Source organism: Cibotium barometz, chromosome 27 (genome assembly GCF_041138505.1).
Source record: "Cibotium barometz isolate CiBa-2024 chromosome 27, ASM4113850v1, whole genome shotgun sequence".
Taxonomy (NCBI): domain Eukaryota; kingdom Viridiplantae; phylum Streptophyta; class Polypodiopsida; order Cyatheales; family Cibotiaceae; genus Cibotium; species Cibotium barometz.
The window spans coordinates 32,253,976-32,326,064 of record NC_141072.1 but is presented as its reverse complement, the minus strand read 5'-3'; the positions used below and the strand labels follow the sequence as shown (position 1 = coordinate 32,326,064).

The 72,089-nt window shown below is 42.1% G+C and overlaps 2 protein-coding genes across 2 annotated transcripts; one reads left to right on the top strand and one right to left on the bottom strand.

Annotated features, from left to right (window-relative positions):
- Positions 1-23,193: 23,193 nt before the first annotated feature.
- Positions 23,194-55,601, bottom strand: LOC147623292 (aminoaldehyde dehydrogenase ALDH10A9, peroxisomal-like). Its single transcript, XM_086821402.1, has 15 exons — positions 55,256-55,601; positions 39,850-39,992; positions 39,411-39,491; positions 33,305-33,453; positions 33,129-33,221; positions 32,894-33,017; positions 32,670-32,735; positions 24,873-24,939; positions 24,691-24,767; positions 24,472-24,585; positions 24,260-24,337; positions 23,995-24,146; positions 23,764-23,824; positions 23,575-23,681; positions 23,194-23,486 (listed from the first exon to the last, which is right to left on the bottom strand). The coding sequence occupies exons 1-15, from the start codon at positions 55,359-55,361 to the stop codon at positions 23,396-23,398; spliced, it is 1,509 nt and encodes a 502-aa protein (XP_086677528.1). The 5' UTR covers positions 55,362-55,601; the 3' UTR covers positions 23,194-23,395.
- LOC147623293 (uncharacterized) lies at positions 30,850-31,560 on the top strand. Its single transcript, XM_086821404.1, has 2 exons — positions 30,850-31,298; positions 31,353-31,560. The coding sequence occupies exons 1-2, from the start codon at positions 30,998-31,000 to the stop codon at positions 31,418-31,420; spliced, it is 369 nt and encodes a 122-aa protein (XP_086677530.1). The 5' UTR covers positions 30,850-30,997; the 3' UTR covers positions 31,421-31,560.
- Positions 55,602-72,089: the final 16,488 nt, after the last annotated feature.

Here is a 72,089-nt window from a genome sequence, read left to right as displayed (position 1 = left end):
CCGTCCGAAGTCAAAATCGATCGTTTTGGTCTCCGACCAACAGCCTAAAAAATCGAGGTAAAAAACAACTCGAACATTACAAAAAATAGCACGAAAACAATATCAAACCATATTCGGGCTACTTTTTGAGGGTCTAAATGACAAAATCACAGACGACTCAGGGAAACAAAGTTGTAGTACTCCAAAAATACTATAACGTTCTCATACAGAGTTTTTCAAAATTCCTTTTGAAACACCCTCAAAAACGTGCTGCGAAACAAGGAAACAATCTCAAAAAAAATCATCTTGAGAAAGTGATGTAAAATAGGTTTTAAGGCCTACCCTTCCATCTGGAAGTTTCTAGCATGCACATTTTTCATAAAATATCTCTAAGAGGTCATTCACATGTCCGTATAGCACCTAAGCTAATTAGGGACGAACGGACACTCGTTTGACCCAACAAAGAGTATGCCATGCTTCTTGAGGCTGTAAACGGGCTCTGAGAAAATATAAAAAGAAAAAAAAACATGTGCTTGCTAAAGAGCATTCAGGCAATCAAACATGGCAACGATAAAGGGATTGCCAGGGATTACACAAGGACTGAACCCAATGGCTGACATCTTCGAGCCATTGAGATCTATGCTGCAAATGCACCTCCCAATACCATTGTCCATGCCTATAACAAGTGTGTCATCAAGTTTTACCCCCCCTGTCACTTTAATCCCATCAAGCTTTGGTCTTTTACCTAATCTTCCCACCAATCTTATAGGTACCAACCCTTTCCTAGATGCCCACACCTTGGACATACTGACTCGTTTAGGAAGGGGTAGCCCAAGGACTCAGTGAGTCTCTCCCAACAAGAGCACTCACATACGGCCTCAGTGACTCATATAGAAATACGGCCATACAGATTTCCAGAATTATGGGTAAATATGACGAAACAACAGACCTTGTTCAATTCATTTAAATGTTTGAACAGAGATGTGAAGCCTTTGGAAATCCCAAATGTTGCACCAAGGTACATGTGTTGAACCTATGCTTAGAGGAAAAGGCTAGTCTCGTTGTTTCATCACATTGATGCTGGCAATCAAGACCAACTTCAAAACCTTGAAACAACCTTTATCCATGGCTTTTCCAGACAAGGTGATCGGTGGAGTGCAACAAAAGAACTTTATTCAATTGAGTGCAACCCAAACGAAACCATTAGAGACTTTATCCTTCGGATAAAACTCTTGGACTCACGATGTCAGTCATGGGAAAAATTAAACGATTTTCAATTGAAAAGATGTTTCATGATGGGCAGCATGCTGGAAGATGATCATGCTATGAGGTGTTCCTCATCTAAACCAAGTGATGCAATGGCAAAAGAAAGATCGATCTCGGAATTGTCATTCCCTGAATTCTATGTAGCCTTGCTTAAAAGCTTTCAATCGACATCTCTAAGAGATGATGAGCTCCTTCAAACCATCCTTAATGACTCTGCAAGTGAGGAACGAAATGCCTTTTGTTCAGTGTAATCACTATATGACCATGCCAATCCCCATTGTACATATAAGGCACCTCTTTTTCTGTACTGCATATATTGTAAAACCTTTGATCATGATACTAAAAAGAGTCCCACTTCATCCACAATTGACTTAAAACCTCCATCTCCCATGCACCAAACAGAAACAGTCCAAAGGGTAGAAATTGCTCAGGAAGCAGTTAATCAAACACTTCACTGTTTCTATTGTCGTGGACCTCACAAAGTGACAGATTGCATAGTTTGGAATACTTCCATGCCCATAGTCATGAACACTTTGCGATCCATGTGTAAACGATGTGGCATTGATCACATGTTCCAAGATTGCCCAAGACATCAATGCAACTTGTCTCACAAAATACAACTCTTAACATCTTAAGTATACAAAACAAGCAATTGTCATGGTACCCTTGAATGTTCTTACACTGTTACAAGCAAAGGCACGAGAAACGGTCAAAAAGAACACAAAAGACAATACCCCAACATGGGTAGTAGAAGAACATGCTTTAAAGCAGAACCCAAAATAGAAAACAAAACCTTCTAAACCCAAGAAAAACAAGGGACAACAAACTATCAAAACCAAGGTTGAATTAAAGGACAGGGAAAAGGAGCCTGTGGAGGATGTAAACCCAAAAGGGAATCTAAACCCAAAAGAGCCAGAAGCATCCACCTCAAAAGCCACTACACAAACCACAAAACCCATATGTGTGACATAGGATACAAAAGCCCAAATGAAAATTCGACCTCGTCACATGGGAAAGCATAAAGAAAACCTAACGATCCAAAGAAAGTCAGAAGATGAAACAATTTCTAGTATGTCAGTAATTAAGTGAGGATAAAACAAGTTTTGACGCTTCTCTCAGTGCACCTCATAGACCAATCAAGAAACTAGCACCTCCTCATGGTGGGCGAAAGCCTGGTCAATGGTACAACCCATCGTCTGGAATTTTTCTTCAAATTCCAAACCTCTCCAAACGACTCTACCATTTTCACAAATCAATGATATTCAATCCTTAGTGAGGATATTTATATTATCCTCTCGCAAGTCGATGTAATTCCTCACCAACAAGTGGCTAGTTCAACACAAAGCAGTTTAATAAGAGTCTATTTGACTCAATTCTTATACTTCATGTATATCTGCTTCAAAAGAGCACTTAAGTATACATAAAAACATAAAAAGAACATGGAAAGAAGCATGTAGGAATAGGTCCTACTCAACAACATTTGATAAGAATTTTGCCACTCAAAGGGACATCATCGAAGGCCAATTTCTTCAAATGATGAATGTCGCTTCAATGAATCAAATGAGGAACTGAGAATCACCATCTCGTTCCTAATGATTATATATGCATTCCTCCGGATCCTTCCCTCTCTTCTCTCCTATTATTAACTTCTCTTAGTATCTCCACTAACACAAATAACATGTAACCTTGCTTATGAGATTGTCAAAAACAAAGTGAGCAAAAAAAAACATGCTCACACAAATATAAAAAATGCAATCACTCGTAAAAAAATCCCAGTCAATCAATATTAAAGCCATCGATAAAACTTATCCATTCTCCCCACACAAAGGTCTTCAATGTGATCTCATCTCACGAGGACGCGATCGCCCCATCAGGAAGGGGAGGATGTTGACCCATCCTTAGGGTTAACAAGATCTACCGCCATTATCTTACATCAACAAGGAGTCATGATAGATACACCAACGGGTCATACATTCAAGATATGAAGCAATAGTGTCCAAAGCTACAACTTGGACAGGCACTTGTAATGGTGTGATAGAATAATTATGGTGATTCCCGCCTTCAAGAGCGTGCGGTAGCAAGTTAGGATGAATTCCTAAGTGATGTACTTCATGGATATATTATGAGAGTAGTCATTGTAATAGCATTAGGCCTCTTATGAGCCTAAAGTGCCCGATCGGCCCACAGTTTCGTGAGTGTGAACACTTACACTTACGGCCATGTATATAAGTCAATATCTCTCATAATACAACAGACTCTCCCATTGTGAAATTTAGTCTTACTCCTGATAATCCTCTTGCTAATCTCTCTCCCTAATGCATGCTAGTGAGTGTGTGTGAGTGAAGTGAGGTGAGAGGAGGAACGAGTACCCGTAGTGTTGCAACGCAGCGGTGTGACAACGCTCGGGAGTTGCGTTGGAATTGCTTCTCAAGGAGTTGTAGAGCTTGGAGACCTCAAGGGTTACGAGCTCGGCCATTAGAAAGTTCGTCTCGATAGTTTTATGGTTCACCATGTAATTGGGTGGATGTGCTTCAAGGGGGGTTAGGGTGAGCCATAACAAAACAACTTAAAAAATGGCATCTTCTAGAAACCCAAAAAGGGCATCTCATTCACAGATTTCATGTAACACTTTGTCCCTTTGTCCCCTTCCCTTCCTCCCTCCCCTCTCTCTCTCTCTCTCTCTCTCTCTCTCTCTCTCTCTCTCTCTCTCTCTCTCTCTCTCTCTCTCTCTCTCTCGTTCCTGTGTATTCGTGGGAGCGTGTCTATTTGTATGTGTGTGTGTTTTCATGTGTGTGTGTTTTCATTTGGGTGTTTTTGTTAATGGAAAATGCAATGGAGGTCCTCATGCCGCTTCATCCAGCTTTTGCCCAAAATTACTCACTCTAATGTTTTCCATGTTCTCCCTATACTCTTTTTGTGCTTCTCTCTCTCTCTCTCTCTCTCTCTCTCTCTCTCTCTCTCTCTCTCGTGTGTGCTTTTTTTTTACAAAAAACACAACCTACAATGTAGAGATTAGCTTTTGCAATGTACAATCAACATGAAATTAACAAAACTTGCTTTGTTTTCATGTGCAGCGCATTGGAGGGCCCTTGAGGTGAATTATCTGCACCAAGAAGTGTTTTGCATAATAGTTAAGAAATTAAATGCATAAAGGGTGCTTGCTATTGAAGGCATAGACCCAAAGGTGCTTAAGGACTCTGATGTGGTAGAGTAGGAGTGGCTATCTTTGTTTAACTATCCCACAAACCCCTTAGAGTACCGCATTAAGTGTAGCGATATCTGCTCAGAGATGTATTCAAGTCTTGCACTTGTCCATTGGAAGGTATACCAAAAGAATAACATCACATTCACCAGGGCTGCGTGCTCGAGTTTAGTCGTTCGGAGGTCGTTTAGGAAGGGAAATCAATGAAGTTTGCATGGGGCTAAATTTGTAGAAGAGTATATTGATGAAATGTAGAAGGGGGGCTATTTTAATAGCCACTACACGATATGGTGGCTTATGAATCAACCATATTGCCTAGTGAGAGTCCCTAAAAAAAGGAGGAAAAAAGGTGGTGTAAAAAGAGGCCTCCCACTCAGAATCTTTGCAAAGTAGTAAATCTATAACAACCCCAATGTCGAGCAAAGATGCATCTGGGTAGGTTTGGGAGTTTATGCTTGTTGGTAATCCCTCTTTTAGCTCGCTAGGCTATATGGCAAAGGTAAACAAATTGGTTGTTGATGTGGAGAAGACCCTAGCAGAGTAGCTTGAATTCACCGAAACAAAAGTTTGAGGAGGCAAGGATTTGCACATAAGAGCAACAACAAAGTGTACTCAACAATTAAAAAGCATTGAAAGAGATAATACGTATTGCAGAAGATGCATTAGCCGCTTTGCCTCCTGACACAGCCCCTGACTCGCCAACTAAACTTTCTTTGTGTGTGCAAATAGCCAACCACAAAGTTTCTCGCTCTGAGGATCAATGACGATGAGCTTGCAAATCTCTTGGGGCTGGAGGTGATGGGTTTAACTCTTTACCTTTCTATTATGATGTGGCCACATGCTATAATTTGTCGTTTCCGTAAGTGGCTTATGTGCATGTGTTTACTCTTGTAGGTTGACATGCAGATCCAAACTGAGTTTGTTAAGGAGCTGGAAGGTGAATATGCACTCGTGTCAGAGATGCGTCAGCAAGCACACATTGGGTACAATGGTTTCACCTCCCCTCGCCCATCATCTACACCTCTCCCTATTATCATCTACACCTCTGACTATTATCAAGAAGGCAAAAATGAAGGGAAAATGTGTTGCATGTGGTTTACTTGTTTTCTTAACCAGGAGGTACATCTCCCTATGGTTCTACCTCTTGCAAACATTCCTACCACTCCCTCTGTTTTGCAACTGCATGCCAACTTGGCAACAAATGCAGAGCTACAAATTGTAGTATGAAGATACCATCAAGTGCCATGTTCTGTGTGGGATTACAGGGGTTTGATGGAGGTAAGTTCATTTTATAGCTAGTTTTCATGTAAATAGGTGCTAAATAAGCCTTTGTATAATGTCTGTAGGTGCTAGTTAGCACTCTGTAGGTGCTAATTAGCAACCTGCATTATATCTATAGGTGCTAATTATCACTCTGTAGGATGTCTATAGGTGATAATTAACACTCTGTCGGATGTGTACAGGTGCTAATAGCACTATTTAGTATATCAATAGTTTCTAATTATAGCACTATGTAGTATGTCTACAATTGCTAATAATTAGCACTATGTAGTATGTCTACAGTTGTGCATCTATAGAGTGCTAATTAGCACCTCTAGGCATACTATCGACGAGTGCTAATTAGCACCTATTCACATACCACAGAGTGATAATTAGCACAATCTATAAAAAGGAAATGCTGCTAAGAACTATCATAGGATGTCAGATGATGTTAATTAGCACTATGTCGGATGTGAGTAAGTCCTACGTAGCATGTTTGGCACTGTTAATTAGTAGTTACATGCCTTAGTTCAAGACAGTAACTACTTGTCTAAGGTCACCAGCTCATATATTTTAGCATTCTAGCTCATGTAGCAAGTGCTAAGTACCACTTTACCTAATGCTAGCAGATTCTACTCAGCACTTTGCTTAATGTAGCTGTGCTATTTAGAAGGCAAGCTACAAAAATAATTTATTATTTTATTTAAAAAAATTCAAGAAATATAATTAGCAAATTTTAAGTTAATTAAATATAGTAAAGCTTAATCTTTTGAGAAATAATGTTAAGAAAATTGTAACGTTGTGCAATGTTGCAATCATTAGGATTTCTCATTAATGATATATCAAAATCTATAATTGAATTAAAAAATTAGATCGTATCATCATTTGAAGATAATAAATAGTGCTCTAACACTTTTTGACATAACAATTTCAAATCACAGAAATTAGAACTAATTAAATTAAAAAAAGAATGTAATGCTAAAAAGATTAATAAAAAACATATTAAGTAAGTCTAATTGAGATACAAAGTGTCTAGTTCGCTAAGCCGAAACCTAGCATGACTAAAAGCTATCAAAATTATAATATAACATCCTACTATTGGTGCATATGCACCTTGTTCAATTACAAAGGATCAATTCTCAAATATAAAGCTCTACCAATACTGCTATTGTGTAGAAGCACTTTATTTTAGTACCAAAAAACTTAACTATAACATCCTACTATTGGTGCATATGCACCTTGTTCAATTACAAAGGATCAATTCTCAAATATAAAGTTCTACCAATACTGCTACTATGTAGAAGCACTTTATTTTAGTACCAAAAACTTAACTAGGGATCAAGTATTTGTTTCAGGGTTGGGAATATTTCTCGCCTATCATTATTATTTTGATGTCCCTCCACTATTTCTTCTTCTGTGCTTAAAAGAATTAAGACATCACCTTTACTCTTCATCTCAGCTAAGGAAAGAGGATGCATGACATCACCTTACAAATGCTCGATGGCTTTTTGACATGATATTAGAGTGGGATGTAGGCGGTGTAGGGAACGACATCTTTATTTTTGGAAAAATCACGTGGTATTTTTGGAAGATGGGAAGATGTGTTTTTTTTGGAAAAAGGTGAACTTTTGTAGCAATTTGGATGTTCAACATCCAAATTGCAACAAAAATCAACCTTGAATCAAAGGTCTTGAGTTCAAATCTTGTCGGATAGATCAATTTGGTCTCTTGGGATAGTTTCCTACGACATTAAAAAGTTCTCTTCTCCTCTCTCTCTCTCTCTCTCTCTCTCTCTCTCTCTCTCTCTATATATATATATATATATATATATATATATATATATATATCTTAAAACCCCTTATTCCTTTGCATATATCGCCCCTTCACAAATGAGGAGACCCCCCATTAGAATAGGTGGTTGCTATCAAAGAAATCAAACAAGAGCCCTCTTCAATTTGCGTAACGCCCACCAAGGCACGAAGGAGGCAGAGCTAATTAAGAAGACAAGGAGGAGCAGGTTAAGAAGAGGAGGAGGAGGAGGCCTTGGAAATCCCCCCTGCCCCCATCGAAGTGCATGATGAAGCAACCAAGGCAAGAAGTAATCAAAACCTTGTCAGCAAAGAGAAATCGAGTGCAAGGGATGATAATGGGCTGATGCAAAAGATAGTTCTTTCTGGAGATGCTATTTCTCTGATGCCCACATGTATGGTGGATTTCTGCAATCGCTTTAATGGCCAAGCTATGATCAATACATGCAGCCCAATCATAGCTCAAAGACAGAGTGCCATCATTCCGCTGGGTCTCTACTTTATGCAAGTTGCTTAATGGATGATTGGTATGGTTCTCCCTCATACTTATTTGCTGGTTCATATTGCCATGGATCTTCCCTTTTTCTTGAAGGGGGGAAGTATGGACAATCAAGCTCAAGTAAAGATGGAGCCAGATATTATGCAGACTTATAAGATGGAAATGAACTCAGCCTCAATGATGTCAGTGAAGACAATTAACGATAACCCACTCACTTACTAATCTTCTATACATTTAACACATTTGTATTAATCTTGGATGAGATGTAATTGTCTATAAGCTACTATTATAAAGCTATAGACTATATCTATGCACGGTCCACAAAAAAAAAAAAAGAGGGCACTCACTTGTCATGTAGGCACATTAAAATAATTACATTTCCTTAATGACGGTTTTCATCTTAGGGGGGATGTTGGTGTGAATACACCGTGTTAAGTCTCAACCATGTATAAAAATATACTTTCTTTAAGAATAGAATACAACTGTTTCATGTAAGTCTCTCTATCTTTGATCTCTTTTCTTCTCTCTCAACACTCCACATCACTCAGACACCATGGTTTCTCTCAGGCTTTGGCCTCCCTGATACCTGTTGTGGATCTGTCCATAGTGCAGAGATGCACACTTTCTTCCCATCTTGCAGATCGCTCTATAGTTGGTGCCAGAGTTCTACTGCTCCAAGTCATTCAACAAGATGTCGTTGTTCATCGAGATGTTGTAGCATGTGTTGTTAATGGACCCTTACAGCAGCAGCTGGTCAAAAGAGTCTGCTCTAATACCAAAAGCTTTGCTAGTTTTATAAGACTGCTACCTATGTAGGGGATAGGCGATGTTGTTCATGGACAAGCGAAGGGACGAAGAGATGAATCAGATTTAATGTTGTTCATGTGCCTTATTACGTTGAAGATTTTTCATGCCAAGTTTGGAGAGAGGTGAACTTTTGTAGCAATTTGGATGTTCAACATCCAAATTGCCACAAAACTCAACCTAGAGTGATATACATGAGGTTTTATTTAATATAGGGCAACAATATCAATTCTCAAGCAAACAATTCCTACTTTGAATGTTGGGGAGCATGCAAACACTTCATCACCAAATGTGTCGTCCACGCCAACGAAGTAGTGTTCTTCCTCCAGGCGTTTACTTAGAGGAGGGAAATGTACTCGTTTGATAGTGAGGAGGAGTACGCATCATCAACTTCCTCAGGGGATGAGACTACCACTAGTGATAGTGGAGGACTCAGTAGTAGTGAAGAATAAGTAGTGTGGGAGCTGCACTTGAGCAAAGTATGGTTTTTTATTGACATTCCAATTGTTAATGTAAGACTCCAAATTATGGCATGAATTTGTACTTTTATTTAAGAAGCTGTCTACTTTTCAAGTAAAGTTTTGTCAAAAAATCTCAAATTTTTGAGTTTATTTGTCATTTTGTATCATGTCGAATTCGTAAAACAGTGCCCAAAATTTTGTCATTTTTTGGACATGCTTTACTCATGAGTACAATGTTTTCAAAAAAACCCTTAAAAATGTTTTTTTAAGAAGGAATATTTGAAAGATGCTAAATGTTTCTTTTTTGAGGAAATATTACCTATTTTACTCACAAACATGTTTATTCCTCTTCTGGTGATAATTAGCATCTTCCTACTGTATATGCTACTTAACAAGGTTCCCTTGTGTTTCCCAAGAAGCAATGATAGAATGTGTTTTATGTTGACATGTGTTAGTATGCAGGTCATCATCCTTGATCATCTACAAAAAAACATACAACAACAAAGAAGATTGTTCAAAGAACAGGGCAGCAAGAGACTATATATGTACATGGGCAAGACAAGGCAGCCTTAAAGCTAGTCAAGGATGATGCGGGTGGTGGAATGGTCAAGGATGATGTGGGGATTCACTCCTTCAATGAGCATCCAGCTAAGGGGACCACTATTGAGACTAAAGACCTTCCAGTTCCACCACCAATCAACATTGAAGCTAATAGTAGTGATGGCCATGATAGCTAGGAGAATACCAATATAGTTAAGATGACAGCTCTAATAATAATGATGATAACAACTGGGAGCCATCAGTGGGAGGAAAGGAACCGAAGGAGAGCATATGCATAGACGAGAGGGTGGAGGAGGCTGGTTGAAGTACACGTAGTGAGAGCGGTGGGAGTAGAGGCCATGGTGTAGAGAAGGGTAAGTAGCAGAATGTAGCCAAGCCAGAGGGTAATGCAGAGGAAGACAATGCTAATGAGTCTGTGGCAACTGTTGTATCTGAAGTGCAGACAAGCATGGAAGAAGCATCATAAAGAGGTAAGCTAAAAAAGGACCTCACAGTAGAATTGATTAAAGACATATTAGAAAGAAAAGGAAATGTTGCGTTGAACAAGGGGCATGCAATAGGAGCTAGGAAAGTTGAGTTGGAGATAGAGGTGGCAAAAGGAGAGGAGAAAAACCTGTGGATGAATTGCATAGCACTAAAGGAGGGGGCAGAGAGAAGGGTGAGTTGACCAAGCACCGAGACACTTCATTGCCCAAACCACTTAAAAAAGAGAAAGGTGAGCATAGCACTAAAGGAGGAGGCTAAGAGAAGGGTGAGGAGATCAAGGTGGGAGATGCTTCACTACCCAAACCTGTCATGAATGATGAGAAAGACGTTATGGTCAAAGGCCAAGAGAAGGATGAGTTGAACCAGTATGTGGGAGCCGCGTCACAGAGGCCAAACCTATTGCACAAGTGCGTGGGAGCACCAGAGGAGGTCAAGACAAGGCATATCTGAACAAGGAAGTGGGAGATGATCCGCCGCCGTTAGAGCACTTGCTACACAAGAAAAGTAAGAAGAAAGAAAAGAAAGTGCACACACCATGGGTTTTACACCTGCAAAAAAAGCCAAATCCCACTCTACAAAAAGTGCTTAAGGTGAAATGAAGTCTGGAAAACCACATGCTTGCAAAAAATTATGACATTGTTTCCATAGCTAGGATTTCTTGTGTTTGTGTTGAAGCCTATTTTTCACTTGCCATTGTTAGCAAAATATTACCACACTCTTTTGCAACTTACACTTTTGTAATCAAACCTTGTATCCAGAATGTTTTACCCTACTTCACCATTTATTGATCTATTAAAAGATGTTCTTTTTCCATGTTTTTTTGAAATAGTATAATATTTATGTTTGCATTAGAGTACTATCCCATAGAGGCCCCGACCCCCCAAGCCCCTATAAGAAAGAAAAGTTTTGTGGCTTTTTTTCCAAATGAAGACATTCCACTGAGGATTGACAGTGACTAGCTGAAAAAGCTGTCTTGTCATCATATAGCATGGGATGTCCAAGAAGATCCAAATTGTGTCATCAACTGGAGAAGCGTCATCGTGACCATCTCTGCAAGAAATTGAAGCCAAGTTGTGCTTTGTGTATCCCTCAAATGTGGTTATCCTCGTAGGATGGTATCCTTTGCCATACCCAATATGGGTACCCAAGCACACAAAGAAGATCAAAGAAGGGCTATTGTTCTAGACCTCAAGGGTTTGTTGTGTCATATTGTTGAAACCCGATATGGCGCGAAGCAGCCTTCTTTTATGGCAGTGACTTGGTCCACTATAAAGTTAACCACCAATGTTATAAACAAAGGAAAATGCTTGTCGGTTTGCGCACACAAGAGATTGTGTGAAGGTTAGCTAGGCAGTGCAAAGTAGACCAGTGTTTATTAAAAAGCTTGAGAAATTTTGGCATATCCACCCTCAGTTTAATAAGCAAAACACTTTGATACTCAATGATAGCACTTACAAGCAGGTGTGTCACAATGAGGTGGGAACCTGGTTAGTACTCCCATAGATGTATCATCAAACTCCCAAGGAAAGAGAATGCTTCTTAAAGGATGACCCGCAGACTTGGCTGTTTTTATGGCTACAAAGTGATAATTGTCAAGAGTATACTGAAACATACGCCTTTGAAGCAAGAGAAGATAAATTCTCAGATGTTGTGTGATGAACAACTTATATGAACAATTTGTAATAAGGGAAGGAGAGGATAAGAGCAAACAAGAAAATTGGAGGAGACAAATGGAGGCAGATGCTCAGGTAGAAAGGTTGGCTTGGGAAGAAAGGGAAAGGAAGATACATGAGGAGATGCACATACATTTTGAAGAGGAATCTTCAAAGCAACCTTGACTTGATGTCCAAAAGTGAAGTAGCCCGTTGGTATGATGAAGATCTATGGAGAGCTTATGACCTTTTGTAATCAATACACCTTCCCCAAACTATTTTGTGCTTATTCATATGTCTACATCTTCCAGGTCATCATATGTATGCTACACTCCAATCTAGGGGTTCTTGCAACTACATAACCCGAGCTGATCCTCCAAACATTGGAGATTTTGTAAAGTGAATACTTTAAGTTAATCAAATAATACTGTGTTTTGGAAGCCTCATCCATTTACCTTTTCACTTTTAGTAATTACTGTGTTCTTTAAGCATTGTTTACATGTTAATTAATTGTGTGTGCAGGTGCTAATTAGTAGCACCATCAAAAGCGTTATCTTGCAGGTGTTAATTAGCAGTGTGTGAAGGTGCTAATTAGCAACACCATCAGTCTGTGTAGGTGTTAATTAACAGTCTAAGTTATTGGTTCTATTAAGCATGTATGTATTGGGAGATTGTTGTTTTGCATGTTTGTATTTAGTAGCACAAGTAACCTAGACGGATTACACCATCTAGACTGTAATTGCTAATCAATCTCCAAGCCTTTGCAATTATTGTTTACATGACATATCTTCTCAAAGGGTGATTGTAAACAATCCAAAGTTAGACACACATTTCCTAATGCAGACTAGTGTAACACCATCAAAGAGTAATATATATTGTATTTGATAAAAATTCAAACCATCTTTTCATAAATTTTGTGTTTTTGAACACCTAAGTGTCAATAAATAGAACAGGGTGAAAACATGGTAAGTTCGCCCATTGTTAGCACTAAAGAACAAAAAACAAGGCACTTAAAAGATATGACACTATTAAAGCTTATATATTTTTGTGAAATATCTATGTGAAGATAACATGGTGATACAGTAAAAAAATATTTTAATTTGTAACAAAAAGTGATGGAGAAAGAAGAAACAGAGCCTTACTTTACGTGTCCATCACCACACTACAAGATCTTCAATTTCTAACATCCAGTTTCGACGGCACCCGAGCATCGAAATGGCCATCAAAGCAAGCATCTGTTTGTGTCTGAATAAGTGTCAAAATGTTTATCAAAAAAAGCATCGAGACAGACATCAAAAAAAATATTTTTTTTATTTGGTGTAACTTTTGAAAAAAATTCAAGTGTTTTCAGTTCTCATAGTCCTTATCAACCCATTTTTTAGTTACTTTTCAAATAAATACAAAGATTTGTAACAATATTTATAAGAAATTAATATGCCAATATTTGTCTTCCAAAGCTTGCACTAATGATCCCAAATACAAGGATATATGTAGCAATATTTATAAGAAATTATGAAAATTGTCTGCTACTAAAGCCCCCATTAACAGTCCCAAACAAGAAAACTGTGACAAAAACCAAGTATTTCTTGCCAAATAAAAAAGAAATAAGATGTTATATTGACTCTCTCATCCTTAGCTAGATCCATGGCTCCAAATATATATGTTTCTAGAAAGATATCTCCATTTGCATCGTCGTCAATGGGTGTAGTCTTGTTTGTTGTAGGAGTAGAAGGTAGTTCATCCGTATTGTCCTCTCCTATTTCAGGCATTGGAGGTGGTTGTGTAGAAAGTTGTTCTTCTATTTCTTCTTTGAATTCCGGATTAGCTGTTGTGTTTGCTTCTGGTTCAAGTTCTAGTTGTTGAATTACTATACCTTCATTTGATCCTACTTCTAGTTGTTTAATTGGATTAATATCTCTTTTTTGTGCTTCTTGAGTGGGTTCCTCAACCTCTACTTCATCTAATATTTCCATATCATCAAATATTTGTTTACTGCGTGGATCAATTTGGTACAAATAACCACCTATGATCTCTCGGGTCCACCTTAAAGACGACCTGCTCACAATGCTCTGGTAGCACAAATGTGTCCCTTTGGTTTGTCCATATCTTTGTGGAGTCTACTTGAACAAATCCACTCTTATCTTTGTGCATGGTTTCTTGTGGTCCTTGAGTCACCACCTTGAAACACTTCACATAAAAATTGAACATAGAAAATGTTCTCAACCCAACCTTGATAATGTCTTGTATCGTTCCACAGTGATCAAGCTTGCCAACTTCACTACTTAGGTCACTTAAACTTGAATGACTTTCTTGCATGAAATTTGCCTTGACATCGCAATAAAATGTTGTTCTCATCTTATCTATTCGATCCACTCAAAAGTGAAGATTGTGTGACCAAAGTGCACCAAATTTGCGATACTACAATCAAAAGAAGATCATGAAATTGTATCAAGAGAAAAAACTCATACAAGACTATGTCTTATGGTTTCTTGTGTACATATAAAAACTCACTTACAGGGCTCCTCCTCCTCATCGCACTTATAACCTTGCCACTGTGTTTTTCTTGTTGTATCGTTTGTTAAATCCATCTACTAGAAGGAAATTCTAAAGGTTGAGCGAATGAATCTAGGTATGGCAATACTCTAGTTTTTTTACTCTTTCTTATGTCTCGATCCATTTCTCTACAGCACATGAGTTGATGCAAAATTTATTAATCTTCTCTTACAATGCCATATCCATTGTTCTCTGAAGGCCTTGTCCTTGATACTCTTCCCCAAGAAGCTTATCATCCTCTTCTTGTGTCCACAATCATGGAATATCTAGGTCTGATATACTAAGAAATTCTGTTATGCATACAAGATATTCTTGAATAAGACATCCCATTGCCATACTGCCCTTAGGGTGAGCTTTTTGATGAACAAAACCTTTCAATGTCTTCATAAATCTCTCAAGGAAAAACATCAATTGGCTATGAACAACACTTGCTATAGCAACCTTGTCAATCACATGAACCAGTAGGTGCAGTTGAATGGTTAGGAAACTTGTTGAAAAGAATTTGTCCGCCATATCCCCATTGTAACTGCTTCAGTGGAGTTTAGATGAGCTTCTTCCAATGTATTTCTTCTAATCTCCTTCTTTGATATCCACCGTACCACTGCACTAATCTTGTATATTGTCGCTCTTATGTCCTCCCTTAATGTCATGAAACTTTAAGCCACTAAGCTCTTCATCCTTTGTGAATGCTCCCTTCAAGTAATGCATACAACCAGCGGGAGTATGAAACTCACTGATGTAATTCTTTACATGCCACTACTCTTCTTTGGCTAAGACCCAAGGTGCTCTAGGGAGAACCACCTTCCCACCATTAGGTCTACTCCATGCCTATAAGTGTTGCATTTAATCCATCTCTTCTTGTAGATCATCCCTTTGTGCCTTGCTCTCTTTAGCACTTGTGATGGTTTTCCAAAGCATATCTGCTATGTTCTTGAAAATGTGCATAGGGTCAAGAAGATGATTGACTAGAATATCTAGAATATGACTCAGTATGGGAGTAGATAGAAGATGGATAGCCACTTCATTCCGGGGGGTGAAAAACTTAGATCCACTTCCCATGCCCTCCTCCAATCACTTGGTTTTAGCACACAAGGAGGCCTCCCTAGAAATCTCAGTCGCAACTCATGGTTGTCGGCGGGGAGATACTTTTTGTGGCCCCCTCATAAACAACCTTCCTCAAAGATGTTGAGTATAGAGCCTCTAATCCAGGCCCACATATAGCACATGCATTATAACTAGATATTGAAAAGGCTTGCCAAATATTCTAATCATTATAATGAGATATGCAAATAATACAAAAATATAAAAATTGTGAAATTATATTTGATCAAGAAATCATAGAACAATTAACTTACCAAAGCACTCTCCATAGCTTGGCTAATTATGCATGGTCCACATAGTAAGTATTCGTCACACTATTGTAGCCCTTTCTCCAAACTGCTTAGATGCATCATGAAATGGATACCATCCCATAACGTGCGTAGCTCGTCAACTAATGGAGCCAAGTAGACTTCCATGTTCTTAACCTTGTGCTTTCCCTGGAATGATCAAGGAAAGTAAAAGGTGCCCCTTCTTTATCGCTAACCATGGTGGCAGGTTACAGTTGACTAGGCAAACAGGCCATGTACTCCATTACTCCATGATGAACTTCGTAATCCAAATGGATAAACTCCATTCATTGCTAGTCCAAGACAAATGTGACAAGGCTCTTCCAAAAAGTCCACCCAATTCTCTTTGATATGCCTCCATGATAGAGAATCAACAGGCATACGCATAACATCATCTGGATCTGGTACTGTCCATTTTTTGTACTTTTGCTTAATTTACACTCTTGTTTACGATTTTCATTTACAAGTTAAAATCTCTCACAAGGGAAACTTGATTCAAGTTTTGTTTTCGCATATGAGTTTCTATCTGAAGGAAAATTTTCATTCAAATAGATTTTCAAAATGCAAGCTTTCTCTCTCTAAAATTCGATGATGGAAATACATATTTTTTTATATAACTGGGATACGGGTATGGAGGTCTCTTACATCCTCTCCCACTTAAGGAATCGAGATGTCCTTATCTCAGAATGAGGGGATAATCTCTGATGAATTCATCCTCCTTCCAAGTGGCATATCCTCTACTGGTGGATAGCTTAGTTAGAAATTCCTTCAGGGTACGATTTGAAGAATTTCTTTAGGGCCTAACTCCATCTAAGCTTGGGTTGGAAAGGTAACTTGGTCGTCGTTGAGGATGTGGTTGGGATTTGATACATACTTCTTTAGCAAGTTGACATGGAACATTGTAAATCTTCATGTAAGGTGTTAAGCAGTAGCTCGTAAGCTTGATCCCCTACCTTGTTAGTGATCACATACGGTCCATTATATCTTGGTGATAACTTCTTGGATTTCCCAAGATACGAGGAACCCCTCTTGGGTCTTACATGTAGAAATACCATGTTACTTTTGGTAAAAGCTCTCTCAGATCTCTTGACATCTACATATTTCTCTATCTATCCTGGGCTACTTTAATGGCCTTGTGGATTGCTTACATCTGATGATCCATCTCATCGAGCATTTGTTTAGAGATCTCAGCTCTAATCATAGGATCGAACTATGTTAAACGTGCAAGGCATTCATGATGTCCATAGAGGGCCTTAAATGGACTCATTCCTATGCTCTTATATGATGGGATGTATTATATGCAAACTCTACCATACGTAAGTAGTTAACCCATCAGCGAGGTTCCCATCCACAATAAGCTCTCAAAGTATCCTCAATCACTTAATTTACTCTCTCCTATGATGGGATGCATTATAAGCCAATGCACTTAACCCATTGGGGTGAGGTTCTTGTCCATAATAAGCTCTCAAAGTATCCTAAATCACTTAATTTAGTCTCTCTATCTCTAGATGGTAAGCTGTGCTTAAATCTAAGGATGTTCCCATGACTTCAAAAAAGGTGGTAAAAAATTGGAGGTAAACTATATATCTATGCAATTCACAATTCTCCAAGGCAATCCATGCAATCTTTCCCTAAGGATGGTAAGTTGTGCTTAAATCTAAGGATGTTCCCCCATGACTTCAAAAAAGGTACTAAAAAATTTGGAGGTAAATTTTGCATCTATGTAACTCACAATCCTCCAAGGCAATCTAAAGATTTCCCTAAGGAAAATCTTGGCAACCTTAGTCAAGCGGTCCACAACTACCAGAATAGAGTCAAATCCGGCATTAGTGGAATCAATGCTTATCCATTCACACTTCATCTGAGGTATGTCTAAGGAATGTAGTTTTCCTAGAAATTTCACTTTACTTTGATCCTCTGGCAAGTCAAGCATCATTACACATGTTGTAATATGAGACTAGTCCAAAAGAAACTTCTATTTTGACTGATATGCATGTCTTTACATATCTAGGGTGTCCACCATCGATAGGATCTTCATGGGTCTCAAGATTTTCTCTTTTATGGCATCATCGCTAGAAATTCATAGTCGATTATTATAATAGAGACATGCATCTTCTAACTTATACCCCTAATTATTTCTCCTTTTAAGATCAATCCTGCTTTTCTAATTAAGCATGGCAATTACTCATGCATAAAATCAATCCACACTAATCTTCTCTTTTGTAACAAATAGATTCGATATGGTGGTGCAAGTATTGAAGCTTTTTGATAAGAGCATCTGCTACTACATTTTCCTTACCTAGTTGGTATTTAATCTCAAAGTCAAATTCTTGCAATGTTAGTAGGCACATCCTTTGTCTCATATTGAGGTCTTCCTATATGAATATTCATTTAAAACTTTGGTCAATTTACAAAGTGAATTTCTGGTCCAAGAGATAGTGTTTCTATATTCTTAAGGCATGCACTACTACAAGTAGTTCCAGACATGGGTTGCATATTTCTGCTCATGCAGCCTAAGCTTATTGGATTCATATGCTACTGGATGCCTTCTTGCATGAGTACTCCTCCAATTGCAAATCCACTAACATCAATGACTAGTTCTAACATCTTACTAAAGTCAAGAAGCTTCAAGTCTTAGAGTGGATTACAAACCAAGGTAGGACCTTCAACTTATCAAATGCACTCTAGCACATAGTAATCCATTTGATGTAAGAATCCTTCTTATCAATTCACTCTAGCACATAGCAATCCTTCTTCGAGATGGAGAAGCAATCTGGGCATAATGGAATAAAGATGTGATACCATCCTATTAGTCCTCTTCGAGATGGAGAAGCAATATGGGCATAATGGAATAAAGATGTGATACCATCCTATTAGTCCTAGAAATCCATGAACCTTCTTGACTATCTTGGTTCCTGACTGGTCTATGACCGTTTGCAGGCTTGCCGGGATCTACGAAAAATGCTATCCTTGGACACAATAAATCTCATGTACTCAACCTTATTTGTGAAGAAGGTACATTTACTTTTCTTGGCAAAATTATTATGTTCCCTTAGGAGTGCTAGCACCTTACATACATGCATCTCATGGTGTGTTGCATTCTTGTAGTAAACTAGAATGTCATCGAAGGAAACTAGGAAAAAGCATCTAGATGTTCCCAGCATACCTCTTGCATCAATCTATTGAAAGTAAGGCATTGGTTAACCCAATAACATAACGGTAAACTTGTAATGGCCTGATAATATCTAGATTTAAGCTTAATCTTGGTGAATAATTATGTGTCATGGAAGTGATCTGATATTTCATCTATCCTAGATATAGGATGGTTCACTTGTTCTTGATGGTGAATTTGTTCAATCCTTCAACAGACCAACCTGGCTATTGAAAAGTTCAATGGAAGCAACTTTCCAAAGTGGCAAATAAAGATGCTTCTAATGATACAAGATGGCATTTGGAACATGGTCAATGGTCTAGACCCAAAGCCAAACGATAAAGTGGAGAAGACTCACACATGGAATGACCGTAATGACAAGGCCATGGCGATCATTGGGCTCAGGTTTCCTGACAACCTAGTTCATAACATGGATTTCACCCCCCAAGAGCTCAAAGGAGGTATGGGACTAGTTGGAAAACTTGTTTGGTAGTAATATCATTAACCCCAAAGTCTTCCTTAAGCCCAAAAAAATCTGCTTGAAAATGAATGAAAGAGAAACTTTGGGAGAACATTTGAGAAGACTATAATACACTAGCTTGGGAGTTCCACAGTGGATGTGGATGACAAGAAAGATGTGCTTCTATTAAGTATAGAGAAGAGGTTTCAAATTTTTTATTAAAAACCTTGACTGTACTAAGGGTGGCTTGTGATGAGATGATTACAGTTCTCATAGATGAAGACCGATGTGCAAAGATCAATCTAAAACTTACTTCTGTCAGATAGGTCCATGAGCTATTAGATGTAACTTCTACAAAAAGCTCAGACACACTGAGGACCGATGCTTCAAGAAGATGGCCAAAGAGCAAAAGAAGGTGCATGCAAACTTGGTGGAAGAAGATGAATTAGTCCAAGAAGCACAAGCATCCTCAACAGTAGAACATGCAACTACTCTCATGGATTATCTCTCTAAAAGAGGAAGATTATGATTAGGCTTTTTAAAATCCAATATCTGTGGGTCATGGGTTCTCTGCCTGAGTGGTCTCCCAAAATTAATTGTAATAAATGATGTGTCAATCTTTCCTTCTATGTGAGTGTAATAAGCCTTGAATCTTATAAAAAGGATTTATGCATACCCTTTTTTAGATCAAGGGGGGTTTGACAGGATGATGTAGGCTATCATTTATGGTCAAGCTCTTATGTTGTGGTGTTGGTTCCAATGTGTCTCATTTGAGCACATGGTACAGTCTAGAGTCCAAACCACAATGACTATTGAAGGTTTTTAAAGCATCTCCATCTTTGCTCCAAAGGGGTTTGGTTAGGATTCCAAGCTCAATGTGTGTGAACAACCTCTTAAGGCGTGAACACCCTCTTATAAGAAGATAGGATAGGAGAGCCACGTGTCATTAGTAAAGTATGTGTGAGATTTCTATGGGATAAGGCTACCAACCTACAAAAGCAGTGAAGGGTTTTATTAATCAATCAAGAACCATCATTAAATCATGCATATTTTCCTCTCTTAAGCTTGTCATTTCTCTCTCTCTCTCTCTCTTCAATCGCCATATTTCTCTCTCCCTCTCTCTCTCATGTATCTGCTTCACTCATTGCATGCACAACTCACAACCACCATGTAAGTCGTAACAGAAGAGACCTACAAAGTGTGAAAAATGGCAAAGTGTAGAGAGTAGAAATGTTACTTGCAATGATGCAAAAGTCGATAACAATGATGCTAACAAAGTTGTTGATGATAAGCTTGAATATGCGATTTTGATTGACGATAGAGAAGCAGAGATGCCAATCATGTAACACTTACGACATATGTACACAATGTCTACACACCAAATTTATGTTGGTACACACCAGAAAACCTAAAACCAAACAAAGATAGTTTCCCCCCCCCTCCCAAAGATGTCTGCAAAAGCCTCATAACATGCAAATGGGCCATGAAACGTGATGAAACTCCTCAAAATTTATAAAATTTTTATAACACCAAATTTATGCTGGTACACTCCAAAAAAACCTAAAACCGAACAAAGAGAGTTCGAACTGACACTCCCCCCAGATGTCTGCAAAAGCCTCAACATGCGAACGGGCCACAAAACGTGATGAAACTCCTCAAAAGTTATAAAAAAAATTTATAATATTACACTATAGAGTATACCAACTCCAATATGAGACAATCAAAAGAGCAGCTCAAGGACATGATGATGAGATCAAACGACGAAGGTAAGAGCCAAGAGAATCTATTCTCATACCAATTGTTGGAGTGGAGACAAATGTAGAAAAAATACACACAATTGTAGCGAATAAGCAAAGATATAAAGAAGCACAACACTCAAAGTAGATTGATGAGAATGAGAAGTACAAGTGAAGTGACATGATAAGGTCACACACACTCATAAGAGTGTATACACGCTTAGGGAAAAGAACCGCCTAAGGAGGGAAAAAAAGTGTCAACCTATTATTAGCCTACATCCACACATCATTACCATATAAATGGCAACAAGGAGCTTGAATCTTGTATTCACTCTCAAGCAATGATCATTTTCTTTGAACGACTCCAAGTCAATAGGTTAACCATGAATAAGTGTAGATAAGATTAGGAGTAAAAAAGAGAACAATAAGAGTAGGTGTAGGTGTATTTGTGGTGTTGCAAAACTACTTGGCATGTCATTCTAGGTGATAGCTAGAAGAGGGATGAACAAGTTGATACAGCATCCAATGGGTTATGTTAGACCTTATCTAGCCCAAAATAAAAGTGATCATAAAGCTAAGGCCCAATGTGATTCTTAGAACTTTGCAAAGCATAGTTATGTCAGTAATTCTTTTTCAACAACAGTAGTAGCTAACATGGAAAGGGAATTAGGTGGAAGTCTCTTTGAGGATCAAGGGCAAGAAAGCAACATCTTTTAGTACATGCAAGGTGAGAGGGGACCCATGTATGGCAACAACACGGTAAGAAGGTAGCCAATGGAGCACCTTGGGTGGTTAAAATCATAGGACTGCTAAATGTTCAGATCTCGAGAGGACTCCCATATTTTAGTTTTGTATAGGTACCTTGCTTGGATATGTGGTCCAAAATGGTTGTAACCATGTGCTATGATTCTTGCGTGTCTGTCATGTCTCCCACCAGAGGTGTAAAGTGTCCCTAGTCAGTGACGGTGGTGCATTTGTGTGATCCTTACATGGTTGCTCTCGGGGATGCTTTACTCCTTTTCCTCTAAATGGCAAGGCTTAATCAACTTTTCACAATGTCACAGGCCACAGACGAGAAATGATTAGCGAGTGCACCCTTAGGACTTCGTACTAACATTGACGTGAGAAACTAGAAAACACGAGGAAGTGCACTCAGGACTTCGTACTATCATTGATGTGAGAAACTAGAAAAGAGGAGGAAGAGCTTAGAGGAGAGGGGTTTTTTTTTAAAAAAAAGTGAAGGGGAGGAGGGAAAAGAAGAGAGGACCAAATAGAAGAAAGAAGAAATAAAAAAGAAGAAGCAAAGAGGAAAGAGCAAGAAACGAGAAGAGGAAAGAAGAAAAGCTAGCTGCTGGCTACTCGTTCTGACACAATGGGCACAAGAAGCTGAAGCAAAACAGGCACCAAGCGCACATCTGTAGCAAGGGAGAGGAGTATCAAAGGCTTTCCGTAAAAAATGAAAAAGGACAGGCCGGCAATGGTGTGGGAGTTGTATACACAAGCCGGGCATGAATATCCATTTCCTGTTAGTTTCAAGCCTTCCTTAAAAAAAAAACAAAAACAAAAAAAGGACCCAAATGTAAGCGGGAAAAACTTCACTGTGATGTTTCAAGCCCATTTCGAGGCATTCCAACTTAGCAATGTTTAAGAAATTCGGACAGCCTGAAATATGTTTTTTTGTCAGTACACAGACTTGTAGCATTAGAGGATGGGCAAAGAAAAAAGCACGGGGGCGACTGACCATCCATCCCACACCTCTGCCCATCAAAGTTTTTGCAGGCTCCCATCGGCATTGTGGCCTCATTCTGAACACAAGTTGTAACACCTTCGAGTGGGAAAACCAAGCCACCTCCACGCAGGTAACAAGCCTCGTGATTACAGAAGGATCTATTCAGGGCGAGGGGGCAAAAAAAGATGGGCAATGCTGAGCATGTAAAGCCTCAAGAAATAGCTATGGCTTCATATTATAATGATGCTGCCTTGTCAATCTTTTTGTATACATCCTTTATTACATTGCTATTAGATGAGAGGTTTCCATCGATGTGATACATCTAAGAGTTCTTCTCTCTGAGATGATTATAAAGCCTATCAGAAGCTAAAGCAATAATGTCCATAGTTGATGTACCAATTTACAGTTTTGAAGGCGATGGATACCAGTTCCATGGCTCCTCTGATATATACTTCGTCACTTGCTTGACACTCAAGTAGTTCTCCAGGCCCCTGTGCAGTAAAAGTCCCAATGCTTTAAGAGGAGCATTGCAGGCAAGCACGAAGAGAGACGGATCAAAAATATATTAAGTATGTTTACCATTCACCCAACTCTCGTCCAAACCCACTGCGCTTCGTTCCTCCCCACGGTGCTTGACAAAAAGTGGGCTGAGAACAATTGATCCAAACTATGCCTGCTTGTAAAGCCTGCAAATAATCAAATCCAAACAGCTAAAGCATCTATCATAAATGACTCTTATTACAGAACAATGATAATAATAGAAAGCACCTCAGAAACACGTTTGCAGCGCTCTTCGTCCTTTGACAGGACAGCACCAGCCAAACCATACCTACCAAAAAAAAAAACATTAATATGACAGATAGAAACCATACCACCCATTGTCTTGGACAGGGAGATATTCACTGTTCAAACACCCACCCATTCTTGAAATTTAAGATTTACATGTTAGCTGCCTAAGAACATTCTTTACTGATGCCTCTTATGGATGCAAGAACATACGATGAGTCATTTGCTAGCTCAATAGCTTCCTCCTCGGTTTTGAAAGTTGTGACAGCTAGAACAGGACCAAACACCTCCTCTTTCCATACTTGCATGGATGGCTTTACATTGCCAAGAATGGTTGGAGCTACAAAATAGCCCTTTTCTAAATGCTGCCAAAAATGGCACAAAGGATGAGAAATAAAAGAGTCTCTCTTCATTGAAAACAATAATAGATAAAATACCAAAGCAATGCTCAGGACCAAATGGGTTTAAAAGCTGTTACATCGGGGCGGCCACCTCCACAAAGTACAGCTGCACCCTCGGTTTTGGCATGTGATATGAAACTCAAAATCTTCTTGTACTGATACCAAATATGCATGGACTCCCAAATATCAGCACAAGAAGAAAAATAGTAAAATTTTTAAAGTGGAATTAGTTCTGTTTTCATAGGCATCTCCAAGAAAAACATCAAAGAGTCACTTAAAGAAGCCTAACCTGTCCTTCACTTACTACAGGTCCCAGCCTGCAGCCTTTTTCCAAAGGATCCGAGATCTTTATGCTTTTTGTCCAGTTTACAAGTTCATTGAAGAACTCACTTGCAATGCTCTCCTGCCAAAAATTATTTGGAAAATACATTTAGACTCGTAGTACATCCACATAATTGTGAGGTAATGCAGAGAAACAGTATCAGCTATAATAATAGAATGTTAGTACCTGCACTAGAAGCCGTGATGTTGCACTACAGATTTGGCCATTTGTCCAAAAGCAACCAAACATAGCCCACTCGACAGCTAGCCAGCACATCAGTAAGCTTTAGTAGCATTTGGTAGCAAATAAACCTCTACATGGAGCAAAATTCCAGAGCACAACTAGTAAAGTGGGCAAAGAGCGAACACCTTTTACTATGTCAACATCATTAAAAACAATAATAGGACTCTTTCCCCCCAGCTCCAATGTGACAGGCTGCAAAAAACAATCCAAGTTAGTCAAATAAAAATTTGACTAAGTCATTATCGGTAGAAGCTTGGCTAGTTTTCCCATTTTACCATACAAATATCACACCTCCTCTCAAATTGTGTGCATGTGGGTGTGTGGGTGTCTCTGGGTGCCATGCATACATTGTGTCTTGTCCGTTCATGTATGCACATAGGCGTGTTTGCATGCGTATTTATGTGCATGATGTCCCTACATGTATGAATAAAATCTCTCTTTCTCTTTTTCCTCTCTCTCTCTCTCTCTCTCTCTCTCTCACACGCACGCACACGCACAAATGCAAACACAAACACAAACACAAACACATGCTCATACACACACACAAACACATTTGAGTGCTTGAGGTACGTCTACGAAAGACCCAAAGAGTCTATGAGATCAAAAGTAGTACATGTGATGAGAGAGAAAGAAAGAAAGAAAGATATATTAAGCGTCTACTAAAGACCCAATGGGCCTATGAGATCAAAGTGATGCGATAATATGTCCATGCCATATCTCATCATGGAACGGAAAATAAAATAGAAACAAAACAAGGGTGATACAAAACTGTCCATGGAATCTCATCATGGAATACCAGGAACATGGAACATGAGAGGAGCATCAGCCCCCAATTGATGGTATACCACTCTCCAAAATATCAAGCATGAGGCTAATGAGCATGGCCGAGAGGTCCCACTTAGCTATGTCACGTGGAAAGGTAGCTCCATGGTAGTGGAGCATGTCTTGGATCTAGAGCTAATGAGGGGATCGTGGCCGACGTCCGGGGGGGCCGAGGGGAAGCCCGGTCCAAGGTGACTCCTCACAAGTGAGGTGGGTCCAAAGCAGCCCGAGGTGGATCCACAGGATCAATTGTATGGGTGTCCTCCTCCTGGGTCCAGAAGGAGCTCATGATAGTTGGCTGGCGAGAGAGGGGTCAAGGTGAGCGTCCTTATGTCTGCGGAGCTCAAGCATGAAGAGCGCTAGGCAACACTGGTCCAGGAAGTCAATGATCCTGGAGAGTGGACCAAATCCCTCATGGAATAGACAATGAAACCTCTGCGGATCTCATAGTACACTAGGCAACAACATACGTAATGCTCCTCAGTCTCAACCTCTGTGTGGCATAATCGGTACATCCTCTCCTCCCTGGGTGTCCGTATGAGCTCCCAAGCACAGCTCTACTAAACCATGTGCATGTACATGGCCATGGATGGGTCACCATTTGACATGTGTGGCATGCCAGGTGTTCTATTGACATGTACTATGGATGGATCCTGGGAAGTCCATTGACATGGCGGGACGTATTTCCAAGCGTCATTAGTAGATGGGGCTTCTTTCCTTGATAAGCTCAAATTGAAAATATAAGTGCTTGTGAATTTGATTTTGATTTGTATGTCTAGTTGAATGCCTCGGCAATGCTTGGTTCAAAAGCCTGTGACGTCCAGACGATGGGGACGTCCTCATGAACAAGTGTCTTGCATCACTTGTTTGCCTAACGGGACATTTGATGGGTTTTGCATGTGGTAAGAATTTAGTTTAAAACCTTAACTCATATTAAATGGTTGCCGGTTCCCACTACTAAATTTTTGGGCAAACAGTTTTGTCGAGGCAAACACCAAAAATCTCCACCCTCCCAAGCGGACAAAACTTGAAAGCCCCAAAATTTGGGCTTTGGGTGTAGGAAACCACCTTATGACTCAAAGGGCCAACTCAGGGGACACATGGCACTGCTTCACTCACCAGAACACCCCCACTTCATATTCCCTCTCCTCTCTCTAGAAAAAAGAAAATTCGCATTTTTATTTTTCTTGGCTAAGAAAACTGATTTTGAGAGTTTTTGCACATATCTCATCAAGGAAAAACCTGTTTGAAGTGCTGAAAAACCCAAGCTATAGCTTGCTCTCCTCTACAGGCTACTACAATCAATTTTCTTCATCCTACTCTTAATGGAGAGCAATTTTTATATCTCCATAGCTCCTGGAAAAATGTTTTACAGTCCATTATTGGCTGTTTTTAGTTGTTGTTCGACATCTTTTTGACTGTGTGTTGCCCACATAGATAGGAACACTATCATGTGCTACAGTCCAAGAATTAGGGTCTGCAAAACCCTAAATTCAGACCTGCAAATTCTGCAACAGCTCTTAAATCTTGAGGATTCACTGCTGAAATATTGGTAAGAATCAAAACTTTCAACTTGCCATTAAATTTTATGTGTTTCGAGCACACGATGAAGGCAAAACAATGATTCTACTCTCAATTGTGAGAGTTCTATGGGCAAATGAGCCTTTGCCATTCAATTTTATGTGTTTCGAGCACACGATGAAGGCAAAACAATGATTCTACTCTCAATTGTGAGAGTTCTATGGGCAAATGAGCCTTTGCCAAGGGCAAGGCAGTGAATGAAATTAAAACTGGTTGAGCGTCTCAGTTTGATGGATTCACACGTGATCACATGGGGATGGGATCCCATGGTGCTCTCATGGTGATGAAGGGCAAGGGGTTGCCAATCATTTGGAAAATTTGTTTGCTACTGTCTTCACTTGCATTGTGGAAAGAAGCGGTAGTTTGACAAGGCTGGGCCTTGGACTGCCCATTGATGATGCTTGATGTATTCCACTCCTTCATGTAATGAAAATGCAAGTTTGGGGGGAGGGGGGGGGGAGGAAACATCCCATCTTCTGGTCCCTAATGTTGTGCAAATGTTTCCTGATGAAAAGAAGCAAATCTTCTTATGTATATTTGTGAAATGATGTTTCGAGGCTTATGCTGAATTCAATGGTTAATTACAGTGTTTAAGAGCAAATACTCTTGGTTTACACTTCTGGTTACACAGGTTGCCCACATGGATGTACCCTCTTGCAGAAACAGGTCAACCAGCTCCTTTGAAGGTGTCTTCATTGCCCGGGTGCCTGTGAACACTACCAAAGACAAGCACATGCTGTGTGAATGCACTTCCTGCGAGGAATCCTAATTTGAATAACTTCTTAATGTGAGGTATGCTCCTGGGAACCCTTCACGGTGTGAGATACTTGTATTTAAGTTGGTAAACTCCTGAGAACCCTACGGGGGAGTGAGTAGTTAGACATGCATCTATTTGTACTGCAAATATTGGTCCTATTACTCTAGGGACTGGACCATGCCTTGTGGTGCATGGCCAGAGACGACTAGAGGGAGAGATTGAGTAGGCACTGGAACTGAAGTTTTTCGACTCCGACCAAACTTGTTTGGTAATATTTTCATTACATTGTGCATGGACAACTGGCAATGAATGCCCATGAAGTTTGTAAAAGATTCTCTCAAGATAATAAAGCATATTTGAGGGAGGGGCCCCGGCTCATTGATAGTGCACTTGTCAATTTTCAGCATTGATATCTTGTGTTGTGCAATGTCTTTTTCATAAGTGTTTTAAGTGTATTAATACACGTCAGAGAGCCCGACACCGCCGCCTCCAAAGACCCAAGCCCTCTACTTGTCACCTCCAGATCCGGGACATTCTCCAGCACCACCAAGCCGCTCCCCCACATACATTGCTTCCATATACACAATCATAGTAAAGGATGACACACAACGAGTCCGGACACAAGGTTTTTATGCCAACTCCATTGTATACACAGAACCTGTGTAGTACCCTGGCCCTGTTTTTCTTTTGCCAGCTTGGTTTTTACTGTGACGTTTTCTTGACATCTACTTAACTCATGGATCATATGTAACATCTTTTGGTCTCATAGACCCTTCGGGTCTTTTGTAGACGTGCGATTCCGCCTCGTTGATTCGCTTCACTATTCGCCGCCGCCTCGCTATGCTGGCCCGCCTCCCTCTCCGCTAGGGTCTGTCCACCCCACCCCCCCCCCCCCCCCCCCCCGCGGGCGCGTTTTCCCCACCCACGCACCCGCCCACCCTTGCTCAGGCCCCCAAGGCAGCAACATAACTCTCTCTCTCTCTCTCTCCTCCCTGCCTGTGGGAAGGACTACAGAGTAATCTGGAGGAATGGCCCCGAGTCTCCAAGAGAAACTCGAGGCCCTCGAAACGGCAATGAAGGCACTAATCAAGGAGAACAAGAAGACATCCGATTCCAACCTCAATGAGGTGGAGAACAAACTACACCGGCACATCATGGCCCTCGAAGCACAGGTCATGGATCTTGAACAAGAGAACACGGCACTCAAGGAGGAGGTGAGTGCATTGAAAGTGGAACTGGTAGCCATTAAGAATACTGAGAAGGAAGAAGGGGAGATCAATGACAACACTCTCACGGCCATCAAAGAAGAGATCTCCAAGGAGATCACAAAGGACATGGAGGGAAAACTCGAAGCCAAGCAGTCAGGATGGGTTGAGGTGGTGAAGAAGAACATCCATAAAGAAGTGAGGGAGGAGACTCAAAGGGAAGAACACCAAATCATTCACACCACCATTGAGGAGGAGAAGATGAGGCATGCCCGCCACCTCAACATTCGAGTCACAGGTATAGCCGAGACACCTGACTCCACTCCCGAGAAAGATGGACAGCTTCTATGCATGAAGCTCGGCTACACGGAAGAGGACCCTCTCCCCTTCACCAGAGCATGGAGAGCCGGGAAAGACTCAACACGCAAGCGAGCCCTCACAGTTTGCAGGAGAGACGGAGAGGGTCACCTTCATGAGGAAGAGGGTCATACTACGAGGTTTAGAGGGAGCTCCTATTTTCTTGGATGATGATCTCACGAGGATGCAGCTTGAGCATAGGAGAGCTTGCATGCCATGAGTCTTACACGCGAGGAGAGAAGGCAAGAAGGCCTTCTATCGAGATGGTCGGGTCATCATTGATGGCCGCATCAGAGCCCAGAGAGAGGGCTACCTCGTGTAGAGGGATTCCAGTGGGAGTCAGCATACATTAGGACCACACGCCAGGGTACCTCGAGAGGGTCAGGGGGAGTAGCAGTTCTATTTAGACGGGAGCTACAGGGGAGACTGAGAGTGAAAGGAAAAGATCCAGAGGCCAGATACATGTGGACCAGCTTACAGCTCTCACAGGACAGGGTTATATACATAGCCCTATGTTACTTACCTCCATCAAGATCCTCCAATGTCATTACAGAGGACATGCCACAAGAGGAGAGAGGAGCCTCGCCATACACTTGTCTGTCAGAGGAGATTATGCATTATTCTACACTAGGGGAAGTATTTCTTACGGGCGACTTCAATGCCCACACACAAAGCAGACAGTGTGAGGTGTATGACTATGATGACATGGAGATCCTCCACCTTGTGGATCCAGAGGAGATAGGGGCTAGTCGGGCATCAGAGGACACTGGACCAAACAAAGGACATTATGGGGACCACTTACTAGAGTTGGGAGCCAGGCATCGTCTCGTTATTTATAATGGGATGCTACAGTGGCCGAGATCAGGAGGGCTGACATGCATCCCACATGGGGGTCATACACGGAGCGTAGGCACGGTGGTAGACTACATTATGGGGTCTTTGGAGGCATCACAGCTTGTCACCTCATTCTCCATTCCACCTTGTCCTATTGGGGCAGATCATACATACTTGGCATTTTCACTAGCCGGATCACCAGTATCACTGGCCTCCCACATACCGACATCACACACTACCATCTACTTCACACATGACATGGCAGACATATACACTAGCAGAGTAGAGGATGGGCTCCTACTCATGGATCCCCTAGCACCTATGGATACTATTACAGCCCAGCTGGCATCCCTCCTACACACGGCTGCATTACAGAGCTTCCCACATCGTGTCCACTCAGGAGAGCCTGCGAGATCTGGGACTATGCCCCAGAACAGATGGTATGATGACGAGTGCAGAGCCCTATACTCACGGCTTTGCAGAGATACAGGAGCTAGAGATCTTTCATTTCTTCATGAGTAGAGATAGCCCTATCTCATGGCGGCACTTCAGAGAGCCCCGGACACCGACACCTATTGCAGACCCACAGACATGGCACACATATGCAGAGGGCCTATACCATGCCCCACAGCAGCCACCTATACCTCAGCCATAGGAGCCTCGACCTACCACAGCTAGCTTCTTTACCCACTCGATGGTAAAGGAAGCTATACGCCGCGTACAGCATGGACGGGCCGCCGACCATATGGGCCTGCAGGGTGAGCATCTCATATATGCAGTAGATTCTTTGGCTCCTTTTCTTGCACACCTGTTTAACAGGGCACTAGCAGAGGGTTTGCCTGCGGAGTGGACGATGCACACCAATGTGCCGATTCACAAAACAAGGGATATGCTCGATCCGAGCAACTACAGGACGGTTATGGTTGGCCACGTGTTGGCCAAACTCTATGGTGCAGTGTTGGAGCAAGAGCTTAGCTTATATGCTGAACGAGCAGGTTTACGCTCATCAGGGCAGGCAGGCAGGCTTCAGGAGACCACTGAACGAGCAGGTTTACGCTCATCAGGGCAGGCAGGCTTCAGGAGACCACTGACCATGTATTCACTTTCAGATGTATGATTGATCAGGCCAAAGTGAGGAAGAGAAAGCTCTATTGCTGCTTTGTGGATTTCCGCAAGGCATTTGACACAGTACCACGAGAGAGGCTCTTTCAGCGCCTGCAGTCTCTTGGCATACCAGTAGATATGACATGGGGCATCTATGCATTATATGAGCAGGTTTTCGGGCGAGTCAGATGTCCATGTCCGAGACTATTGCTAGCACCATTGGTGTGAAGCAAGGATGCCCACTTTTCCCCACGCTATTTGGGTTATACATTGATGAGGTGGCTGACTTCATTACACGGGGAGGCGGAGATGGAGTTGATTTAGCAGGTACCTCAGTACATATTATGATTAGCAAGATAATGGGCTCACAAATTGATGGATTCTAGGCTAGACTCTGATACCATGTTAAATTTATTGGTCAGCTTAGAGTTTCATCACATCGATTGGAGATCGAAACTGGCAGAGCAGCACGGATCCCCCAAGAGGAGAGGGTATGCAGATTGTGCAGAGAGGAGGTGGAGAGTGAGGAGCATTATGTATGCAGATGCAGAGCATATACAGCCATCAGAGAGAGATATCCCATTTTATTCAGAGAGCCACATTCCCTACGCCAGATCTTTGAGGTAGCAAACCAGCGCATACGACAGACATAGATTACTACATTTTTTCAGAGATCCTTCCCACTCCCAGCCCGTACACGACAGGGAATTACTCTCCAGAGAGCAGAGACACTCAGAGCCCGCAGGAGACAGAGGACACCTGGCTTCCGGACAGCTCGCTTCAGAGCAGACCCAGGCATGTTCTTCAGGGAGCTGTGGACACCCCCTTCATTGATGTATACCATTTTATATCCCCAGTATGGTACAGGATGGAGCTCGCTAGGTTGCATATCATGATTGTATACTCCATGCATATAGCTTTGCATTCTCCTAGTAGTAGAGCTCCATCCCCTCCCCCACTCATTGTACTTATTGCACACCCAGATTCAGCTTTTTAGTTCAGTACTTTTTCATTTTGTTGGGATGACAGAGGATACCCCATACAGGTACACCGATTTGCCTCATAGGCCGAGTTCGGTCTTTTGGAAGACATTAATAAAATCTTTCTTTCTTTCTTTCTTTCTCTCTCTCTCTCTCTCTCTCTCTCTCTCTCTCTCTCTCTCTCTCATACACACACACATGAAAATATCCTAAATTGGTGTTTTGAGAATTTTTCCTATCCTTTTACAATAAAATAGAATGTACTAGAAATCAAGGTATTACCTTAGTATTCTGTGCAGCTGCCGTCATGATGGACCGACCAGTCATTGAGCTACCAGTGAAGGCCAGCTGGCCATGTAGCAAAGTCAACCATTATCGGTGCCAGCAATCACAAAGTATAAATCAAGATGCCACAAAGGATCCGTTTCTGCAGATTATGTAAAGTACAACCCACCATCCCTTCCATACATAGCATGCAGATATCCATGCACAAACGTGGACTCTACCTTATCAAGATGAGGATGCGATGCCAAGGGTGCACCTGCTTCATGACCTAGTCCAGTTATTATGTTCAGTACTCCTGCAGGGAGACTAACTTCCTTGCATATAGATGCAAGCTCAAGGCAAGTTCTGCATGCCCATATGACAAAAGCAGCTCAATCAGCCCCGCTTACCTTCAATAAGGGGTCCTTATCAAATATAACAATTGCTAGACTCAATGTTACGTGCTAGAAAATTTACACTGAAGCTAACTCTGACGGTTTCAGAATGGCAGTGCAGCCTGCCGCAAGAGCCGGGGCAACCTTCCAAGCGGCCATCAGCAATGGGTAATTCCTGTAAGAAGAGATGGACAAATCATACACATGTAGAAACTAACTAGCTGCATCTTCTCCAACACCGAAGCCAACTTGACTTACCAAGGTGTGATTAAACCCACAGCACCGATCGGTTCTTTGAGTATGTGTGTTTGGAATGTAGTCATTGGAAGTGTTATGGGAGTGTATTGTTTCTCGTCAAGTGCCTCTGCAAGATCCGCATAATATTCGAAGCACCCTGCAACATCGTCCTGTGATAGCAAATACAAAGCTAGCAAGGTTAGGGTTCATATAAGCATTCTGAAAGCGTCAATTTCTAAGAAAACCTCTTTATCACCTCCGTGTTAAACTCTACTCGAGAACAAAAGTGTGAGCTTTATTCCATTAAGATCTATCTACTCACAAAGCTTAAAGCCACCAACTCCATCACATAGCATCGTATGCATGCTATGACATCCCCCCTCACGTCATTAGCATACAAGAGTCGGTGCAGATTCATAGATGTGTGCACCTTAGTTGACAAATCTTCATTTCTATCAAGGTACAGGCCATGATGAAGGCTAACGCTTAAGATACATCTATCAGGCCTCAGATGTATGTGCCAAGAGAGACTATTGTGAGCCCACACTTACCCAGTCGTTTAGTAAGGATTGTGGTATGCACATGGTAGAGTAGGTGATCCATGTGGTAAGTTAACTAGTGCCCCATGCCTGGAGATACACAGCCTATGAGAAAGAGCAGCCAGCATTGCACACCTTGGGGCAATCCAGGTGCAAGACCAAAATCTATAGAAGGAAAAATTCAAGATATTGAATCTTTGCAATCTATGGAGGGAGTGAAGAAAAGAAACTCTACAACTCATGTTGTAGAGAACTTGTGCGTATGTGCTAGGGTTTCCAAAATAGAGAGAGAGAAGAGTGCAACGAAACTCAAACACAAGCACACACAAGTAGCCCTAAACTACCATATTATATTACGAACAATGAAAATGTTTATACAAAATTGTACCAACAAATGTTACTCAAGACATTGATCCCAGATCTCAACCCACACGCCCTATATATAAGCATGGGTGGATATTCAACACTGCCATCTTATTTGCTATCAAGTGATTGGGCTCATGCCCAACCAGCCTGTGTTGGTACTGTCTGTAAGGACAACATACTTGGAAACCCTAATCCCTAGGCTCCCTTCCGGAGCCACGCCCGAGGCTAAGGTCAGATTGCCATGAGTCAGCCAAGCCCGGACAACGTGCTCAAGCTTCCATACCATCAGACCACCTGCCTGCCTGCAGCTACTCTAGCCCTAAGGTTTTGCAAACCTTGGAGACCTCACTCTCTGCGTGGATACCTCATATTAATCATAAGTGAGCCCAAACTTACTTACATAGCAATAATAAAGGCTATTATTGGCCCATTGCTTTTATTATTAAGCCCTTAGCCATAATTAGTCTCTAGTTCACTTTTTTATTGACTCTAGGCCAATCTAGACCTCGTCCTTGCTAGCATGTGGGCGGGTCCTATCAGCCCCTATGCCCAACTAATCCCTAACCCTAATCTTGGGTTAGTACATCCCCTTAACTCCACGTTATCCTAACCCCTAATTAACACTAACCCAAGGCCCAATTAGAGGTGTAACATTATCTCCCCTTTCTATTAGATTCACATCCTCGTTAATCCAAATAGGAGAGAATCAACTGTAAGCTAAACTTCCAATTCATATATCTCAACATAGCATCTACATAAGTTCCTTGGCCCTTACCATAGTAACAAAAAAAACATGTTTCTAGCTTTTGAAACCTCGAAACTTCGAAACGGTTTTTATAAACCTTGAAACCTCTCCAGTACAACAATTTCGCCCAAATTTTAGGTTTAGTCTCCCCCCCCCCCCTCTCTCCCCCTCATTGTTTTGGGGATTTTTTTACTTTTGTTCTTTTTCCATACCCTCCTCATCACCTTCCTTTTCTCTTCTTCTCCTGCCTCCCTCCTCCCCTTTTCCATCTTCTGCTACTTCTTTCACCTCTACTCCTCTTCCTTCATTCTCTTCTTCTCTCCTCTTCATCTTCCTTTCTTTTCTTCTCTCCTCTTCTTCTCCTTCTCCTCTCTTCTTTCCCCTTTTTCTTCATACACCATCCTTCAATGTCTTAAATCTTTCCCAATTTCTACCTTCTCTTCTTCAAGTTCTTAAGAGTTCTTGATTGAACCACTTGTGGCATCTAATCAAGCAAAATTGCCATAATGCCTCACCAAAATAAGGATGGTTCCCTGAGATGTGTGAGAAGACACCATTTTTTCCATCATTACACTATGTTTTTAGATGGCTACTATAAGTTCTTTAAGTATTTATACTTTATGAAATTATTGATTTTTCGAAAACGTTTGTTGTGGCTATGGCCCTTACCTAAGCCAGTGTAGAACCCCTATAATGGACCCTTGCTACTAAAATGCCATGAGTCCCACCAAGTACAACCCTAGCACCATTCCTTCCACAATTCAGTCCTCATGACAAACTATCTGTGCCGATGCTTGTCAGCAATCATTAGCCAACTCTGTACTACAATGTTGTTAGTGCCGTTTGCCCTTCATTTCGTGTATAATACCTAGAGTACACATTTGTACGATCATGAGTTAAGAAAATCAACCCATACATTCATAAAAAGTTGTACCAACTTTTCCACCTCATGCATCAACCTATGCACCCTACCACTGTCTGATCGTATAACTCGCCAACTCTCAAAGCCATGGTTACACCATGAGGTACATGCATCCATGCACGATCAAAGTCGTCTAGCACAACCCAATATGCAATAAAGCAACCACCCATGTTGCTCCACAAGTGGTACCAGAAAGTGCCCACCCAAGTGGACTTTCCCTATTTCATGCCAAAGTACGAGAGGCCAAGGAGCTTTGTGTCACCCGTACTGAGACCAGGATTCGTGTCACCTACAAGAGGCTAGGTCTCGTGTAGCCCATAGTATGGCCAGGACATTGACCCCACTGTCAAGGATCCTAGTTTAGGCTTCCTACTGTGCCAGTTTCATGCTCGAGACAACCTACTATTTATAGTTTCCAAGAACAGGAGATATATCCATTGCATAATGCATGTGCACGCATCTTTAACAGGCATTCACATCATTCACGGGTGGGCATCCGTGCCTGAGAACTGGACATGTCATAATAGGCAGTCACACGAAAACAAGTCACGAAACCAGTTTCAAGCAAGATTTTCACATGGTTTGTAGCATGTGAACAGGTGGTTAGGGTTTTGTTACCCCTACCTAAGACCACATACATTGTAACTTTTTTTATATACTAGGAATATACTGAAAATACAACTCTCTCTCTCTCTCTCTCTCTCTCTCTCTCTCTCTCTAAAGCTTGGGTGGGCTCTTGGTCATGGTGATTATTTATGTATAGATTTCTTGGTTGTGTTTATTTGATTAAGCATTATTTTCATTTTATTATAAAAAAACTTAGCACACTCATTGTCATTAGTATTGCATTTGGAGAGAGATTATGCTCATGGAGATTATGGTGTTGCCATGGAAGCGCTGAAAATGGAGATTTCAACAAAGATAAAGTCTTGGAAGCTGTCTCATCATCAAGGAAGGTGCCAATTGCAATTGCAACATTGAAGGTTGGTTTGTGTATTATATTGCCTCAATATTTTGGTGTTGGAGCATGGAAGAATGCTCTATGAAAGGGTTGCTATGTGATGGGATCATGAATCCCATGGTTCTTTGCATTGGGCAAAGAGGTTGAAGGTGCACATACTTGTTCAAGTGGTGGACATGTGGTTATGGGCTGCTTTGCAGTCCATGTTGGAGCTTGTCAAGAAAATGGCATGGCTCATAGTTTGCTCAATGAAGGAGAGCAAAGAAGGAGATGGAAACCTTGGCAGTTTTCACATGTTTTGCACCTTGGTTTCATGGTAATGAAATCTTAAAAAGAAGAAGCATCCTTGAAGGTTTAGCATGCAAAGAGGAGAGCATGCAAGGTTATGGAGCTCTTTAGGTGGTCGTAATAATGGCTATGTAAAACCTTAAGATGGAGGTTTTTTGAGGCAAGAGATTGCAGCTGGGATGAGCTGCAAAGGATCTTCTATCAACTAGGCGAAGAAGGATGCATCTGATGGTGAGAAAAAAAAGAAAAAAAGAAAGCACGGTTAGAGGCATCAGTGCTAAGAAAACTGAAAAGACCGAACTAGAAGAAAAGCTATGGAAATTGCAAGAGATGCTGGCAGGACAAAAAGGATGCTTTGAATTTAAAAGAGAATCTAGAATTCAAGGTTCAGAGGGCGGTGTGTATGATCTCCAACTCCACCAGTGTTGCAAATGTATTCTCTAGAATTGATCACAAGTTCGACCTCATGTATGCCAAGCGTGCTTTTGTGCGCTGGTACGTCGGTGCTAATGGAATTGATACACTGTAGGATACAAGTGCTGGAGCAGGCCCGTGAGAGAGCATGAGTAGGTGAATAGAGCAGGCATGCCTCGGATTTTACAAATGGAGAGCTAAAAGATGAACTCTTTTGCATACACTTCGATAATGTTGAAAATGCTCAAGCTTTCACGAAGGTGTGATGTCTAGCAAGGTGGGTGCGATTAAGAAAGCTGCCGATAATGATAAGATGCAGATAATGAGAAAGATGTTGATGTAGTAGGAGAGCTACTGGAGAAGCGAACAGCACCAAAGAGCATAGCCAAAGCAAAAACAAAAGTGAAGAGAGAAAAAGCAGCAGGTACAGTGAGGACAGCGAAAGCTGCAGAGGAAGCAGATGGCACTGTAGGAATGTACGCATCATTTTGGCCAACTAGAAGAACATGAGCTAATTGAAACATAGCGTTGGATTTCAGCTCCAAGTATGGCAATGCACAGAGTCGCCAAGCGGGTCATGGAGAGAGCTGAGTGGAAGGATATGATGAGCTGGAGCCTGATGAGCTGTACAACAACCGCCTACAGAAGGAGATGGCCACGTGCGCGGGTCCCAGCTAGCTGCAAAGTCTCGCAAGCAACAGAAAAAACTGGGAGCGTGGGTCAGTTTTTTGGCAACAATGCATTCAATGCATGGCTATGTGCAATAGGAGTGGCGGATTCAGTGTGTGTAGGGCATTGAAGAAAATAAAAACTTTAAATTTTAAATCTTAAAGAGATGAAATATTCGTTTTTTTTTTCTTTAAAGTGTTCATTTGAACCCTTAATCAAGCATTCACACACAACCAAATTTTCAGAGTATTTCAAGAAGATATTCACACACACTTGGGTTCAGTGCCCGGCTTTAGCCAAAACGTGATGTATTTTTTGTTTCACCCATGGTATGAGGGTAACTATGCCCGAGCTCACCTAGAAGCTCGAAATGGTTGTCGTGTGATGTGTGCATAAGCGATGCGCGTGTGAGGTGCATGCGCATGGGTTGGTTCCCACCCGAACTACCATGTTCAAATTGGACTCAGTGGTTCCGCTATGAGCGAGTCGGCTCAAAATGGACTTGGTGTCTAAGATGGTAGACACGCGCACACATGATTGGTTGATGGACACTCCAATGTATCATTGAGGGGGGGGAGTGTTGAGAGGTAGCGATTGCGTTTGTGCAATGCTACATTGATATGGGTGATGGATGATGGGTGAGTTGTGGAACACCTCGATTAAGAGGGGGTGTTGAGAGATGTAATCCTGATATTGTGTATATGTGGAAAAGCACCCTAGAGGTGCAAGATATTGTGGCAAGATAAGAATGCCACATGTAATATTGTATGGTGTGTGAGTGTTGACCAAAAGAGTGGAAAAGGGAGTGCCACATGGATAATGATGTGTAAAGTGGGATAAAGCTAGAAAGCCTATATCATTGTATGGCTCATTCGAGATATGCAATAGAACTTGTGTTGAGTGTGCATTCTCTCTCTCTCTTATGGAGTTCTTAGTGTGGTTTAATCCACCTTAATTATGTTGCTTAATCTATGTCTATCACCATGATCAATCCCATTTTAGGATTGTTTAACAAAGACCATGTCCACATGCCAGGCCATTAACGCATGCATGTGACAACATCGTGTCAAGCTGCCTTTCGGTTCCCAACTGGACCTCTGTGCTTCCTTATATGGGTGATACAATCCTATCTAGGTTAGAAAATTTAGACACTTGGTATGCAATTTAAATATAAGAAGAAGGCTTGACAGTGAAGACAATGCAAAAAATATGGACAGACTTACCATATCCCATGCTGCTTCGTCAATGGGCTTTCCACAGTCAAGAGCCTCCAGCGTAGCAAGCTCTTCCTTTCTCTCCGTGACCTGATATTCAAACAGACATAACTACATCCTAACCTTACTGCTTCAAAATCACAGAACTGTAATCCCAAAAAGCACAACATTTATTGGCATTAACAAAGCTCATTTTTCAGATATCAACCTACAAGAGCATTGACACAGATCAATAATATACCTAGTTTGGCATGCAGCATCATGATGACTAGACATGTGGACACATGGTATGACACAGCAGGTCATGGACAGCACCCCTATAATGCAGGTTGGTGTGTATAAACGTATATGGCCATCAGTTTATGCCATATAGTGACCAGCAGTTACTTGTGAATTCAATAAGCACTCTCACGCATAGGTAGACAAACATTCATGATGACAGAAATACCTTTGCCGCAATAGCCCGCAAATATCTGGCCCTATACTTTCCAGAGGTGCGTGCCCAATCCTTTCCATTGTTTTTGGTAAATGCTGCTCTAGCAGCCTTAACAGCAAGCTCCACATCTTCTGCTGTCGCTGCAGGTATGGTGCCTGCAAAGGAATCACAATGCCAAAGAGCTTGAGAAAAAATCCGAAAGTGCCACTTCAAAAAGGATAATGATTCGTGATCATATGCTTGCAGTAAACATTTAACATGGGAGGTTGGCCTGTGCTTGCCCGCCTCCAACAACCAGCCCTGCATTCCCCCTTCTTTTCTGGTCTGGCTTGTTAGCCTGTTGCCAGCCAGCCCCTAAACACAAAAATGCAATTTATATTGCTTTTAGTGCCTTTTTATGGCTGGCCTTCTGCCTAGGTGTCGCTGGCTGTTGAGTGTGCTCTGTGGACTGATTTGCAGGCCCATATCATGCTGAGAACTAGCTGGCTGCACTTTCCGCTTTGGCAAGCCCTTGTTTGGTCCATCTGTTCCTTACCTCACACCCTGGTGCAGCCTCTCTTTCTCTCTCCTCTCTCAGGACTCCTTTGTCCCTTTACAAAGACCAAGTCAGGGTTCACAACATGGGCTGGATCTCTCTACTAAACCCTCACCTCAGCTACATCCCATGTGACACATCATTCCCCTTGGCACGTGCTGATCAATACATTTGGGTATACACATAGTTGTTTCTCGTACCGGTACGAATGGGTTCGTACCGTATGGTTCGTACGGTAAGATACCATACGATATCGTACGGTACGAGTTTTTTATTTTTATTTTTCCCCCCAAATTTTTTTTGGAAAAAAAAAATCCAAATGTTTTAAAAAAATATAGAAACCCTGCTTAACGAAGATCCCAAATGCCCACAATACTTCGCAACTTTCGTATCCACTCAGTATTCCATATGGGGTTGTTGAGAGACTTAAAAAATCTAGCAAGGTAGACTGGTAGTGTACACTTGATTGGTAGAATGAGAGAATCTTGCTACATCACTTGGAGATCCCTGGTATAGGTAGGCTAGACAGTTACATTCTCAAGTTATGTACGACGGAGAAGATTTGGACATGGCCATTTTGATCTAGAGAGGAGTCCCTAAACCTATCACTCTAGATGCACTGCTCGTATTTGTGCAAGGATGGTCCCTTAGTCATAAACGCTACACTGGGAGACCTTTGGTATTGCATTACCCATCCAGGTTCTTTTTTGGAGACAATCGGGAGATCCAACTGGGAGAGACACATATCCATGTTCTGGTTCCTCAAGCACTGTAGACTCCTCCCCTCCCAACCTTCCCTCACATTCAAGCTTGAAGCTCCATAGGTTGTAAGTGTTTTTTTTAAAAAAAAACGTATTTTATCGTACGATATCCGAAAATTTCATATCATACCAAAAAATTCCCATATGGTATCATATCGTATTTTCGTACCGTGACAACTATGGGTATACAGATGACAAACTAGCTTTGATATTCATGTTCACTTCTCTAATGAGCCATGGTGTTCGGCCAAGCACCTAACATAATTACTGGAGCACGCAATGAGACCTGGCCTTGGAACTTGAGAGGCCCCGACCTTTGCTTGCCTACAGTGGGATCCACTAAAATGTGGTTTTCTCAAGAGATGCACGCACAAGAAATAATGCCTTGATCGCTTTTCTACTCCCCCAGCAGGCTGCACTTTACACTTTGGCAAGCCTTGGTTTTGTAATGAAGTAGATTTAGTATGCACATGCACATGGGGGATAGGGGCTGTGAAAGTATAGTGAAACAAACGTAAAGTCGGCGTCGGGCGAATATGTGATAAGACGTTTTTTTGGAAAACATATAAAAAATGTGTTTCACTGAATGAAACGTTTCAGTCCATTTCAAATGGTCTGAAACGGGTTTCATTGCTACTATGCATACACGACCCCAGAACCTTCCTGGTCCCTTTGCTGACCCTCAACCGACACCCGTTTGTCTGTTCTGACTGAACCAGACCCGACTGACAAGAACAGACTAAACGGACTCAGAAATCCTCCACAGTCAGATTAAGGCCCTTCCGTGTCTGCTAACAGTTGTAAACCCTCAAAACACTCAAACCAAATCAAGATCTATCACAATGAACATTCATCTAACACCAGCTGACTCTGCACACCAACCCATCTGATTACTAACAGCTGACTGTCAAACAGCCCTCTAACTGTCAGACCAAACTCCAAACCACTATCCTTCAACCTAGACAAGCCAAACCAAGCCTTTTATAACTTCAGCTGATTATGTCTGATGTTCAGCTAACCTAAACTGACCCTGTACTCACTCATCTGATGCTGACTGAGTCAGAACTAACCCAAAATCAACGCCCCACACATCAAACCAACACACCCCAATGGTTCATCTCCATCAACTCATCAAAACAATACACATACCGCAACTAAAATATCAAATACAAACACTTGTATCCATTCACAGTTGAGACAAGCCAAACTCTCAAACTACATCAATTAGGTAAAACAGATCAGCATCTCAACATCCCTGAGACTTGGGGATTAAGTAGGAGAAAGAACACCAAGAACAAGAGGGGTACAAGCCTTTATCTTCAAAGTTCACAAGAAACAGCTACAAAGGACTCTGCAGCCACACTCCACACATCTTCATCCTCAACCCTTGAGCACGAAAAATTCTTTCATAGTTTGTGAAACTTGGTTGAACACAATGCTAATCAATACACTTAAATACACTAAGATTTGATGGACACTTGCTCAAATACAAGAAGTAAATTGCTGAATTGACAAGAGACACACAATGAGCCGGAACGGCCGACCCCTCCCTCAAATAAAGTATATTGATCTTGGGAGAATCAAGTACATAGTGTCATGGGCATTTCTGACCAGACTTTCATACCAATGCATATGAATAGAGTATTGCATACAAGTGGTTGTCGATGTAGACTTGCAACCCACACTACCCTCTCAAGTACCCATGTTCCCTACCATCTGCTCTCTATTGTTCCACCAACACAAGGTAGCAACAATCTGCAAGAGAGCACGTAAGACAAGAGAACACTACAAAGGATATGTGATCTTGTAATCCAGTTCGTCCCTCCTGATACTTGCTTCCATGTTTAAGAATTAAAGCTTACCAATTGCAAGTAGAGTCGATGACAGCGAAAGTCTTCACGATGGAAGTCCTTGGAGTGAAGAGATCTTCGATTTGTCGCAATTCTTCGCGACAAAAGTCTTCAAGAGGATGAAGGGAACCTTGGGAAAGCTTCCCCTATGGTTCAACTTCAGAAAGGAGGGCTGAATTAGGGTTTTCAGCAAAAAGACCAGAAATTACAGCAATAAAGAGAGCTGTTTTGCTGAATTTCAGTCATTGGGAGTGTGTAGGAGAGTGATTAGCATCCGGAAACACTCTTAGAAGCTTGAAAATCACCTTAGCAAGCTTGGAAATGTAGTTGGGAAGGAGAATGTGCAGAAAATGCAGCCCAACAGCCCTCATGAAGGAGGCGCCAATCTCTAGAGAGAGGAAGAGGAGTGAGGTGGTGAGTTGTCCAGTGTAGGTGGCAGGCAGGTGCTTTGTGGAGCAAGCTAGAGTGGACACATGGCTGGTTACTCCCTTTGTACAAAGGGGATAAGGTCTGGGCGGTGGACATTGGGTTATATCCACCTCGGGACATTAGTGTGTGTGAACACCGGGCTGGTCATAATTTATAAGTGACTTTTGGTCGCCCAAAACTTAATAAAGTGTGTACATACTACACACTCACTTATAAATTAGTGCTAACTCCTAAGGCCAAGTTTATGACCAATACTTACCACCTGTCACATGCCACATAACCATGTCAGCAGACAGTTTCACACGCACGGTTCGCGGGCGGGCGTCCCCTTACCCGGAACTACACATTGGTCAAGCAAGCATGAAAACAGCATGCTATTTCAATTGCAAGCAAGCACATAAAGATGCTATGCAATGCAACATTGGTATGTACAATCCCCGTTCATGAGACTATACCAAAATAGACGTGCTCCAGGCAAGTACACGAGGTACCATACCCAATGGAACACCAATCCACCAAGCATTTCCGGGCATGTATACGGAGGCACAAGTCCCAACGGAAAGCCAAGTCCACAATATCACATGAGTGGCATCAATCCCCGGCATAAACAACTGCCATGGACACCAGTCCAATGTACATACATGATAAGAAAGCACAGGTGGATCAATTGGGTGGCCAAATGGTGACAGTTTGCTCCCAACCCCCAAGGTTAGAGCACTTATGCTCAACCATATGTTCTGGCAACAATTCATTGCAAGCATTACACATATATATATACATAGATGAATCCAGGAACATGCCCAAATTCACCTTTTAGGAACGTGCACGTTATATACTCATGGTAGTCAACCCACAAGACTATACAACTATCAACTCCATTATGCGTAGTATGGACTAGATACTACAACATCTCCACTAACGTCATCAGTGCCCAATAGTGGGTGTAGAACTCTGTATCAAGATATGCTCTCACACACGCACTCCACACACACACACACACACACGCACTCCACACACATAAGAGCATATATTCACACAAAGCCCTTCGTATTGAGTTTCTGTCAAACCTCCGGAGATGCAGGGCACTTAAGCTCCTATTGGTTGATTTCCAACCTGGATCAAATGGGTACATCGTCATCCTCCAAAGCCATCTAACTAACTTGATCCAGCTACCTGGATCAAAAACCTGCAAACTGTCTGCCAATACCCCCTTAGTCTTGCCCCTATCAAATGGTTGCATTATCCATGGAAACTTACTGTCCAACCTCTTTTCAATCCCTTCACTACTGCCAACTTCCAGCAAGCCTTCATTCCATTTCTCAAAAGGATCCTCACCATCACAAAAAAACTCCTCAACCAAATCATCCTCAAGAACCTTGCCAAAAGGCATATCACCAAAACTATCTTCAAGAACATCATTACCATCCTTACGCATAAAGGCACAGATCTCCTTAGAGCACTTTTCTTCTTGTAAAGTTGGATCTGCATAAAATTCATCATCACACCCACTCTTCTCATCAATCAAACTCAGAATGTCCTGCAAACATTCCTCAGGAAAAGTATCACCATTCTTCACAACACGCAGATTCTAAACATTCCCCAAATATTCTGCATCATGCAGGCGACAATTTTGATCCAATTCATCAGAGCCATCTGGCTGGCTACCCATACAGCCAACATTCAAGGGTTCCACAACAGAAGCAGCAACATCCCTAACATCGTCAAAGAGCTGCCCATTCAGACTACCTCTACGAACCTTGACTACAGATATCCCATCAAAAACATCTTCATAGACAAGTCAATCATCTCCTAAAACAGACTCCTAAGTCTGTCCACAATATTCTTTTCTTTGTAAAACAGCAGTTGCATTAGCATCATTCTGCTCACACTCCATTGCATCCAAGCCTTGGCTCTCTTTCAAACAGTCTGCTTTATGCAAGCAGCAGCTCTCCTTAGTCACATCTCCCCAGATATCTGACTGAATTTCCTCACAGCTCATGTTTAAGGTCTCAGTAACCTTTGCAGCAACATCAGCATCCACATCAAAGCAAGTAATATCAATATCATTAAGGAAACTATCAACAAAGCATGGAGAAGCATCTTCCAGCTCAGTCACATTCATCATCCACAACATGCACTGACTTCCTTGCCACTTCTAGCATACATTCAGAGGTTTGCGTCACAATACCATCCACAATTCCATTCTCTTGCAGACCCCTTTCTGAAAAAAATATGGCCAACATCCTTCAAATCCGTGTCTGCTTCCTCTGTAAACATACATCCTGCCTCCCAAAGAGTCATCTGCAACCATGAGCTCAACAGCCTCATCAAGAAGCTCCCGTCCAATCTGGTATCCATCAACCAAATCAATGAACCATTTTGCTTCCGAGTCAAAGAGGCATCACACTACTCACAAGGATCAACACCTATTACGGTGGGAAGCCAAATCCTGGAAACCTGCTGAAGACCACGCAAGGCCTTCTCATACCTGTAAAACACCCCCTCTGAATCCGGAACCACAAAGCCTAGAGAATGTGCAACCACCACCTCCTTCTGCAAGTAATCAACTGCCACCTACCTGGCTTTCCAAGAGGTCCCAGTGGAAAGAACATCCTCATCTACAGGAGTTTCTGTCCCGAATGCTACGAGACATCAGAGCATAGGTCACCTGTAAAGTTTCCTCTGACTGACGAACACAAGAACTACCAACATCAGTACTGGAAAGTTCCTGCCAAATACTGCCATCAACTGGCAAGCTATCCTCCATCTGGTCCCGGAAAGCCTACACCTGCAGCGTATCCACACTTAAGTGGCCATTACCAGACTGCCACTCATCACAAAACTGAGGACCTGGGGGAGAGAGTGCTAAAAGCTTGTAAACTCCATTCTCCACTCCGCCTTCCCAAACTACCTAGCCTGTTGCCTTGTCCCGGAGAAAACAAAATGCTCATCAAACTCCACCCGTACACCAGTCTTGCAAACCTGATGCACTGACAACAGATGAAAACCAAGTGACGGAACATACAACACCTGGGAGGAATGCTTCCCCCCTCTGCCATTGAGAACTATCTCCAACCTGCCCTCACTGTGAACTGGGATAGTGGATGTATCCCCAATAAGAATGTGACCAGAATACCTACAGAGATCCTGTAAAGCCGAACGGGAAGGAGTCATGTGCTTGGAAGCACCACTGTCTAGAATCCACTCCCGAGTATCCGTTGCAGAGAGTCCTCCAACCTCCTCCCTGCCTGAAGAAAATGTAACATTGGTGTCCATCACCTCCAAGTGCACAAAAGCCGGAGTCTTCATGATTGCTGCTGAGAAATCTTCACCCTTCTCGGTCTTCCGCTTGGGACACTGCCTCCAATAGTGGCCTTTCTCGCCACAATCATTACAGGTCCTCTCTGCCTTTAGTTTCTCGCGGTCAGCGTCGGACTTCTTCTCAGAAAACTTCTCCGATGAAGCCTTCCCTTTGCCCATGTTACGGCCTTTCGACCGTTGGCCAGTTAAGGCCTCCGAACCTCCACCCTGAGGAGGGTTCGAGAATCTTTCCTCCTGGTCCAAGACCATGGGCACAAGCTCCTCCCACGTGATAGTACTGAGCCTGCCACTGGTAATCAAAGACGAGTAAAATGCTGAGTGCTAAGAGGGCAAATGCGACAGCAACGTTATGGCCATGTCCTCTGATGATATCTCCTTCCCAGCCTAAAGAACTTCCTGCTGAAGAGCCTGCAGCTTGTTAATATGCTCCCGCATCGTCGAGAACTTTGCAGGGCTCATAACCTGCATCTATACTTCCAAGGAAATCCTCTTCATGGGCGATACCCTGTTGTAAAGAGAAGCCAAATGCGGCCATATACCTCTGGCCAGCGTCATATGCTTTACATGATTGATTACCTGCGGTGTGCAGTTGAGGAAGATAAATGAACAGACCCTGGCGTTGACATGATCCCACAACTGTGCCTATGCCTCCCGGTCCTTACGAATCGACGGTAACTCCCCTTCCTCTACTTCCGGCCGTGGAACCCCGACAACGATGAAATCAGCAAGGTCGTAAGACTCCATAACAGATTCCATCATAACCTTCCATATGCCGTAGTTGTTCCCGTCCAACTGATGGTCCACCGGGAACGTGGGGAGTGTAGGGATCTTCACATGCCTCTCGGCCATCTCTAACAAATCTGCCATTGCGGGGATGTAATCTGAAAAAGGGTGGGTGGGTGGGAACAAAGAAGAACTTACACTTGCAAGTGGCTGTCCAACAAATCAGCCTACTGTCCTCTTGCTTCTCCTCTTCCCGATCAATCCAAAACAGTCCACCAATCACCAACGCAACAGTCCCCCTCTTGCTCACACAACTCCCAAGAACTATCTAGAGCCTAGGGCTCTGATACCATGTCAGAATACACAGCGGAGATGATGACCAAATCTGGAAACACAAGAGCAAGTGCAAGAAAAACAGCAATGGAGAGAGAGGCGTATAACTCTACTATATATACACAAGAAGAATCCCAAATACAATGATACAATGGCAAGGCAGCAGTTGGCCTGCTCCAGAGCCAGCCGACTGGGTCCAGTTCTCCACGACCTGCTCTAAGGCCAGTCGACCAGCACAAACAGGGTCGGCCAGCACTATCCCAAGGTCGGGTACAGTCGGCCAGAGAAAAAACAAGAGAACAACTGGCTGCCAACACATGACTGCCACCCCAGGCCAAGAAAAAATGGGAAAAATATGGGGAGTGAGGAAAAATGAGATAACACATACAAGGGCGGGCACACCCACAACAGAGGCCCTGGTGTCTCAGTAAAGACAGGAGATGACTTCTAACATGAATATGCCATGGACATTCTCAGAGATTATCCAGAAGAGGCAGCCAGAACAAGAGATTAAAGACTAGGACATGAAGCACTGTGTGAAGTGGGGACTTGGAGATGACCTGAAGATGTTGTCGGCTGTGTACAGGAGCTGTCAGCTGAACCAAAGAACGACACACGAGCTGTCGGCTGAAGCGGCTGCAGGCGCATCTTCATGTTGGGATTTAGTATCCAGTCGGCTGGCCGACTGCTGGTCGGCCAGTTCCCCAAGGAATTCAAAGGCCTATAAATAGGCAAAGAGGCTCCTCATTGTAATCATTCATTCCTTTATGGAGTGGATCCTTAGGGTCCAAGTAAGGACCAGATTTTGGGTGTTTATCACCTTTTGTATGAGGCAGCCTAGGGCTGTAGAAGAGTACCTTTTGTACTATATGATATATACTGAATTTCCAGCTCTCTCTCTCTCTACTCTCTCTTCATGTTTGCGTTTTGCATCAGCATGTTCTCAGTGGTGTTTAGGGCTGAAAGAAGACCCCCAAAGCTTCCGCGTGTTACAAGGACGCTACATGGGAGACATTGACTACCTTTCAGAGAGATTACCCTGGGTTTTTACTGAGCTCAGAAGTGAGCTCTTAGAGGAAGGGGAGTATGTGTGTACTACACGTACACAAGACTAGCTTGGAGGCTTGGGGAAGCTTGGAGCTAGGCAGGCTGATTGGACTAGGGATAGAGTGACGGACGGGCACCCAAGTATGGACGGGCGGGCGCCCAAGTGTGGACGCCCAATGACCAGCCAAGAGTCTATAAATGGATGGCCAAGGTTAGTCAAAAGTTCATAGAGCCTCACATGTCTTTGTGAGAGCTCTATGGTCAGGAGCCTGGATCTAGTGCAAATGTGCACCTGCTTTATGCAACCGAGGCCGGCAATAGTATCGAGGCCCGCGACGAGGGTAGCTCCGTGGCGGTATGGGACGTCACGGGGTAGAGACTGGTCGGTACGTCTTGCTAGTTAGCTCAGCTCGAGGCTTAGTGGGGACAGCCAAGACTTGTAGGTCGTACACACGGCTATCAAGGTTGGGAGGTGAGTCGGGCCTGCACCCCCTTCACATTGTTTGGCTTTGTTTTGCAGGTTTCGAGTCTTGTATCAGGAACGTTCTACAAGGAGATCCATGGGGATTTGACACGGTTGGCTTGCCAGATGTTGGTAGCAAGCAAGGACGCTGTAGTTCTTGCATTCGTGGTAAGCAGCACAAGGAATCTTTTCCGAAGCAAGCTTCCAGGCGGGCTTTGAAACCTTTGGAGTTGGTACACACTGACTTGTGTGGACCTATGCAGACAGCATCCTTGGGGTTTCTTTGTACTTTATGGTGCTACTTGATGATTATTCCAGATTCACATGGGTTTATTTCCTTTCACAGAAGGACCAAGCTTTTTTTCGGTTCAAGGAGTGGCATGTGATGGTGGAGAAAGATTCTGGCTTGCAGATTAAGACTCTTCAGGCTGACGAAGGAGGTGAATTTTCTTCCAATGCTTTTGTGAGATTTTGTGCGGAACATGGCATCAAGCGGGAACAAGCCAATACAAGTTCGCAGTCAAAGAATGGAGTAGTTGAACGTAAGAACAGGTCTGTGGTGGAGATGGCGAGGACGATGCTGGAGCATCGTGATCTTCCTCGTCCACTTTGGGAAGAGGCGTGGCTACGGCTGTCCATATCCTCAACCGTTCTTCGACGACTTCAGTACCGAACATGACTCCCTTTGAGGCATATTTTGGCAGGAAACCTGATGTCTCCCATTTCCGTGTGTTTGGGAGTGATGCATATGTTCGCATTCCGAAGAATGCAAAGGGGAATGCTCAACTCAAAGTCCCAAAAACTTGTCTTTGTGGGATATAACTCTCTTTCCAAGGGATACAGGTTATATGATCCAGAGAGGAATGAGGTTGTTGTCAGTAGGGATGTGGTCTTTGATGAGCATGTTCCAGTTTCCACTATTGATGAGCCGCCACTTCTTGGAGACCCATAAGATTCTGATGATGGTTCCCAGTCGATTGTTCCAACTGGACAGCCTTGTCAGTTGAGGAGGTCGAGCCCACAGCTGGAGATGAGCCCCCGCAGCAGCAAGAGGCTCCGCGTTCTGTTCGAGTACCCAGGTGGTTGGTAGACACCCTTAGGGAGTCAGGTGTCACAGAGCTTCCCTCCGAATGGACCACAGAGGACGGACCTCGAAGATCGCACAGAGTTCGTGATAAAAGTCATTCAGCAGAGCTTTTACAGGTAAACTATGCTTTGATATCTCGTATCATGCGCGACAAAGAGCCCACTTCCATCAAGGAAGCCCTTGCACAGGATACTTGGAGGAAAGCCATGCAGGTGGAACTGGATGCCATTGAGAAGAATAACACTTGGCAGTTGGTACCGAGGCTGTCGAAACGGTCTATCATTGGTGTCTTTAAGACCAAGTATACGTCAGATGCGTCGGTGGACAAACACAAAGCTAGACTTGTGGCTAAGGGTTATGCTGAACGGCTGGGCATCGACTATGAGGATACCTTTGCACCAATAGCGAGGATGACCACGATTCAGACCGTTCTTGCCCTTGCTTCTTCTCAGCGGTGGCCCGTATATCAGATGGATGTTAAATCTGTGTTCCTTAATGGTGACCTGCAGGAGGAGGTGTATGTTGAGCAGCCTCCAGGCTTTGAGGTTCCAAGATCAAAGGGGATAGTTTACAGGTTGCGGAAGGCCTTGTATGGTCTTAAGTAAGCTCCCAGGGCTTGGAATCAGAAGACTGATTCCTTCTTTCTACGGATTGGATTTCAGAGATCGGTTGCAGATCCCAACCTATCTCTTTCGAGAACGCGGCATGGTCACGTTGATCATCCTTTATGTGGATGACCTCATTCTCACCGACAGTCATATGGAGCACATTGCAGTGACGAAGGCTACCTTGTCAAAGGAGTTTGAGATGCCGATTTAGGCTTACTCCACTTCTTCTTGGGATTGGAGATCTGGCAGACCCAAAGGGGGTTCTTTGTCTCTCAACAGCAGTATGGTCATGAGTTGCTCGAGGCCTTTGGGATGGAGAACTGCAAGCCTATCACGTCGCCGATGGACCCGAACACAAAGCTTACAATGAATGATCCTTGTGAGCCAGTTGATGCGTCTCTGTACCGGAAGCTGGTTGGTTCATTGATCTGGTTGCTGAACACCAGATTGGACTAGAGCTTTCCTGAGGGACTGTTGAGCTCATTCATGCAGAGGCCGTTGAAGTCTCATTGGGACGCAGGATTGTGGATCTTGCGGTATCTGCAGGGTACAAAGGATCTTGGACTCTTCTACACCGCTGGAGGTGACACGAAGGAACGAGTTCGACTCCAAGGATGGAGTGACTCAAATTGGGGAGGAGATCCAAACACGAGGAGATCCACATCAGGCTACAGTTTCTCCCTTGGCTCAGGAGCGGTTTCATGGAGCAGCAAGAGGCAACCAACTATTGCCTTGCCATCGACAGAGGCAGAGTGTCGGGCTGCTTGTGGTGCTGCTTGCGAGGTTGTGTGGCTGCGGAGGTTGCTTTGCGAGCTTGGGTTTCCACAGAAGGAGCCCACGGTCATCCACTGCGATAACCAGAGCTGTATCGCTATTACTCGGAATCCGGTCTTCCATGCCCGGACCAAGCACGTAGAGATACAATATCACTTTGTTCATGAGAAGATTTTGGCGAGTGACATCTTGCTTCTTTATTGTTCGACGAAGGACAATGCGGGGGAGCTCTTCACGAAGTCTCTACCTCAGGCTATGCTTCGGTGGTACTCCAACTCACTCGGGTTGGTTCCACATCCAGGAGCTGAGAGAGGGTGTTAGCAGTCATCTCCTGTCTATACACTATGTCAGGGCCTCTGTTGTGGGTGTGCCCGCCCAGTTTTGGTGTTTCCCCATTTTTCCTCACTTCCCTGTATTTTCCCCACTTTTTCCTATGTGGGAGGTTGTCCTCTTCCTGTCGGCTGTCCCATTTGCTGGCCGACTGGATTCTGGGCCCCGACCTGCTGTCTAGCCTTGGCCGACTGCCCTTATGCTGGCCGACTGGACTTTGTGCTAGTCGTGGTCATCTCGGCTGCTGTCGGCTGTTTTAGTACTGGCCAACCAGCAGCCTGAGGCCATATAAAATGGCCCCTTGCCCCCCCACACTAGTCATTCAGTATTCCAGGATTTATTGGTGTATATATAGCAGAGTTACACTATCTTCTCTCTTGCATCTGTGTATTGCTCTCTACAACAGTTGTCTTCATTTCCGCTGTGCATTCTGACACAAAGCTCTCTCTCTCTCTCTCTCTCATCTCTTAAAGTGTAAAATAATAAAGTGGATTACCAAAGACTCACGAAACTCATGATAAAGAAGGCGGTGTGAGACTTTGTGAGACAGGATTCTACATCTACGCATAATTCCGCTACATGTTACATCCTAGTTCTTAGATCGATTGGCAGCATTCGTGTAGACATAGTTCCTATATTTGAGCAAAGAGGCATTGTTTATGAGGGTAGTGATGATTTTTCTAAGGTTAGACCTCGTAGGAGAGGTAGGATTGTGCATATGGATCTAGAGAGCTTTGTATTTGATTTAGACATTTTCCTAGATCCAGTGATTAGAGAGGTTGACCTATCTTGGGATATAGGCTATACATGGACATCATTGAGAGACACAGACTATGCTCATGATGATGACTTTAGAGATTGTGAAAATGACATGGTCATTGATTCAATGGATGATGCCATTTTCATCTCATGCATGGGTACACTATCAGTATTCAATGATGATGATGCTTATGGTGGTGATCCTATTGATCATGCTTTTGCTTTGGAGAACCACACGTGGAGGATTTCCCACATGAGGACATGTTGCATATTTTGGATCGTGCATTGATGCACTGGATCATGTCTCAGATGATTCGAGCTATGCTATCATGTCTCAAATGATTCGAGCTATGCTATCATGGATGATGGCATTGGTTTACATCTCGAGGGGTGCACTACTAAGAAACCCTATGTATCACGTGCGTTCAAGGGGTGTTTAAAAAACCGCTTAGAGGTAAATTTTTCATGAATAAAATGACCCCTTTTTCTTTATAGACTTACGGTTTTTTCTTCAAAATCGATATAAAAAACCCCTTCATTTCTGTAAGTTTACCTTAAATTTTTGAATTAAAAAACCCCTTCATTTGAACTCACATGGTATACTTACATATTTTTAGGTAAACCCCCCGAAGTTCACATGGGTTCCTGCATGGTGCCGACTTTGAGATGTGTTTCTTCGGTTTCCATGATTGTCTACACGACCCTAGTTTCTTTGGAACCGGGCTATTCATTTTGGCCCTTGGGTGGATCATATACCACTTGGGATGTATAGTAGATAATTACATGGCATACCATTCAGATGCACTTGTCACATTTCTTAGTCTTGATCTACTCAGACCATTCGACATTCCAACTAGGAGTTCTATTTCCATTTGGCATATATCCTCGATGTAAGTTCCATGTTATGGTTCTGAGAATGGGCTTATGAGCTATCCCTCAGACTTGAGCTTCCCTTTTGACCTCAGAGCTATTGTTACAATGGATTCGAGGGTCCGTGATGCATACTACATTTATCCATTTGACCCAGGAGGATTCATACCTAGCCTCATCACCAACATTGGCTTTCTACATTTTCCATTCAATCCAGGCGGTGCGAGAGCCATTGCTTTGGAGTATACATGGCTTCGATTTACATTTCATCCATGCAGTCACGGTTGGCATAGGGCTCATGGACATTGTACCTTTTTTACCCTTTTGATGATATGACATCTTATCTTCTTGGAGCTTATGCCCAAGTTTTCATGGCTGCTTCATGACAGTCGTTCCGTGTTTAGGTGCTACTCCCTAGTATGAGTGAGACATGTGTGTACTCCATGCTAATGAGTGCACACTGCAACCCCTAGGTACCCTTCATTGCATGTTTGCTCCATCTGCTCCTTACCTCACCTTGGTGCAGCCTCTCTTTCTCTCTTCTCTCTCAGGCCTCCTTTGTCCCTTTACAGAGACCAAGTCAAGGTTCACAACATGGGTTGGTTCTCTCTACTAAACCCTCACCTCAGCTACATCCCATGTGACACATCATTCCCCTTGGCACGTGCAGATCAATAAATTTAGGTATACAGATGACAAACTAGCTTTGATATTCATGTCCACTTCTCTTTTGAGCCATGGCGTTCAGCCAAGCACCTAACATAAGTTACTGGAGCACGCAATGAGACTTGGCCTTGGAACTTGAGAGGTACAAGCAAAAGAAAATGGTGCACAGCCACATGAAAAACTCAGCCCCCTATGCACATGTTTTCTGTTGTTGGTGGCAATATCCACATCATAGTCACACGAACATTTAATTCGTGTCAAGGTTCACAAACTTTTAATTCAAAACATTTGTTCTTTGCATACGAAATGTCACAAGGTTCCGTGTTAAAACTTAACACATGCACACATGCACACGAACAAATATAAGCATGTAAGGGGAAGATAAAAGAATACACATTAAAAGGCTTGGCTATGGAAGGGGAAGATAAAAGAATACGGAGGAGGTAAAAGAGGAGAAGAGACGATAGTTGAAAAACCTCCTAGTCCATTTTCAAAGGTTTGCATACTTTATAAAGAAATTTAGCTACAACCCACTCTGCGTATGTTGTCAAGCTCTATGGACAAAAAGTGCTATGCGCCCGTACTGAGGCCTGCAGTTCAGAGACTAATTAATGGGTTTTTTTCCTTAGGGCGTGAGTGTGCTATGGAAGGAAAACAAGCGGAGGGGAAGACGGGGGAAGGGGGTTAATTAGTTGTTAATTAGTTGAAAAAAACTACAGGTTTAAGAGTAAAAACAGCAATGCTTTGCTCGTAGGACATCAGATCATAGGTTTAATTAAGCTAAATCCTGCTACATGTAGAAGTAATTTCCTCTGATTAAGATCTAAAGAAGAAAATTAAGGCGAAGGTGAAGAGAACCGACCTATGGACTGTTCCGTGGCGGGATTGATGATGGGAAGGCGATTGCCGAGGACTGGTTCTCGCCAGTCGCCATTAATAAAGAGCTGGCGGGTGGGGATCTTCTGCATAGCAATCGCCAGTGCTATGTATACTGAGCTCTTGCACAGGTTCAGCTTCGATACCAGCGTACTGTAAATGGAGTAGCCTGAGCCCTGAAGTCGTTGAAATGGAATTCTGTGTTGAGCTCTGGGTTAGTGCCAATTTTGTGCGCACACACAGCAAATGATAAAGGCCTTCCTAAAGCCCAAGGTACTGCCTACACGTCCCAATGTGGATGGGTGTTCTACCCATTCTCAGAGTTTGAAAGTGATGGTATGAGAATTCAGTACATTTATTGTATCTTTTTTGAAAAAAAAAACGCTCATAGTGAAGACCATTCACACATACATAAAAGGCCCATGCTTCCTAGGGCCACAACAAATGCTAAAGGGCCCTCCTAAAGCCCAGAGGTAGTGCCGCGGCCCAAACGGAGGTGTTACCCACTCTCATAGTGGAAAGTGATGGCATGCTATTTCAATAACCTTCTTGTGCCAAAAAAAAAAGCGCTCATAGTAGTGAATGATCCTTCGCACACATACATAAAAGGCCCATGCTTCCTAGGTTCCATACACATAGGGGTTGCTTCACTTAGTGTTAATTTTTGACACTTTTCATGCAGGCATTTCATGCCCCAAAAAAATAAGTGGTTTAAAAAAATTTGTTGTCAAAATTTTAACTACAAAAGGCTAAATACCACTGGTGCATTGTTGCATGACAAAATGAATGGCTTGTCTCTAGTAGTATCAAAGGAATAAGCCCATCTTGTCTCTATCAAAGTCAAAGGAATAAGCCCGTGTTGTGCACTAGGGCGAGGAGCTAAGGTTACGTGATTACATGATGGGATTTCCCTTTTATATGAAGCCATGAATAACTATCATCGATGGAGGTTTGGATGAAAAGTAACCCTATTATTAACTATAACTATAGCCTCCCCTTATAAGCCCTAACCCAAGTGGGGTTATCTCCTAATCCTCAGTTGACCTAGCACTGGTTAACCTATTGACCTCTAGCATAGTCTTTTTTTTTTAATGCTTCAAATAGTATATGTAAAGAAAATGCCTCTATCCAAATGCCACATCTTTAGCAAGACACATAACTATTAGGTAGGGTCGCTTTGTTCTTAACTGCGTGGTACTCACCCTCTAGGTATGTGTAAAAATCAAGTGGGCTAAATTAAATTTAGCATGCATCTAACTTGAGACTTCTTAAAGGCTCTCAGATATGATTATAGCTCATGGAGATTTCTTGAAAGCTCTCGCATACGATTATAGATAACTATTGGAAAAAAAAATGAGGTCATCACAAAATGTGGAGAGATGTGTGTTGTCATTCAGGCCCTTTACAAATAACACGAATGCTTACAATTATCTCCCTAGTTCAATCCCCCTATCATCACCTAAAAGCTTAGGGTGGTTCATCTAGGGATATGTCAGATATCACATTAATTTGGACGTTCTACACTGCAAGAGCCAGAGTGAGAGTGGTAGTTAAGTGGCTATTAAAGCGAGTGATGTCCGGCGGCGATCGTGGGTGAGTGGGGCTTGGCCTCACATGTGTGGATGCATGCCCCCGTACCTAGTGAAGGGTGACGGACTGCATGCATGGAGTGTGACATCTGGGAGCATCACCCAGATAAAGATGTTAGCGATTGGGGGGACTGGGGGAATGGAGGATCCGAGGAGATGAAGAGGACGCGGGAGACAAAGGATGAGGGAAGAGATCGTAAGAAATCCTCGCGAGAATGGGTAGCTGATAGAATCATTGTTCAAGTGTAGAAACCCCTAACTAGAGGCGAGAAGGTATGTTTGCAGGTGTTCCCCGAGCTGGTGAGGAGTTAGGCTGATTTGTTCTCTTTGTGTAGTGTGATTATGTTTTGCTCAGGTAAAATTCCATCGAAAGCCGATGTTGCTAGATAGTTGCAGGATGATGTCTTTCATGGTAGAGTTGTCTCTCATGTTTTCTATCCAGGCAAAGGTTTCTTTAATATTCTATTTACTAAAGCACAGGCAATGTCGGAGTTTTTTGCTAGAGCTCCCCTCTTCATGGATCACAGGTTGATGCATGTTATCCCATTTGATCCTTTTTTTATGTTAATAGAAGCCTGTTTGAATCATGTCGTGTGTGGGTGGAAGTTGTTAGGTTACCTCCTTGGCTTCGTCCTATTCTGAGGGAGGTGCTATATTTACCAAAAGGATGATGCAAGTAATCAGCAGGCTAATAGTGTGTGTATTGCATGGAATAGGGCCATATAGACGCTTAAATCTATAGAAGTGGATTTAGGCGATTTAGGCAAGATGGAGTTGATGGTGAAATTCAGGCCTTTTCTTGGTGCATGCTTTAAATGTGATGGGTTTGGTCATATCGCTAGAAACTGTGTAAAGGGGGAACAATCTATATGGGTACCTCATACTCTTAAAATGTCAATTAATTCCAGCACTGCTTTTTCTGATCACACGCCCCTTAAATGGGGATGGCATGTTCTAGGTGGGGAAGAACCTAAATTAAATAAGTTTCCCACTAGGATCTAAGAGTTAATAATCTGATTCTAAAGGATGAGCTACTTGTTAGGCGGACTAAGGAGGCTACATAGAGACTTAAAAGGAGAGGCAAATCGCAAGGTTCTTGGAGGACTTTTGCCAATGAAATGCAGGGTATAATGAGGGGGGTTGGGAAATTAAGAGCTAAGGAAAGTAGACAAGAGAGAAAGAGATGGGGAGATCTTCTGGAATCTTTACAGAAAAAAAGACAGGTTGGGAACTAACTATTAAAGAGACAACTTGGTATTTTAAGTGCCAAGTTGGGCTAAAGAGTGAAGATGAGAAATGCTCCAAGAGGGAAGAGGTTAGATATAAATGGAAAACCTTTACCAACAAAAGGAGAGCAGATGGGTATCTGTTTAAGCTAACTGAAAAGCTAAAAGGCAAGGAGGTGATAGGAGGGTTTTGGATGAAAATGGGTAGGAATTAAAAGGGTTGAGGCTAATAGCCAAAAAAATGGGTTGAGTATCTAGGGGCAACTCATAGGAGTTGCAATGGAAATCTTACCTTAAAAAAGTAACATACCTAGTAACATTTTATGTTTACAACTTTGACAATTTTCACAAAATTAACATTCAAGTTATTTTGTTTCTCTCTCTCTCTCTCTCTCTCTCTACACGATCAGCCTCCTGCGACCTCCATGAACCTGCTAGAAGAGAATAGGGCAACTCTCCACTCGACTGCCAAATATAGAAACCCTAGCCGATGAAAATGGCCCTGACCGATCACACATGTCCGGACTCCCTTGAATCGCCCGACTCTCGCCTAGTCCTACCAGTGTCCAGACACTACTCCCCACTCTCCACTCGACCGCCAAATATAGAAACCTGCTAGAAGAGAATAGGGCATCGACTGATCGATCACACATGTCCGGACTCCCTTGAATCGCCCGACTCTTGCCTAGTCCTACCAGTGTCCAGACACTACTCCCCACTCTCCACTCGACCGCCAAATATAGAAACCTGCTAGAAGAGAATAGGGCATCGACTGCCAAATATAGAAACCCTAGCCGGCTAAAATAGCCCTTGGCCGATAACACATGTCCGGACTCCCCTGAACCGCCCGACTCCCGCCTAGTCCTACCAGTGTCCTGACACTACTCCCCCCTTTTGGAAGAGTTTTCGTCCTCGAAAACAAAGGTAGGAAATCGGGTCTTGAAAGTACTAATGTCCTCCCAAGTTGAATCTTCTTTCGGTCTATCCTTCCACTTAACTAGATAATGTTGTCTAATTCTTTGAGGAGTTCGCTACTCTTAAAAATCCAAGATGTGCTTTAGCTCTTGTGGTAATATTGCAGGCTCAATTAAATCTACAAGAACACCTGTATCCACCACACCACATTGACATCTTCACCTAGTCGTTTCCACAGACGACTAACATGAAAAATTGGGTGAACCTTGGAATGTTCTGGCAGAGCTAACTTGTAGGCAACTTTACCTACACACTTAAGTATTGTGAAAGGTCCACAATACCTAGGCGATAACTTTGGCACTTTGCCCATCTTCAAAGTTTTTGAAGTCGAGGGAACTTTGAGAAATACTTGGTCACCTTCTTCAAATGTAACCACTCTGCGGTCTTCATCCGCATAATGCTTGTAACAATCTTGAGCCCGTTTAACATTTTTCTTGGCGATTTTCAGCATATCGTTATGATCTTGCAGAAAATATTTAACCTTTTGAATTATTCTAGTAGCTAACCCCACAACTACTACAGATCGGGGTTGAAACCCATACATAAGCATGAAAGGACTAAAGCTTGCGACATGCTTTGCACTATTGTAGGCAAATTCTAAAATTGCTAAGTAATCTTCCCAATTTGTTTGCAGTTTACTCACATATGCTCTTTGCATATCCTCGAGTACTCAGTTGAACCTTTCTGTTTGACCATCACTTTGGGGGTGGTTAGTTGTGCTCATACTGAGCATTGTGTCTAACCTTTTGAACATTGCTCGCTAGAAGTGACTATTAAACTTTTGGTCTCAATCACTCACTATACTGGCTGGCAGCCCATAAAGTCGATAGATATTCTCAATGAAAAGCCTAGCTAACTTTAGTGTTTTCACTGTGGTTTTAGTCGGAATAAACCGAGACATCTTGGTCAACCTGTCCACTACAACCTAGATGGCATCATAATCTCTACTAGTTGTAGATAGACCTACAATAAAATCCATAGAGATGCTTTCCCACTTACCATTAGGGATCTCTAATGGTTGTTGTAATAGCCCACCTATCTTGAGACGCTCCGGCTATCTTAAGATGCTCAGCCTTATTAACCTAGCATTTGTGACAATGCAAAACATATTCTTGGGCGTCCATGTGAAGTCTAGGCCAATAGAATTGCCTTCTCACTAAGGCATAGGTCTTCCTACTTCCAGGATGACCTGCACTTGGACTATCATGACACTCGAAATTTATAACTTAGGACCTTAATTATAACTCTTTTACATACAAGAGAAACCTACCTGCTCGGTGTCAGACTCTCTCGGATGCCGTGTCTCTGTAGTAGTAGCTGCCTCTGCCATTCCCCAATGCAACTCTAAGGTGGTCAATCTCCGCTCTCGCCTCTACCAACTCCTGAGTGAGTCTCTCAGTGGTAGTTATGGGACCCTACGTGACACAATCAACCATGCCGCTCATGTAAAAATATAGAAAAGTACATATAAATATATAAATAAATGACTTAAAAAACTTAAGAAATAATAGATGTGTAAATACCTCGACATCTGTCATCGATATTGATCATGAGAACAAGCACACCACGTGTTGGATGCTATTAAATCTACAAGAACACCTGTATCCACCACACCACATTGACATCTTCACCTAGTCGTTTCCACAGACGACTAACATGAAAAACTGGGTGAACCTTGGAATGTTCTGGCAGAGCTAACTTGTAGGCAACTTTACCTACACACTTAAGTATTGTGAAAGGTCCACAATACCTAGGCGATAACTTTGGCACTTTGCCCATCTTCAAAGTTTTTGAAGTCGAGGGAACTTTGAGAAATACTTGGTCACCTTCTTCAAATGTAACCACTCTGCGGTCTTCATCCGCATAATGCTTGTAACAATCTTGAGCCCGTTTAACATTTTTCTTGGCGATTTTCAGCATATCGTTATGATCTTGCAGAAAATATTTAACCTTTTGAATTATTCTAGTAGCTAACCCCACAACTACTACAGATCGGGGTTGAAACCCATACACAAGCATGAAAGGACTAAAGCTTGCGACATGCTTTGCACTATTGTAGGCAAATTCTAAAATTGCTAAGTAATCTTCCCAATTTGTTTGCAGTTTACTCACATATGCTCTTTGCATATCCTTGAGTACTCGGTTGAACCTTTCTGTTTGACCATCACTTTGGGGGTGGTTAGTTGTGCTCATACTGAGCATTGTGTCCAACCTTTTGAACATTGCTCGCTAGAAGTGACTATTAAACTTTTGGTCTCAATCACTCACTATACTGGCTGGCAGCCCATAAAGTTGATAGATATTCTCAATGAAAAGCCTAGCTAACTTTAGTGTTTTCACTGTGGTTTTAGTCGGAATAAACCGAGACATCTTGGTCAACCTGTCCACTACAACCTAGATGGCATCATAATCTCTACTAGTTGTAGATAGACCTACAATAAAATCCATAGAGATGCTTTCCCACTTACCATTAGGGATCTCTAATGGTTGTTGTAATAGCCCACCTATCTTAAGACGCTCCGGCTATCTTAAGATGCTCAGCCTTATTAACCTAGCATTTGTGACAATGCAAAAGCAACTAGGTCTGTGTGGGTAGAGATGGTGCTGGCATAATATGAGAAATTGTAGGTGTAGGTGGATGTGTAACACATGGCACTACATGAGGTTGCATTGGTCTAAACCCTGGTGTGCGGGTAGATATGCTAGCATCGCCTCAAAGTCTGCCACGCTATGTAATGTAGATGGTGTGTCTCTAGCACTCCTACGGATAGCTGCTAACTCGCGGTCTATTTCCGCGCGATGAGGTCCACAATAGACGAGCGACCCTCTTCGCGTAACTCCATGCTAAAACCTAAGCCTAACACAAACGGGCAATGTGAAAGGTCCAATGCTTAGTGCTAAGTAGCACTAATGAAGCTATAACACAATGCTAATGGGCCCACTAATGCTAATCCGAATCAAGAGAGCAAGGAGAGTGAAAACGACTTGTGACAATGAGGCAAAAAATAATAATTTCGATTTTATAACCTCAAACGAGGTTCAGTGGCATCATGCACTTTAGGGTTTGCAAGATGTACGCTCTGGATTTTAAGGTTAGTGAGACAAACGGCCAAGATACGCACTTAATTTTAGGGTTGGTGAAGGATCGACGCTGAGATTTGAATTCAATATCTCGTTCGAGGTACATGGACGGCTTAGATTTTAAGTCATTACCACAATTGAAGTATGTTTGAGGGTCGAGATTCATTTAATACCTCGATCGAGATATTTAAACATCTCGATCGAGGGTTTGCAAGATGTACGCTCTGGATTTTAAGGTTAGTGAGACAAACGGCCAAGATACGCACTTAATTTTAGGGTTGGTGAAGGATCGACGCTGAGATTTGAATTCAATATCTCGTTCGAGGTACATGGACGGCTTAGATTTTAAGTCATTACCACAATTGAAGTATGTTTGAGGGTCGAGATTCATTTAATACCTCGATCGAGATATTTAAACATCTGGGATTGCATCTTCAAATGTGCGTGAATGGACGGGTTGGATTTTGTAGATGTACCTCGTTCGAGGTTTTTAAACGGTCTTGATTTCATCTCCATACCTCAAACGAGATATGTGGACGGATGAGATTTCATCTCTATACCTCGAACGAGGTATTTCATGGTCAAGATTTTATTTCAATATCTTGTTCGAGATATGTGGATGGTGGAGATGGGATGGTTAAATATGCTAAATGTACATTTGAGCGGGATGTCTAGGGGGATACACCGTGGCATTGATGTGGATTCGAGTGGCATGAATATCTCGATCGAGATAGTGTGGTAGCGGTGACCTGTACTGGTGACATGGATGATGACTGAAAACCCGGGCCTGCTAGCGTGGCATTAGTTGGTATCTCGTTAGAGATATATCGCTTTAGGCTTGGGAGACACGTGTCGTAATTGATTGGCGATATCACGATCGAGGTACTCCGCTCGAGATGCGTGGATGTTCCAATTTTAGAGAGAGTGAACGAAAGTGAGTACCCTCATCTTGCAACCACCCCAAGGCTCCAAGATACCCTTTCATAAGAGAATCATCATCCATGCGACTTGCAATGGAAATCTCACCTTTAAAAAAGGAATATAGCTAGCAACATTTTATGTTTACAACTTTGACAATTTTTACAAAATTAAAGTTCAAGATATTTTGTTTCTATTACTCTCATTCTTGTAATGAATCTCTATCTTTCTCTCTCTCACAAGGCTATAAATTTTTTAACTCCATGTGAAATAAGATCTTATGTTTAGCATGTCATGTTGGAATTAGGGTTAGGGTTGCAACAATGCACACATACAAGATAGAGAAGCTTGAGAGCACACAAACTCACTAGATTAGAATTGAACAAATGTGTGCCAAATACAAGATAAGTACACACCCCAAAATGAGTAGATAAGAGGGTGTACGTATGCACGGGGGAAAAAACCTCCTAGTGAGGGAAAAAGTACCCCGGTGGTCCTAAGTGTGTTCACACACGTCAATACCATATAATGTTACAAATCCTTCCTGGAGTGATAATATGTACATGTACAGGGTATGGCCGATTAATCCCGAAAAGACAGTAAACCCAAAGCTTTACGAAAAGCTTCAAACTTTTGACGAGGAAGAGCCTTCGTGAATAAATCTGCCATGTTGTCATATGTAGGCACATAGACCAAGCTAATCTTTGCTTCAGAGGGTCTTTCCCTGACAAAGTGGTAATGCACCTCAATGTGCTTAGTGTAAGTATGAAACACTAGGTTCCTTATAATTGCTAATGCGCTCTGGTTGTCAGTGAAAATTGTAGTGCCAGCAGACGACTGTCCAACACCCAAATCAGCCCCATAAGACGTCTGAGCCACACACAGGGTCGGAAATTTCTAGATTCATAGGCCATGGGGTGACCTTCCTGGATTAAAACTTTGCCAATGGCCTGACCACTAACATCTATATCGCTACTTTATAGGGTTGAGACAAATTAAGAATTTTTAAAACGAGCGAGGTTGCTAAGATAACCTCTAGATTATCAAAGATACTTTGATTTTCTATAGTCCACTTGAAGGATAATTCCTTTTTGAGCACTTCTATAAGTGGGGAAACCACTTTAGCATAATCCTAAACAACATTATTACACCAACATATTAATCCTAAGAATTTATAGACTTTCCTAGCTGATTTTGGAGTTGGCGCATTGAATGATAGCTTCAACCTTTTCTAAGTCTGGCATGATTATGTCCTCAATCACCACAAATCCCAAGTTAGTATCCTAAGTAAGTTAGCTTGTTAACAAGAAACACACACTTAAGTTTTCGAGCATCAAGTTTATTTTCTCTTAGGATTTATAGGGCCTTCTAGACATGACTTTCATGCTCACCTCCACTCTTAGAGTAAACCAATATATCAGCGTGGTTGTACATGATAAGTATCCTCACTTTGGGATCGTTTCACATGGATGGGACATCGACGCTTGGGGGGTTTACCTAAAAATATGTAAGTATACCACGTGAGCTCAAATTAAGGGGCTTTTAATTCAAAAATTTAAGGTAAATTTACAGAAATACATTTATAGAAGGGGTTTTTAAATCAATTTTGAAAACAAACCCGTAAATCCATAAATAATAATGGGTCATTTTATTTATGAAAAATTCACAACTAAGGGGTTTTTTAAATACCCCTTGAACAACGCACGTGATACATAGGGTTTCTTAGTAGTGCACCCCCCGAGACCACAAGGAAGTGAAGACTAAGGCCATTTGGCCATTAGAGCTATCCTCAAGTCATGAGGGGCTAGGAAGGTCCTGGGGTTGAGAATATAAGGTTAGCTAATACTGGAGAACATCATAAAATCCTGGAGGATAATTTTCTATCTGGGGACTAGTGGAGGCATTCGGAGTCAAAATCTGAAGGGTTATGTGTCAGCTGGAGTGGTATCTAGTCAATTGGATGTCAGTTGTGGTTAGAAGAGACTTTGAAATGGATGATGAAAGGTGCTGGAGGTCAAAAGCTAACCTGGAAGGATAGCTGAAGGAGGCAACTAGACCAGATAGAGAGGTTGGGAGGTGAAAAGATGCAAGGGGGAAGAGAGCTTGAGCTCTTGCAAACACACACACACACTCACACAAACCCTAGAAGAGAACACACAAGGTGAGAGGCTGAAAATTCTTCTTCTTCTTCACACAACAAAATAGGTCTACAAAGAAGATAAAGTGATTAACACACATAATAGAGTATATACAAGCGGTCCAGAATGTGAACACGACGCTAAGTGGAGTGGGTAGGTATAGACTAGTCAGTGTCAAACTTCCTTTTGAGAAGACTTTTGATATGCTCAATCTCATCCAAATTGTCACCCCCCCAACAATAAGATCATCTACATATATGGTGATGATCACAATACCCTTATCACTCTTGCACACATACAAGGAGTGATCTGCATCTGCCATATGAAAACCAATAGTGCAAGATACTCAACAATCTTGTCATGCCATGCTCGTGGGGCTTGCTTTAGCCCATACAAAGCCTTACGAAGCTTACATACATACTCTGGGTGACCTATATCCTCAAAACCTGGTGGCTGATCCATATACACCTTTTCTTGCAAGTCACCATGCAAGAACATATTTTTTACATCCATCTGATGTAAAAACTAGCCTTTAGCTACAGCCACCACAGTCACAACTCTCACAGTTGCCATCTTTGCAAATGGGAAAAATGTCTCCTCTCATAATCAATCCCATGTGTCTATGCATATCCTTTGGCTACCAATCTAGCCTTGTACCTACTTATGCTGCCATCACTGTTATGTTTTACCTTATACACCCACTTACAACCAATAGCTTTCTTGCCTTCAAGCAATGGCACCAAATCCCAAGTCTCATTTTCATACAATGCATCCATCTCCTCATCCATAGCTTTCTCCCAAAACACATTTCCAATAGCCTCATCAAACATGTGGGTTCTACAACCTGCACAACTTTTGCCATATAAGCAGAGTGATGTGCCACATAACCATCATAAGTCAACCTCTGCACAGGGTTTTTGACTCTTCCAGATATTCATAACTTTGCATTCATGGCTTCCATTGCCTTCTTCACACCAGGTGTCCTCATTGTTGGAATCCCAAGCTCCTCATCAAGGCTCATCTCCAAGCCACTAGGTTCTCCATCAACAAGAGAATGCCCTATAGAAATATCAGGCATACCAAGGGGCTTAACCTTTTTCTCTTTGCCTTCATGTGATGTACCAACTACATTTTTTGGACTGGTACTATGACGCAGCTTGCCACTCCATGGTCTATCAACAAAACCACTGGATGAGGACTCTCCTGGTCCACTCAATGACTGTGATTGTTGACTTGCATTCTGTGCAACCACATTTCCACTTACATCAACCCCAGTAGCATCTTTTTCAGCAGCATACCAGCTACTCATCTCATCAAATACAACATCCCTGCTTACTCTCAATTCACGTGTAGCAGGATTATAACATCTATATCCCTTTTGCTCAAGGGAATACCTAATAAACGCACTTTTTTTGCTTTTGGATCCAGCTTAGTATGCAACTCATCTGGCACATGCACATATGCAATACATCCAAAAACTTTCAAGTGAGACAAATTAGATTTCTTGCTAGTAAACTTCTCCTCTGGTGTTACATCACGTATGGCTGCAAATAGGAGTCCTGTTCATGATATAAACTGTTGTAGACACAACCTCAGCCCAATAGCTATGCGACATATTCTTCTCTACCATCAATGCTTGTGCTATCTCTACAATGTGCCTGTTTTTCCGCTCACAGTGAGTCCATTTTGTTGCGGAGTGTATCTTTATGTAAATTGTCTCTGAATCCCATTCTTTCGTAAAGAATTCAGAGCTCATTGGAGAAGTATTCTCCCCCTCCATCTAACCTTAGGCACTTCACATGCTTTCCTGTCTATTTTTCAGCCCATCACTTTGAAATTCTGAAAAAGAGTGAACACTTCACTCTTCTCCATGAAGTACACCCACACTTTCCTTATGTGGTTAACAATGCATGTTACGTAGTATTTGCAGCCACCCATATACATAGTCTTCGTAAGACTCCATACATCTGAATGCACAACATCTAGTACATTCTTGCTGGTCACATTTTTTGTCATGTGGAAATACATGTTTTGTTTGCTTTTCAAATTAACATGCTTCACAAACTTTTTGCATACCTTCAACTGTAAACTTAGGCAGCCCTGTCACAATTTCTTTAGTCTACATAGACTTCATTCTTTGTACATTTACATGCCCAATTCTCTTATACCAAATGTCTATATCTGCAACAACTCCTGAACCATTTGCAAACGTTGCAGCACTCACTTCAAGCATATTTAAATTCAATGTAAACATTCTACCCACTCTGTTGCCTTTTGCAACCAACATGTACTTATCTTTAAAGTATTCTACATAGCAACCATCAAGGTTAAACTGGACTTACAAACTCCGCTCAATCATCCAACAAAAACCAGATTCTTTGTAATGGTTAGAACATGAAGTACATCTGTAAGGTACTTCACCTTACCATCCTGCATGGACAATGGCACATCCCCAACATGGGCAATTGGATGAGCAGTGTCATCCCCTGTTTTAACAAAACCTAGTCTTTTAAGAATCTTCTTTTCCTTGAACCACTCACCACCATGACTTGTCATGTGGTTCAAAGCACCTGAGAATCAACATACCATACATCGTCCTTACAGCTACATCATTTCTAGACATAACATTAACTACATGTTGCATAACAAACAACCTCTCATTATCCTCATTATTTACGTTAGACGATGCATAGTTGGTTTGTTGCGCTTTTCCATTTCGCATGTCACTCTGCTTTTTATAGCAATCTGTTGCACATGTCTAGGCTTACTACAGTAAAAACACCCTCTTGTATCATTATGCTACCTTTGTCAATTTCCATGACCTCTTTGACTCCCCCTGCCTCTAAACTGGCCTCTTCTACCTATGTGTTGTTGTTGTGAATCTTGGGATTGTTACTACTGCTGACCATAATTTTGATTACATGTTTAGCCACCACCTTGGCCACGTCCACGACCTCTACCTCCTCCTCTACCTGCACTTGTGTAGAAGGCCTACTGCTCTGAACTATTTTTGTTTTGTGAAGACTGTTGATCTTCACCCAAATTCTTCTCTTCAATGATCATCATTGACACCAAATTTGTGAAGTTGGGAATGTTCTCGCGAGTTTGAATAGACGCCTTGAATACCTCGTATTGTGGCATGAGACCACGTAGACACACTTCCACCTTATCATCATCATCATAGAAACACCAATTGATGCAAGGGATTCCACAATGCCCTTAATCTTCAAGGCATAATCATTCATAGACATATTTTTCTTCTCCATAGTATAAAGCTCATTCTTCAACTGAATCTTTCGTGCCTTGGTGTTAGTTTCATACAGCTTCACCAAGGTGTCCCATGCCTCCTTAGGTGACTTGGCATCCTGTATATGCCCAATCATGGTGTCTTGTATACTAATAGAAAGCCAATACATGACTTTCCTTGCTCCTTTATTCTAATCCTTGAACTCTTTTACATCTGCACAGCAGTTGGATTAATCTCTGGTATTTCTGGTGCCTCCTTATGTTCACCTTCAATGTAGTCCCAGAGCAGTAACCTTATCCCATCAGGAAATTTATCAATGGTTTATTCCATCATTTGACATCTTGTCTATAACACAAATTTACCAAAAACAACACTCTTGTTTGACCTGCACAAACTACTGTATTTTCTACAACGGTACTATATTGCACCCAAATTGTCACAACAACCAGTGACCTCAATTTGTATGCATACACCCAATGGCAGCTTTGAGACCTCTTTGCAGTACATAGTGTCTGCACAACCAATCGCCCTTCTTGTGTGCCTGTAGGTGGTGTAGTAGAGGCCATTACTACCTAGCCACCACATAATGTGAATGAGAAAATAGCTTTTGAAAAGCTCACCAAAATAGCAAAAAAGCTTACTATAGGAAGCTCACCAAAAAATATCCCCCCCCTCAATTGGTGGATTCTTGGGCATCTCCTTAATCCATGGAGTCATGGAGATCACAAGTGGGTGATTGTTATGAGAAATTGACCATAGGGGTCTCCTTAAGCCATGGAGTCATAGGGGTCACTATGGAGTGAGGCCTATGATGGTTTGGCCATGGGGCTCTCAAAAGGCCATATAGATTGGAGGATCATTATTGTGTGAGGTCTATAACCGTTTGGCCATAGGGGTCTCCTTAAGCCATAGAACATTTGAAATTTGAACTTCGAAATTCTCGATCAAATTCAAAATTACCCTGGAACTGGAATACTGAGGATTATGATGGAAACATTGTGGTTTTATTGCAATTTCGTCTTGAAAATAGTTGAATCTGAGAAAAGGCAATTTCATATTGGGTGTGTAAGTGGTGTGTCTATTTAATATTTTCGCATGAGTTCCGGTTAGGGAGCATGGGAACTCTTTTCCCTAGTACCCGAGACAAAACACAACCAATTTTTTATAAAGAGGTATCCCACCAATACAGTGGATATGGGCGGTTGGCTAACCCATGGGCCGCCGGTTGGGATTAGGCTCGATTGGTGGATTCCTACAATAAAGTTCAATTTTGTTCAAAGTTACGATAGTTGAAGTAAGTCACGAGATAATTCTTGTTCTATGGGAAAGAATCAACGGTTGTGCCTCACTTGAGGGGAAAAAAGCGTTGATCTCTATGAACCAAGTGCAAGTTCCTCCTTTGATTCGGCCATGTGACCCACAGGTTCAGTCGGAATACAAAGGATAGTTAAGGCTCTTGATTATGTTAGAAGGATTTGAAAAGAAATTACTTGGAGGAATCGCCTATGTTTTCCTAGTAGCAAGAAAATTTTTTCCAGGATTGGTTTTGGAAAGAACCAAGAGATTAGTCTCTTGTCTGGATATTCGTGGGGGCGAGGCCCCAAGTAAGTCGCTCTACCCTGCATATTTGTTATTACGCTACCTGTTTTTTTCAGTTAAACTACAGGGTAGGGGTCTTACACCTAACCACAACTGACTGCCTGTTGATTAAAACAATCTTTAGTTGACTCAAAATTGCCTGAGAACTGCTTCCAAAATCCTCTTCTAGTCCCTAGACTGAAAACACTCCTCTAGGTCTGCGAGGGTGTCCTCTATTGTCAACCCACCTCCTATTCTTACTTCGGCACTCGTCAGCAACCCTCAGCTGACACTTCCCTGTCTCCCTTCTAACTATACCTTGCAGAATTCTATTTCTGAAATCTGACAAAACTCTAGATTTAAGTTGAAACATACAAACACTTCTCTTAAGCTCAAACAAATCAGGGCAAGCCCTCTATACCTTCTGCTGATGATTCGGATGATTCAACTAACACAGAACCGTCTTTGTACACTTTCACATGAATGTGCTAACTGAGTTAGCAGATGCTCTCCAGACATTCACCCATCATCCATAGACACTCCATCATCACAAACTCAATCCAAAATCTCTCATATCATAACAAAATCTCATATCAAGACACTTAAAATCTTTTCAGAACTGATTCAGATCCTAGCACATAGTTTACTCCAGATTGATAAACACAAAATCTCAAAACAACCCTGAGGATCCAAGAAAAAGTTAAAAAAAAAACAAATAACTCAAAGGGTCATCTTCTGATAGACTCAACTCCAAACTTCTCAAGATTCAGCCTTCAAGTGACGAAAAATAGCTACATAAAACTTTAGACCTAATATGGACCAAGTCTCTAACAGAGGTTCTACTTTAGAGAACCCATGTCACATAAAGATAAGAGTACACACTATATGGGTTAGTACTCAACTACTACAACATACAACTATGCCTTCTGCTCCATAATCATGTGTACATGTGTACTCCATGGTTATGTATGTAGGAGCATGTGTTTTTTCCATGTTTGCAAGGTGATGCTAACACTTGGCCATCACGATGGGACGAGAGGCTTTGATCTTCTCATTTCCCACAAGCTAACAAATCATCTTGCCCAGGAATTACACATAAGAAAAAGCTCATCTATGCTTATTGCATGGAGTACGTGGACCACATGCTTCACCTCTATGGGAAACTCGGGGTGGATGACCTAATGATATTGAATGGTAAGTAATTGGTCAATTTAAATACATCAATTGTTGAAGTATTGTCTTGAAAAATTGTGTCAATAAAAAAATGATATTAAATATTAAAAGAATGAAGCATGAAAAGGTCAGAGGAGATGCTTAGCTAGGATACTACCGAGACGCCTGTAAATGCTGCACATATCGCTCCACCACCCCCCATCTCATCTGCTCTACTTCCACAAAAGAAATCCTTGGAAGAAAGTAGAATCTCCCAAGATATGATGGGATTGTGAGCATCTGGATCGGGTAAACCATAGTGCCACCCTAGTTATAACAAAACAACTTATTCCATTAGTTTTAACCATTCAAAAATAAATCCAACTCTATTACTTATTTACAAAAAATAACATCATGTACAAAGAAACTTATGTGAATATATCATCTCTCGTATCAAGGAGGTAAATCCCTCTCTCTATCCCAATGGTAACACTCTCTAACCCTTGGGGGGAATTTCTATCTTACTACGAGGTAGGTGTTGAAACATAAGGTCCACCTCATCCTTAAACTACTGGGGGGAGAGATTTGGGGTTCCATTGTTAATCGCATTTTGGATTAACAAAGATGCTCCTCCATTTGAGGACATTAATAAGTGTTATGTAAAGGCACTATGAAGGTTGTACATTATGAGATACTAGCCACCATTATTCCTTGTATCGATAAAATGATGTTTTTGAAATACCATATATTTCGTGCCAACCTCTGCAACATGCCTCCTCGCCATACAATGAAAACATATAGTCCATCTTCCTAGATGCAAAAACCCATCTTCCTAGATGGGTTTTTGCACCAAGACACATTGAGAGTGTCATATACATAGTCCGTTCATTTTTGTAGGTTTTGACTCCAAAAGTCC

Bases quoted from the DNA above. Each gene is read 5' to 3' on its own strand.
- LOC147623292 (XM_086821402.1), bottom strand. From the start codon at position 55,361: ATGCAGAAGATCCCCACCCGCCAGCTCTTTATTAATGGCGACTGGCGA. The intron at 24,338-24,471 runs GTTAGGCTTCTT...ATTTGGTATCAG, and splicing joins CTGTAGTAAGTGAAGGACAG to TACAAGAAGATTTTGAGTTT. The intron at 24,147-24,259 runs GTAACAGCTTTT...CATTTTTGGCAG, and splicing joins GTGGAGGTGGCCGCCCCGAT to CATTTAGAAAAGGGCTATTT.
- LOC147623293 (XM_086821404.1), top strand. From the start codon at position 30,998: ATGGTAAAGGAAGCTATACGCCGCGTACAGCATGGACGGGCCGCCGAC. The intron at 31,299-31,352 runs GTTTACGCTCAT...CTGAACGAGCAG, and splicing joins CTTATATGCTGAACGAGCAG to GTTTACGCTCATCAGGGCAG.